At 45.3% G+C, this 61,012-nt stretch overlaps 1 protein-coding gene and 1 pseudogene across 1 annotated transcript; both read left to right on the forward strand.

The window, feature by feature from the left end:
- The first annotated feature begins 4,570 nt into the window (after positions 1 to 4,570).
- Positions 4,571 to 32,320, forward strand: Bnc1 (basonuclin 1). Its single transcript, XM_028873805.2, has 5 exons — positions 4,571 to 4,720; positions 20,718 to 20,817; positions 21,718 to 21,953; positions 24,164 to 26,016; positions 30,112 to 32,320. The coding sequence occupies exons 1-5, from the start codon at positions 4,625 to 4,627 to the stop codon at positions 30,794 to 30,796; spliced, it is 2,970 nt and encodes a 989-aa protein (XP_028729638.1). The 5' UTR covers positions 4,571 to 4,624; the 3' UTR covers positions 30,797 to 32,320.
- Positions 32,321 to 38,187: 5,867 nt separating this feature from the next.
- Positions 38,188 to 46,891, forward strand: LOC114696157 (annotated as a pseudogene).
- Positions 46,892 to 61,012: the final 14,121 nt, after the last annotated feature.

Here is a 61,012-nt window from a genome sequence, read left to right on the forward strand (position 1 = left end):
GTGGTTGAGAGGGAACAGACAGATTTCTGGGGCTCAATGGCCACCAGATCCAGCAGACTGGGTGAGCTTCTGGCTCTGTAAGAGACCCTGTCTAAGAAAAAAAAAAAGGAAGGAAGGAAGGAAGGAAGGAAGGAAGGAAGGAAGGAAGGAAGGAAGGAAGGAAGGAAGGAAGGAAAGAAGGAAGATGGTTGAGAGTGGCTGAGGAAAATACTCAAGTGTCAACCTCTGACCTCCACCCATGTCCCATACAAAGGCCACAGACACAGAGGACTAACCAATTGAGAACCTAACTTCACACTCCTCAGACATTCCCTAGCTATGATCAATACATTTGCAATCTCCCCACAAGTATTACACTTGGAAGAATCTTAAGGCTCCAGCTTGTCCACATTAGAAAGAGGTATTTTTCCCCCTGATTGCAGAAAAGGCCGCTGGTGCGTCCAAGCCACATGCCTGCAGAAGCATTCAGAGTCGGTCAGGCCTGGGTCTGTTTTCCCTTTGGAATTTACTACTCCCTTTATTCTGCTTCCGTTGGCAGCCCCCCCTCCCTCCACCGCCTAGATAGCTGGACTCCAAAGCCCGCCCGCAGGACCAGGGACAGTCACTCCTGCCTGCCTTGGAGGACCTGCAGTGTACTCGAGTGCTTTCAATCCTCACCTGTATGAGAGGTAGAGGGATAGGAATGGCCTCATCTTTCTCTCTCCACAGCAAACGGCTATGGAGCTGGGGGGGGAGGGTATGTTGCAACACCTGCGTCAAGCTTGGGGCAGACCAGCCTGCCCCGCAGCAGGCAGCCACGTGGGGGGGCCCGGTTGGCCCGAGTGCTGCTTAGTCAGGCTCCAACACCGAGCAGAGCTTTCGGATGTGCCCAGACCTGCCGCCACCAGGTGTCTGTGTCTGGGCCGGGAGGTGACTCTTGCCTCCTGGTGTTTCCCGACACTGTCCTCAGAGGAATGTGGACGACTCAGGAGAGGCCACCACCACGGGGCTACAGCTCTGCCCACGCTCTGGGTCAAAGCCTCTGCCTGCCCTACCCTTTTGGCCCTCACTCTGTCCTCTCGCCAACAGCCCCAGGCTGGCTCCACCTTCTCCTCCAAGCCGCGGATGGGCTCAGGTGAGAGGTGGCTGCCTCCTCAGGCAGGTTACCTGCCTACCCGGCTGGTAGAGGATGTTCCCATCCTTAATTCCCAACCCTCCTAGCTGGCATGAGAGGATTTTTAAATACAGTGACTCAAGTGATCAAAAATGCTTTTTAATTTCATTTTTTTCAACTTCATTTTTCATCCCACTCCCTACTCCAGGAGAAAATGCTTCTTAAAATTACTTTTCTTGGCTGGGCGGTAGTGTCGCAAGACTTTAATCCCAGCACTCAGGGGGCAAAGGCAGGCTGATCTTTGTGAGTTCGAGGCCAGCCTGGTCTGCAGTGTGAGTTCCACTGAGCACACATTCCCAGCTGATGACTACAAGCAGAGTAATAACTGCCCGCTTCAGACTCAGAGAAACCCTGTCTTGAAAAAAACAAAATAGTAGTAGTAGTAGTAGTAAAATAAAATAATTACATTGCTAAAAACTATTCTTTGTTTAATAGAATTTGTGCACACTGGAAATGGTCTTCCAGGAGGTAAATATTTGAAACATTTTTGTAAACCAAATTCAACACAAGGTTGGATCTTAACTCAGCATGGTTTTTTGAGACATGGTTAGGACTCAAGTGGCTATGAGCTGTTCTCTAGCAGGAATGATACCTACTTTACCACACTACTGCCTATCCGCTACGTACTACAAGCCCAGGCGCCATCATGGCAGAGGATACAAATGACGGGTACACTGGCCAGATTCAGCTTGCAAACATTTTGTTTGACTCACACTATATTTATCAAAAACTTGAATTAGATGCCAACTTTTAAATATCCAAATAATTCCAGCTTTTCTTGAAAACTCAGAAGATCTGGCAAAACCGAGCCCACATCCATTCCCAGGGGATGACATGCAGAGGAACAACTGCCCACTTCAGACAGCACTGGCCCTCTGTCCACGCAGCTCTTCCCGTCCCTGCTTCCCCTGACCCAACCCGCCTGACGTTCTCAGAACAGGGAGTCATAGCACATCCACTCTGAAAAAGGACTCCCTCAGAGACAAGAGGCTTTAAAAAAGATCCTGGTGAAGTTTGGGGAAGCACTGTGTTTTCTTACTCCTAAGAGAAGAAACTAGACACAAAAGGAAACTAACAAAGCTGCATTTCCAAAGGAGAGCAGGGTGAAGCGTCAGGGATGCCCTCATCTGCCTGATCAGGAAGGCTGAGGCCAAGAGAAGGGAAGCTGTGCCAGATCCCACTGCTGACCAGAAAATGAACAGGAGCATGGTCGGTACCATCTTTGCCCAGCCCGCACCACAGTCCTTCCTGAATCCACAAGTGTTTTCTCTGTCCCAGGTCTGAGTATCTGGGAGAGGAGCTTATTTTCAAACCCTCCTTGTGTTTGTAAGCAGGAGCAGAGTTAGCCTGTGGACTCCAATCTCTGTCCCTGGTGCAAAGTTTTACTAAAACAAATACACAAACTTTCAACTGAAAATAAAAAAACTCTAAAAACATTGAAATGGATCATTTCCTGGGACTTAGACACCTTGGTGCATTTGTCACAAGCAGCTAGAAATGTCCTAAAGTTCTACAAAAATTAATTAATTTAGTTAATAAACAAAAAACAACTCTGTGTGTTAGTGGAAAGAGTTAAGAGGAGAGAAGAGATGGATTTATTTAACTTGCCAGCCTGGACCAAGATGAGGTGTTTCAGATCTGCTTTTATAGATGAGAAAAGGGAGATCAGATCGGCTGGCTTCCTCCACCAGTTTCCAATCGCTGAGAACAAGCTATCTATGTCCAGGTCACAGAACAAGGACCCTGTCTGCTACAGCAACTCATTGTCCAGACTCCACTAAGACGCACACCGGCCAGGGAGTTAAGACAACACAACACAACTGGACTTAAGAGGCAGAAACAAGTGCTTCGGGAGGAGGAAGAGCAGGCTGCAGAAATGTGTGGAGCTTGGTGGGTCAGGGAAGGCTTCGGAGCCAGGGCCACATTCCTCCCTGAAGAAACCATAAAACAACAGCCAGAACAGAAAGAACCTGAAGAAAGGCCTAAATGTTGTGGTGTGGTGGGCTGCAGTGATTCGGGGAGGGGCAGAGGACCAGAAGGTAACCAACCAGTTTAGCCTGGCCATTAATAAAACAAGTCTACATAATGAAGTTAGCCATGTGGCAATGTTCATTTGCCCCCACGGGCCAAAGCTCATCACATGAGGCTGGGCAACTCCATGCCTGCAAGGAAGGGGCACCACCGTGTAGATCCAGAGGAGTCACCTGGCCAAAATACCAGTCTCCAGATCCCCTTGAAGCCCAGACAGATCCCCACACGTTGTTTTTTTCGTTGTGTGTCCTGTTTTCTCCCCCCAAGCCTGCTGTCAGCCCGTGCCATCCGGAGCAGCCCGCACCCCGTTTACAATCCATGCACTGTCCCTCCATCTCAGATGGTGTGTGGGACTATGTTCCCTTTTCAAGGATGCCCACCAGCAGCGAAGCAGGTGCAACGAATTGGGAGAGGAAAGGGGGTCTGTCACTACCAAGTCTCGGCCCTAAAGAATTCTAAAATGGACAGACCCCCCAAAAGCCAAGCAGGCCTCAAGTGCTGGGTGTGCCCTGCCCCGGAGCTATAGGAAAGGCTGGTTCTGTTTCACACCAGCTGTGGGCCATCTCTGCCGGCTCCTAAGGCTTCTGAAGGATTCTTTGTCCTCAGGCCCCGGAAAGCAGGTTCTCCAGGTGGGCCCCTCCCCATCTGCTCCCAGGAGCGGGACGAAGCTGCAGCTTGGTGTTATCCAGTGCACTTCATTTCATCATCTCCTTAGACTGCAGTAAGGGGCGAAAAGTCAAACGCCCTTGAGGGCAAAGTCGTCGCCACCTGTCCCAGGAAAAGCGGTAACACCGGGACTTGAACGCAGACTACACAAGGGACCAGGGCGTTTGAGTTCCCAATCAAGCCTCCGCGACCCGACGACCCAAGTCCCCACATCTGTGGAAATCCAAGTTCCCGGTGGGGCGGGGGCGGCGCAGCCCTTCTGCCTCGTCCGCCCCGGGACCCGAGGCGCCTCCGGGGGAGGCGAGGGAGGCAGCCCCAGCCCCAGCGAGCAGAGCCAGGCAACTTCAGAGAGCGTTTCGCCCTCGCCGGGGAGAGGCAAACACCGACACGTCTGTCTCTTTCTCAACAAGTGCCTTCAAGCCCGGCGGGGGCAGACACCTCAGCGCCCCGGGGCGGCCGAGGTCTCCGCTGTGCGAGCGCGGAGTGGGGGTGCAGGGGGTGGGGGTGCGGGGGTGGGTGGGTGGTCGCAGGCCAGCCTCAGCTGCAGCAACTTAGCGCGCGCGGCCTTTCCCCGGAGCCGGCGCCCGCAGCCCCCCGGGGCGGCCGGAGCAGGGGCGCGGGGCGGGGCGGGGCGAGCCGAGGGGCGGCCCCTCGGGGCGCGGGGGCGACGCGAGGGCGCACGAGGGGCGCAAGGGCCGGCGCGGCCACCGGGCGCCGCGGGGAGCCGCCCACTTCTCCGACGCAAGGGGGCCCAGACGGCCGGCGGGAGCGTGGATGCGGCGGTCGCCGAGCCGGGGCGGACGCGGAGCGGCCCGGGCAGGGGACGCGCGCCGGGAAGGCCGGCTCCGCAGTGGCCGCAGGATGGCTGAGGTAAGCCGGGGGGCGCGGGGCGCGGGGGAAGCGGGGCGCGGGGTGCGGGGGGCCGCCTGATGAGGGCCACCTGCTCGCCGCCGCCGCCGCCGGGCGGGCTGTGCGCGCCACGGGGCGGTCGACCTGCGGGCTCCCCTCCCCGCCTGTGCCCGAGTCCCAGCGAGGTGACCTGGGAGCGGCACCCCGTTTCTCTTGCACCCCGGGACCCCTGTCCCGACGCTGTTGGCACGCGGGCGTTCGTCTGTCTGGTATTTCAAGCTGTGGCCTTTGGTCATTCCGGGAGGAGAGTCGGGGAGACGGGCGTGGAAGGGGGCGCCGGTCCCCTGGGGGACAAATACTTGCTTTTTTTTTTTTTTTTTAAAAAAAAGAGGCGACCAAGACCAAAGCGCCGCAAATCGTCAGCTTAGACGTGTCGAAAGAGGACACTTGCTGATGAGCCGCGCTGGAGGCATGAGGAGGTTTGCCCGCGTTCCTCCGGCTGGCTTGTCGCGCGTGGGACAGCGAGGTGTTCGTGTCCTCTAGAGGCGCAGGGACTTGGAGGAGCACGTCGGGATGCCCATGGGGAAGCCAGCGCCGAGGTCCAGTCTCTTTAGGGATGGTCTGCCTGCGGGCGACAGGAAGGGACCCTGGCCAGGCAGTGGTGAGGCTCTTAGTGGCTGGGGGACTGCCAGGCGCGGCGACCGTGCCACTTGGCAGCGGGGTTCCAGCCGGGCGTGCCCCAGAATCCGCTACGGGGGTGCCCGCTGTCCCGGGGCGCTGCTTCCCCAAGGACCCCCTTAACCCTACAGCCCGCCTGACTTTGGATAAGCTCCTGGGGATTTGTCAGCCAGATGTGACAAGATTGGAGAGGCGAGTGAGAGAGATCTGATATCAATCAGTGCATAGCTCGGAGCCAAACTTTCTCAAATGCGGTGTAGAAACATGTTCTTCTCGTTTAAGGCATCTCTTTGTGGCGGTGGGGCTGCCACCGGCCCGAGTTTGACAGTTAAATGGAATGCCAACTAGCAGCCTTAATTGTGTGAGTGAAGTTGTGTGTGTTGCGGGGAAAGATCAGACACTCCGGGGTTCGGTAATGTCCCCTAGTTTTATAGCTAGGCTCACCGCAGACCTCTGAAGATGAGGGCATTTAAATCGGCCCAGACGCCTGGTCGCAGCCAGGCCTCTGCTGTTAACACTTAAGGGGCTTGAAAGAGGCCCCACTGGTGTCCTGGGAATCTGTGTGTGTGTGTGTGTGTGTGTGTGTGTGTGTGTGTGTGTGTGTGTGTGTGTGTACGTGTTACTACATGGAAACACAGAACAGATGTATCAACATTATTTTAAAAAGTAGAATCTTATTAAAGCAACAAGATTTTGGTGTGACCATATAAGTGAACTGAAAAACAGCATTTTGGCAAATCTTCTTTGTGTGTGTGTACTTTCCTTCACCATGCTATTAGATTTTTAGATTTTTTATGGGATCTTTTCTGATTTCAAAGAGGTTCAGTTTACAAATAGGTGTTTGTGTGTTAAAACTTTTGTTGAGTAGTGAAGCATACAACTTTCTATTTACCCCTTCCCAAATTCGTTGATGCATTTTATTACTCCCTTATTGAAATGGTATGCATCAAAGTGAAATTTTGCACATCATGTAAAAAGATTATTTTGAATGTTACAGTTCGTGCTGGATTTTATTTTTGCTTTAAAATAGATATAGACAGTAGGCCCTCTTCCTGTGAGGAATTTTGGTAACTATTTTATTTTAGCATACTTTCAGACACTTAAAAAAGAGTATTATATGAGTCATTATTTCATTTATTGTCTGGTAAAGTTCACAGTCTTTAATTTTACAGAAACTGTTACTGCCTCCACTCAACTACTGAACATGTTCTGTTTTAGTTGAACGATCAGACACTGTGGTGAGCTCTTCACTTAACGTATGAGCTTGTTGCACTTTGAGAACTCAGATTGTGTTCAGACAACTGCATAGTTTATTTTGTACAATCATCTCCACCTATGCAGACTGGTAAGGCTTTCGTGGAGCTCTGTCCCGCAGAGAGAAAATGGCCACTAGTTTGAATAATCTGCCCATGAGTATCTCCTAGGATATGCACCAGTAATCTGTGTAGTTCACATAAGAAATCTTAACCTACATAAAGCATTACCTTAGAAATACAAGGTTTATATAGAGAATGATTTGTTTTTTATGACCTTTCCCCTTGCAGAAGTTAGGCCTGTATTCCAGCTCCATACCCACATTTTGTATCTCCGATCATCAGCTTGGAAAGATGCCCCAGCCCTATGGTGAGAAAAGCCATCTAGGTTTTCCCATAGAAAAATAATTGTCTCTTACACATGCCCTGGTCACTTCTGAATGCCAAGAAGTAAGTGTAAACGAGGGAGCATTTTAAAAGTCTGGTTTGTTAGTAAAATTAAACTATAGTATGAGAGGCCAAACATGTCTTTGAGCTTCTGTACTTGGCTTTGGAAGTTATTCTGGCGGTGACCATTAAAAGAAGTTGCCCGGGAGGTTTGCAAGGTAAATTACTTGCAGGAGTAGAGTGCTTCACCTCAGGGTGAATTTCCTTCTCTACAGATGTCATTCAGAGTTGGGTAGTTACTTTTGTCGGAAACAGTTTGGTTAGGAAGAAACTGGAAATACCATAACTACCCAGATTCTCTAAGACGTCTGACTTTGCTCTCTAAGATCAAGGTGTAGGAAGTCAATACATGCTTTTTGTACTTTCCCTTGCTGTGAATATCTTACTACAGATCTTCCATCTGTTTGTTTATCGTTGGTGGCTTTTCTGAGAGATGTTAGAGATAACTAGGCGCTGCACAGAAGGAACATCTAGGAAGTTTTGGGGTCCTGCTCCCCCTTGATTGGTTTCTAGCAGAAAACCTCTTTGCTTATCTCATCCTCCTTTGAAGTCCTTTCCCCTCACTTTGGAGTTTCCGAGATTGCGGTGTGGCACCTGCCGTTCTCCAGAACGTAGACGCACACGCCTGTTTAGTCAGAGACGCTGAAGCCCAACAAAAAGCAGCCCTGCTCCTCCAGAGTCCAGTCTGGGGCCTTCTCAGACATACGTAGTTACTGATGAGAAAAAGCTGTCTGGTTCCTGTCCACACACGGACCGTTTATTATAAATCAGCCTAACCAATCAGAAAAGGGCTCTGGCTTAGCAGGGATGACCATTTCTCTCCACCGATGTGAAGGAAGAGAGAGGTTAGGGAAATAAAATGTGAAGGCTGGGTTCGCACAGAAGGAAATGGTTGCCTCCGGTGAACTCTGATTTAGGCTTTTAACTTTTCTTCCCACTCCTTATGTTAGTTCGGTTGTTCCCTCTTGCAGATTGTGTGGTCCTTTCGTAGACTGGAGCAAGGAAAACTGTCTTCAGCACTGTCCCGGCCTCCAGAAGCATGGCCATAGCTCCATAGTCCTCCGACTGTTTCCTGACTTATTGTGACTGTCAAGCTCTCGTACCCCCAACTGTAACGATTCATGATACACTGTGCTGAATTTTAAGTTGGGGATTTAGATGACATAAATAACTGAGATTAAGTTTATCTTTTCAAAAGGTCAGTTTCTAATTCTCTTTGAATCCCTAAAACAGTTTTACTTAGATATGTTCACATTTAGCTTTTACATCATCATTAGTAACAAATTTGTGTTAAATACTTAACTGGCAATCTTAACTAAAATTTTAAAGTGGTTTTTTTTTTCATTTTATTCCCCATTTTCCAAGATTCTGTGTTTCATATCATCGATATCTTTTTAGCTTTCATTATTAAAGGTTTATGACGATTCCGTCTGAGTTCTTTTACATGTGGGTTATAAAGGGAAAAAGTATGCCCATATCAGTTAAATTTTTATGTATTTAAAAAAATTTTTTAAACAAACATTCAGGTGTGATTTCTAAGATGTTTGTATATTTTCTGCTATTTTTCACATTTTCAGTCTTCAAAACTAATAATTTTAAGAAAAAAGGGTGCAGATGTTAAATTGTTTTGGCATAGGATTTAGGCTTTGATTTATAAACATCAAAAGAAGAAGTATTTTTCCCATTATCCTCTTTGAACTAAGCACCAAGAGAACATTACAGAGGTGTCGTGCGTACTTTTTGCTCACAGGTAGACTTAACCCAACATCCATCCCCTGAAGGGGCTCTAGCTCCCTGACCTCTCTCTGCAGGCCATCTCCAGGCCCTCCTTGGCTCTGGCTTCTCCCTCCATGCCTAACTTGCAGTGAGAAGCCACATTCTGCCAGTTCCCCTTCGGTATCATTTTTACCTTGCAAAGCTAACTACTTCCTGAGACTCCCCAGGTCCCCTCTCTCAAGCGTGATCTCCAATCCTGATGTTGGTAAACAGTGTCTCCCATTGTTCAGAGCCCTAATGGTTCCATAAACCCACCAGAGAGACCCTGACTGCCCACCAGGCCAGTCTACCACTCACCCCCACCTAAACTGCTTTTCAAAACTGGCTTTCACTGGCCAAACAGAAACCTGTGTTTTGTGGCCCAGGCTTCAGAACCCAGCACACAGACCTGGGATTTTGCTTGCACACAGAGAACAAGTTTGCTTTTCCTTGGAGGAAGACTCCCGTGGCCTCTTTTACACAGCATTGTTCTCCATCTGTCAACTCCTGCAAATTGAAATTTTAGGAATAGGCATCTTGACATCATTTACTTTTTCACTTTTTATTATAGAAAGTTTAAATAAATGTAATTATAATAGTATAATGAAATTTAGTGATATGTGTTTTGGACCTCAACTTCTTCTGTATTCCGTGTCCCCCACTAGAAACCCCACATTACTTCGAAGGAAATCCCAGCTGTCATACAATTTTATTAAAAATATTTTAATATGTAGCTGTAAAATATAAAAGCAACCACTTTTAAAAACAAACCCAATATGTCATAAAACACCTTAAAATAATTTGGGGGTGTGGCTCAGTGGTGGAGCATATGCTTAGCATGTGTAAGATCTTAAGTTCAAGCCTCAACACCAAAAAATAATAATAGTTAATTATCATAACTCCTTACCATCATTACGTTTCCAGGCAATGCTCAAATTTCCTAGATTGTCTTATAAACTTTATATTACCATTGGTTTGTTCAAATTAGAATCCAAATGTATACACCGCTTGTCTCTTTTAATTTCTAGGTTTATAGTCCTCTTGTTTTATCCTTGCCATTATCTGTTGAAAAATGCCAAGTCAGCCATGTTCAGAATGCTAGTCTGGGTTCTGACGTTAGTTTCTTGTGAAGCCCTTGACATACCCTCTGTCTCCCATCTTCCTGACTCGGCGTTGGTGAAGAATGGTGATCCGCCACAGGCTGGATGTTCTGACAAGAGTGCCAGCTGTGTAGTGGGATGTATTTTCTCTTCAGACCCCAATGGGGCCGACTTTTGTCTTTTAATTAGGAACAGTGAAGGGGACTCATATTTGAAGAGAACCTGTCTCATCAGTGGTTTTATTTCCCCGAAACACAAGTTGTGTAGGAAAGAACAGTTATTTCATTCTTCCTCTTCGTTTACTGGTTTTCGAAACCATTTGTTGGCTTCCTGGTATTCTCTTAAAGGAGGTCAATGACTTTTGCATTTGTTTTGAGTACGTTTCAAAGCCTTGGGTTTTTAACCTGTGAATGAAGCAACCTAATTTTTGGATAACCATATTCACTGCCTTTTTTTTTTTTTAAAGTAACTTATTTGATTTTATTTTATGTGCATTTTGTGTTTTGCTGTGTGAGGGTGTCAGATCCCCTGAAACTGGAGGTAGAGACAGCTGTGAGTTGCCATGTCGGTGCTGGGAATTGAACCCAGGTCCTCTAGGAGAGCAGCCAGTGTTCCCAATCGCTGAGCCATCTCTCCAGTCCCATCACTGCCATCTTTGACTGCCCTAGTTGTGTGGCTTTTCCCAGAAAAGCTATGTGCCCCTGCCTGTAGTAGAATCTGGGAGTAACTTACATTTGTGTCGCAGGAGGCTCCCTGTGGTTCCAGTTACTTGGCTGAAGCTTATAAAACTTGTAAATAAATGATTGTCATTTTGATAAACTTATTTGTGTAAGGTGATGGCATGATGTGTTGGGGAGATGAGCATCTGGTCTGTGCGCTTGTCAGATGGACTTCTGCTCAGAGCTGCCAGCCAGGTAACCTGCCCCACACAAGAGAACCTCAGTGCCTCCCTTCCCTTTCCCTCCCAGCTGTTCTAATTGCCCAGCTGACAAATGACGACCGTATGTTCGGAATCCTATTTGCACCTCTGTGGGGTCTCATATATGAGAAAATTAGTGGAGAACTTAACAAGATGAAAGAAGTTAGTGAAAAGTGAGGAGAAACTAGGAATCAATAAAGAGTAAGAAAAATAAGTATAGCACCAAAGAGGCGGGGCGGGGGGGGGGGGGCGGGGGGGGGCTCCAGAGAGACGACAGCTCCCAGCTCCAGTGATTTGGTTTTCTGAACCCAGAGAGCTAGCCTTGCAGTCCCAGAGGGAGGAGAGGGACCAGTGCACTGCAGCCCTGCAGCCCCAGAGGGAGGAGAGGGACCAGTGCACTGCAGCCCTGCAGCCCCAGAGGGAGGAGAGGGACCAGTGCACTGCAGCCCTGCAGCCCCAGAGGGAGGAGAGGGACCAGTGCACTGCAGCCCTGCAGCCCCAGAGGGAGGAGAGGGACCAGTGCACTGCAGCTCTGCAGCCCCAGAGGGAAGAGGGACCAGTTCACTGCAGCTCTGCAGCCCCAGAGGGAAGAGGGACCAGTGCACTGCAGCCCTGCAGCCCCAGAGGGAGGAGAGGGACCAGTTCACTGCAGCCCTGCAGCCCCAGAGGGAAGGAGGAGAGGGACCAGTGCACTGCAGCTCTGCAGCCCCAGAGGGAAGGAGGAGAGGGACCAGTGCACTGCAGCCCTGCAGCCCCAGAGGGAGGAGAGACCAGTTCACTGCAGCCCTGCAGCCCCAGAGGGAGGAGGGACCAGTGCACTGCAGCCCTGCAGCCCAGAGGGAAGAGGGACCAGTTCACTGCAGCTCTGCAGCCCCAGAGGGAAGAGGGACCAGTTCACTGCAGCTCTGCAGCCCCAGAGGGAAGAGGGACCAGTGCACTGCAGCCCTGCAGCCCCAGAGGGAGGAGAGGGACCAGTTCACTGCAGCCCTGCAGCCCCAGAGGGAAGGAGGAGAGGGACCAGTGCACTGCAGCTCTGCAGCCCCAGAGGGAAGGAGGAGAGGGACCAGTGCACTGCAGCCCTGCAGCCCCAGAGGGAGGAGAGACCAGTTCACTGCAGCCCTGCAGCCCCAGAGGGAGGAGGGACCAGTGCACTGCAGCCCTGCAGCCCCAGAGGGAAGAGGGACCAGTTCACTGCAGCTCTGCAGCCCCAGAGGGAAGAGGGACCAGTTCACTGCAGCTCTGCAGCCCCAGAGGGAAGAGGGACCAGTGCACTGCAGCCCTGCAGCCCCAGAGGGAGGAGAGGGACCAGTTCACTGCAGCCCTGCAGCCCCAGAGGGAAGGAGGAGAGGGACCAGTGCACTGCAGCTCTGCAGCCCCAGAGGGAAGGAGGAGAGGGACCAGTGCACTGCAGCCCTGCAGCCCCAGAGGGAGGAGAGACCAGTTCACTGCAGCCCTGCAGCCCCAGAGGGAGGAGGGACCAGTGCACTGCAGCCCTGCAGCCCCAGAGGGAAGAGGGACCAGTTCACTGCAGCTCTGCAGCCCCAGAGGGAAGAGGGACCAGTGCACTGCAGCCCTGCAGCCCCAGAGGGAGGAGAGGGACCAGTTCACTGCAGGTGGAGAGAAGCTATAGCCTCTGTCTCACAGCTTTAAAATTCGTTCTGATCAGCAGTTACTATGTACACTGAAGTTTTCCAGGACCCAAACAAACTAATAGCAGTTATCTATTGTCACGTTTAAAAACAAAAGCTGGAAAAGCCGGGAGCCTTTCTGTCCTAAAGCTTAGGTGAGTTGTGGTTTGGCAGCCCGGGGCCCCTTTGATTTCAAGTTGAGAACTTAATGATTTTTACCACGAGGGATCTGGCAGAACCTTGAAATCCCACCATTAAGATAGGGCCGCAGACTCCAGACTTAGTCTTAGCCATCTCCCCTAGGGAGCTGTTTTCTAGGTGGGTTTTGGTTTGTTTTGGTTCTGTGGCCCTCTCAATAGTCAGTGGGAAGATCAGTGTGTAATCAGTGTGCAAGTGTGCAAACTAGGAGTGCATTTGGCTACTAGGACAGAGCACCAAGCCAGTAGTGACCGCTCTTTGTTCTCGGCCATCCTTGCGACGTGCCTCCAGGTCACCTAATGGTCACAGGATGCCCTCTGGACTCTAGCCGCCATGCTTTTGTTCCAAGACGGAGGAAGACAAAGGAATCCAAGTTCAACCAGTCCCCATGGATGAGGAGCTTCCTGAAATGCTCCATCATTCTGCTGTCTGCCATGAGCCAGTGTCCAGTCACTTGTCCATCAGTGAGGACAGGAAATTAAAATTCCCCCTTTTCTTATTTTTAGTACTAGAAGTTGAATCTAAGGCCCCACACATTTGGCAAGCACTCTCCCACTGAGCCGTGTTCCCCAGCTCTCTGTCTAGTTTTCTGTTGGAGACAGGGTTTCACCGCGTTATCTAGGCTGGCCTCGAATTTGCTTTGAAGCACAGGCAAGCCTTGAACCTGTGATCCTCCTGCCTTAGTCTCATGCATAAGTGAGATTACAGGCCGGCATCATCAGGCCCAGCTAAAATTCTTTTACCCAAGCATATTGGGGGGGGGGGGGAGATACCATGGACAGCAGGATGGCTCAGTGGGTAAAGGTACTTGCCACAAAGTACCTGGGTTCAGCCCACGTGGTGGAAGGAGAGAGCGAACTCCCACACATCGTTCTCTGACCTCCACATGTATGCTGTGGTATGTGGGCCTGTGCACAGTAAAATAAACAAATAAGATTTGAAGGAAACAAGATGGGCCTCCATCATCATTGCACAAGGTAAAACTTGCGTTTATCTATTCATCATTCACTTCTTCTCTCAGTACAGTGGGGGAATTTACCAGCCATGAGACTTGCGGCTAGTCGATGGGTGTTGTTGTACCTGTTTGTCTTCTGAGGTGATGAGCTGTGGAGAGTCTTTTAGGAACATTACCTTTAATCAGGTCTTGGTAGTTGTGTTCATGCCGAGTCAAACCACCAGAGCCAGAGGAACTGAGATCTACCTGTGGACACGGTGGCAAGGAGAGTGGTCTGACTGTCTGTCCAGCTGGTCTCTTCAGCTCTCCTCTGTGTATCCACCGGTATGGTGAACGGGCCTCTGAGGATGGCAGCAGTGCCCGGCAGCCTGTGTGCAGTCAAAGGTGCCAGCACATGAGCTCAGTGGGGTGGGAGGAAAGGAGTGCAGCCATGTGGCCAGGGGTCTCTGTGTAACAGCAGACCACATTACATTCCTTGTGTATTGTCCCCAGGAGGCCCGATGTTAGAACAAAATCCAAACTCTTAGCCTGCCCCACAAGGCCCTGTACAGAATGGCCTCCGTCCCCTCTCTGGCTTATTTCCTGCCATTAACTTCACTCTTTAGCTACACTGGCCTCCTTTCTCTTCCCTGAACTCACCAGTGTCTCTGACATCTATGGCCTTTGCAGTTGCTGAGCTTTCTAAAATACCCCCTCCACCCTTCCCATCCCTCGGAACTCAGCGTGCATGTCCTCCACGAGGCCCTTGATGATGGCCCTCCCTAAAAGGCACTTCCTCTTGTCTGTACTCTGCATGCCAGCAGATAAATGATCAGCACAGAGTTCTGCTCAGCTCTCTCAACTCTGGCATTGACAGTCTAGATTCTAGACTCTAGAATGATGCCTCACTCACATCCCAGATATGCTTACTGAATGGTGTTTCCTAACCATGTGTAGCTTTAACCTCTTGATCTGGTAGATAATGTGATAATGCCGAGCTCTAAAGGCTGTAGAGATTAAATACTTCTGCACTCCGCACCAAATACTGATATTTTAAGACAGAATATTCCCTGAATATTCAGATTTTAGACCACCTGGGTAGCCTGTAAATTCTTCAGCTTCTTGGTATATAAAATAGGGATGGTAGCACCCGCCTCCCTTAGTGGTTGTGAGGAGGAGATGCAGTTAACACATGGATGCTGTTTGGTGCATTGTCTCATACACAATAAATGCTTGATAAAGCTAATTAGCTGTGTGTCCTTGAATAAGTTACGAATCTTCCATAAATTTAAGTGTTCTAAAATAATCCTCTCCTCACAGGAAGATAGTAAGGATGAAATGAAATGACCTATTAAACAGGAGCCTCACCATGTCAAAAGCAATGGCTGGTTTCCACCCTGGACTTGGCACTGCTCCATAGAGCTTCCTGTAATGACGGGAATACTTTCTGTCGTCATTGTCCATTGTGATAGCTACTATCACAAGTGGGTTCCTGAGCACTACAGTATGATTGGTGTGACCAAGGAGCAGAATTTAAATGCTGCTCTATTTAAGTAGATCACAGGAGCCTCATGTAGCTAGTGTACTAGACAGTGCAGACTGAACACCTTGAACCAACAAAGTTGCTCAGCTAGATGCAGTGCAACTTTTGCCCCTATCAGATCACATGGGACCCTCCAAAGGGTCTATATGACATGTAAGAGGACCCTAAGGCTCTCCTACTTACCCTCTTCAAGACTATGAAAATTTATTATATGAAATATATTTATATATACATGTATGTATGTATATAATGAATATATATTCATTCTAGAGATGACAGTAGCTTTGAATGGGATTTTTATTGGGGTCAATTCAAATCCCATCACAGGCCTCTACTGTTCAGTTCAGTGCTGGACATCTGCACCTACCCCACTGTGTGCCTGGGATGGGTACTCAGCCCCTCAGCAAAAGGTCTGTGGAAGCATCTCCCCAAGCAAAAAGTAGAACAGGGGTGTCTGGGAGATGAAATGGATCTAACAAGCTACCTGAAATCCAGGCCATACATTTCTACCACAAGATAGTAAATAACCAAATGTGTCATACACCAGCTGTGAATGAATGAGCAGACGGTAGTTATAAAGCAGCAAGCCAGAATTCTGAATGCTGATTTGTAGCACATCAAAGTGACTAATAACAATTCTGGAAATTGTTTGATTAAGACAAGGGCCTTGTTAGTTTGGATTGCTGGAAACATCTGCTTTATGTTTCTGGAGAATGGAACAAGTGTTAGGGCCCAAAAGGAAAGCATGTAAATTTCAAGTTTTCCATTTACATGAGGACTTTTTATCTTGTAGTTAAAATTTTTGGGGTTTGATTTCGTTTAGAAGTTTTAATTTGTCTTTAGCTAAGGGTGCTGTAATTTGACATGGTGGAAATCCTGAGATGTGTGAAAAAATCCAATGGTCTTTACATTAGAAGTTTTCTTCAATATTCTAATTAGGTTCTTCTAATTCATAAATAATTCCTTTGCCATTTATTTCCATAGATGCTTAACAAGCTTTATTAAGCCTTATTCAAATAGTTTCATGTGCAACCGCATGAATGTTTCTTATAAATCAACACTTACACATGGGAATTATAGATACAGTTGTTTAAAGTCATGCCCCCCAAATAGAAGGGGCTATGCTTGAATGGCCAGATTGGGTCAGTGGTCTCAATTACACATGAATAGGTTTTAGAGGCATTTGGAAAAGTCTAGAAGACTTTAACTGACATGTGACAGCATGGCAGAGGCCAGGGATGCTGTCACTGACTAACTAATACATAGGACAGCCACAAAGATCTATGCACCTGAGATGCTATCAAGTGGTCCTAAGTTGGGAAATAGGAGTGAGGTGATGAGAGATGGAGAAAATAAGCTCCATTCTCATGCTGTGAAGTATGCTTGGAATTGCTCCTTATGGTTTCTTTCTATCAAACGTGAGACAGATTCACACAGTATTTCCGAGGACTTTGCAGGATCCTCAATCTTTTTTTTTTTTTTTTTTTTTTTTTTGAGCTGAGGATCGAACCCAGGGCCTTGTGCTTGCTAGGCAAGCACTCTACTACTGAGCTAAATCCTCAATCCAATCCTCAATCTTTTGAGCAGTCTTTGGAGATTGACAAGCATGTACTCGAGGACATCTCTTTCTCTTAAAACATGTTTAAGCTTCAAAATAAATTAAATGTAAGTTTACTTGTAGATTTCCATATCATTTTTTTTTTGAGACAGATTCTCTCTGTGTAACCTTAGCTAGTCTGAACTCACTAATGTACTCCAGCCTGGCCTCAGACTCATAGAGACCCGCCTGCCTCTTCCTACTGAGTTCTGGAATTAAAGGCATGCACCACCACGCCTAGCCATACCTTTTCTAACATGGTAAATGAGATCTCAATGAATGTAGGTAAAAGAAATGTTCTTCCTTTTAAAATATTTTCTTTTTAAGCAATATTTATTAAATCTAGATTGTGAATCACTTCAGTTTTATATAACTTAGTGTTCTGTAGTATTTAGCCATAAAGCAATGATTTGTTTGTTTGTAAGTGTCTATTCATAGGGTTGCAGCTGAGTGTGAGATGCAGGACAACATAGTAGAGGTGCCCCAAACCCAACCTAGTTAATGGTGAATTTGTAAATCCTTGTTCTGAAGGTATACAATGAAAATTAAATTATCATTTACTTTTATCCTTAAATATTCTTCCAAGACAACTAATCTTGAATCAGGTATAGCTGTATATATGCATATGTCAATGTGTTTAATATATTTGCATGTGCAGATACAAGCAGAAACTCTTAAAAGGTAAAATAATTTGTAGCATTAGAATGTTTTATTAAGTAGGATGGATCTATAACTACATAAGGTTCTTTGTATTAGATTGTATGACTTTGCCAAAATCAAAAACCAACCAACCAACCAAAAAACTCTCTTTCTCATGTTTCCCATTTGGGGATACCCTCTGGAGCAGGTTAGATAATGTTGTTGCTTGCTGTCTTTAGCACCCCTCTGCTGTAAGGAGCTGTTCTTTCACCTCAAACTCCTGGTTACAGCTCCACTCAGGTCCATCCTAATCAAAGAAACAGTAGGAAGCAGCCAAACTGTGGAAAAGTTCATCTGTATTTAAGTAGGTCCACCAATTTTTAAATAACATTTGGTTGTGGTGTGCATCTCAAGCCATAAATCCTTACAAAGTGTAAGTTTTCTGGTTTTTAATATATTTATGCACAGAGCTGTGTGGTCATCCCCACCATCTAATTTTAGGACATTTTATCACCTTAAAAAAAAACCCTGCTCAAAATCTGAAACTTCTGTGCTTCAAAAGATGCCATTAAGAAAGAGAAAAGATCCAAGAACATACTTGAAATATCTGGTAACAGACTTGAACTTGGCAATAAAAGAACTTATAAAGCGCAATACCAAAAAGACAATCCAATTAAAAAAAAAAGTCAGAATCTCACAGATCCTCTATTCAACGATACACAATAAACTAGAAAACTAGAAAACATGCTAAACCATCAGTCATCAGGGAAACATGAATAAAATCACAACGAGATGTCACTGACATCCACAGGAATCACCAGGATAGCTATTTAAAAAAAATCAGATGAGGTGGCATGGGCCTGTAACCCCAGCATTTAGCAGATGGAGGCAGGAGAGTCAGGAATTCAAGGTCATCCTTGGCTATATAGTACATTTGAGACCAATCTGGGCTGCCCAAGACCCTGTCTTGAAACAATAGCAAAATAAAACAATAACAAGTTTTGGTGAATCCCTCACCTGTTACTGTGAGAATGTAGACCAACCCAGCTGCTTCCAAAGATAACTTGACAGTTCCTCAACAAGTTAAGCAAAGTTACTGCAGATCTTGATGAGATTGAGCTTAATTCTACAAAATAAAGCAAATCACGCTTTTAAAAATTTCCTCGTGCATATTAAAGTTTATACTATAATGTAGTCTTAAATGTGAAATATCAGTTGTTTTTAAAGTGTGCATACCTGAATTGAAACATAGTTTATTGCTTTAAAAATACAGATAACTCTGAGCTGTTGGGAAAATACTGTTAATAGACAACACAGGATTGTCACAAATTTTCAGTTTGTGAAAGGTGTGATGTTTGCAAGCTCAATAAATGAACATACAACAAAGCAAGATATTCCTTTATGTAACCCAGAGAAACTCTATCATTTCCCAATCACAGTCTCTTCTCATCCCCACTCCATTCCCTGTAGACACTAAGCTACTTTCTGCCTCTAGGAACTGGCCTCCTGACATTTCATGTAAATAGAACCATACAACTGTGTGACTGTTTGCGCCTGACTTCTTCACTCATTTGTAGCAGAGACCCATTCTCCGGCCCTTTGTGAGAACACAAATGCTCCATTGTATAGGTAGACCACATCTTGCTTATCATCTGTTGGTGGATATTGGGATGTTTCCACTCTCACTGATGTCGATAATGCTATGAACAGCCATGTAGATGATTTGGGGGTGGACATATGTTTTTCACTCTCTTGGCTGTATGCTGAGGGGTAGAATTTCTGGGTCACACAGCAACTCTATGTTTGACTTTTAAAGAAGCTGCCAGACTCTTCCTAAGTAGCTGTGCCTTTTACAGTACCATGAGCAGCTGGGGGTTTTGTTTGCTTGCTTGTTTTGGTTGGTTGGTTGGTTGGTTTGGTTTGGTTTGGTTTGGTTTGGTGTGTTTTTAGGGAGACTGGTTACACACTCTGTGGAGTGAACTTCCCAAATCCTTTGCCAGATTCTCCCTTCCTTGTCCCCATGCTGTGCCTCACAGTCCCTTGACTGGTAGACAAGAGGTTCAGGCCCCGATTCAAAGACTTTATTGTCCCTTTTCTGAACATTGTCCCTCCCCAGTTTCAAAACTCTCTGGAACCATACAAATTTCACCGAGAAGCATCTGTTATTGCCAAAAAAAGAAAAAAATTAATCATGTGAGGTTCCAACTCAGATGACTGACTCCTTTAAGGGGTTTTGTTTATTGATTGGTTTGTTATAATAATGGATTACATCCTTTAGGCCTCTATCTTTTGAGAAATTCTGACAAGATGGGTTGGTAAAGTGTTTGCCCTGGAAGCATGAGGGCCTGAGTTCCCAGCCGAAGCACCCTGTAAAAGCCCAGCGTGGCAGCACACATCTGTAACCCCAGGAGTGGGGCAGGGCAGGGTGGGGACGGACACAGATCTCTGGAGCTCACAGCTTAGCCAGTCCATATGAATTGGTGAGCTTCGGGTTTGCTGTGAGACCCTGACTCAAAAACAAGGTGGAGATTGACTGAGAAAGACACCTGGACATCACCCTCTGAGCTGCACGTGCACACCTGTTTGGACCCACACATACATGCATACACAAATATGCAACACAACAACACACACACACACTTTGTATTTATGTCTCATTGATCTTAATACTAGGACTTTTTTGGACATGTGCATCTTTATTTTCTGTTTCCACTGTACTTTTGTATACTGCATAGGCACACACACACACACACACACACACACACACACACACACACACACACACCCTACAAGACATGGTCCATAGCATTTAACTGAGGTATCAGTGCAGGGCTTGCCCAACCTCTCTCTATCTGTCTCTTGACAGTCACATGGTATAATCAGCCATTACATGTTCCCAAATCTATTTAGTATTTTCAAACTCTACTGTATCTTAAGGGTCTGAGGGTAACAGATTCTGTACATGGATTACTCTTGCTTGTTCTAAGCTGGTCTTTATGTATCAGTCAGCTTAGAAATTTGGTGAAAATACAACTTTGTATTTGTCTGTGACCTTCATAACAACAAGGTTTCAAACCATAATCTTTTCTCATAAGTCCTTATAGGTTCTCCTTATTCTTGTATGTGAATTATCTGTGTTGATGTTCATGGTCTCCCAAGTGTTGGACTCGCTGCGCCTCTTTCCTGTGGTATAATATGCTCCTTTGGTCCAGCACAAGGCACACGTTGCTGAGTCAATCTTAGGAATGGGGGAATTTTGTTGAACAAATGCAGCATATTCTGCACATAGCTCTTACGTTGTGTGCATACATGTGTTCTCTCTTATAGGCTATCGGCTGTACTCTGAACTGCAGTTGCCAAAGCTTCAAGCCTGGGAAAATAAACCACCGACAGTGTGAAGAGTGCAGGCACGGATGGGTGGCTCATGGTAACTTTCTCTCTCCCCTCTCTGATAGTGGCCTTTCTTAATAACTTAAATTTATAGAGGAACTGATTTCATACCAGGGAGAGAGAGCTGACTCCTAAGCTAAATAGTAAGTTTCTAGTGTGCTCCAGGTAACAGGCTATATAAGTTATCTCTTCACATCTTAACTTATACACTGTCTTACTAACTCCATTTTAAATATGTCAAAACTGATCACTTCTGTGCTGTTTTCTGGACATATAGATATGTCTCATGGTAATAATTAGCCCCTGATATTTTTTGGCTGATACAAGGGTATCCCCTATTCATTATTTAGATGAAATCTATAACTAGGCATCCTGCTTATGCATATGGCGAATCTGGCAGTCCTGGGCCACTTGTAACTGCTGGATGGGGGAATGTTGCAAGGGCTGCTGGAGAATGGCATTACTAACTTTCTTTCACTTTGATTGATTTCATGGAAATAGCCCCCAGCAGCTGAGCAGACTGGATTAGGCGGCCTCATTTCTAAAGTCCCCCTCCCAAGCAGCAGATCAGGGTTTGGGCCCAGATCCTTGATTCCCAGGCCGTCTCCGCCTCTAGACTCTGATTCCTAACTTCATTCTCTTGATTCTGTTCTTGCTGCTTTTGTGCCCTGCTTTTCTTTGCCCCTTCCCTTGTAAAGACTTTCCTCCTCAGGAATGTCACAAGAAAGGGGGAAAAGTCCTCAATCTGTTGTTTTTATTTTAGAAGTTTCTGTGAAGAACATGAATGCCAATAGCTATTCAGGATATTAGTCCTCAGTTTTTGTTGTTGTTTTTTTTCTGTTGGAACAGACAACTAAGAATAGCCCCAGCCGACTTTCTGAGCAGTGTTTCTCCCAAAATTACGAGCTTTCCCAAATGTCCTGCACTTGATTTTCAGCTCTAAGTAAGTTGAGGATTCCCCCCGTGTATCCAACAAGCCAAGTGGAGATTGTCCAGTCGAGTGTGGTGTTCGATATTAGCAGCCTCATGCTCTATGGGACCCAGGCCATCCCTGTTCGCCTGAAGATCCTCCTGGACCGGCTCTTCAGTGTGCTGAAGCAGGATGAGGTTCTGCAGATCCTTCATGCCTTGGACTGGACCCTTCAGGATTATATCCGTGGATACGTGTTACAGGTAGAGAGGCGTGGGCTCCGTTCTTCTAGAGTGCTCGTGTACCTGGTGGGACCCAGTGCCTGCCAGTCATTGGTGGCTGTCCTTCCCTTTGAATTTTTCCTAATGACTTAAGCCCCTGATTCATATTCAGGGAGGAGTCCTGGACTTTCCTCAAGGTCTCCGTGAAACTCCAGGCTGTGGGAGCATTACACACTCTCTTGAGCGTGTTTCACTAAGCTAACTTCCACAGAAAACCACTGGTTTCTTTTGGGTGCTGTCTCTCTTACATATATCATGCCCGAACGACCCACTGACCTGAGGTGTCCTGTGTGTCGGACTTTACTGGGAACTGGAGGTGAGAAAGGGCTCTGACTATATACATGCCAGCACTACACAGCAGACAGCTCACAGGCTGGTGCCCCTTTGCTGTCCTGGAAGGCTCTCTTTCCCACTCCACCGCGGAGTTTCTTTCCTCAGCCCCACGTGTGACATGGTTGTGTTCATGTCCCAACTCATTCTCTGTATCTGTCCCTCTTCCTCTCTCTCCTTTTATCCACTCTTCTTCACCCACCTTCTCCTCTTCTCACCACCACCAAAATCCTCTTCCTCTCTTCATTGTCCCAGCCTTCTAGCCCCTCGACTCTCTTCAATTTAGCCTCTTTCCTAGGTCATGCCGTGGGCAGAAGGCTCCATCTTCAGAGGCAATCAGAGTGTTTTGTGAGCAAGCAACATGTTACCTGAAGTAACAGAGCATTGTTCTCGCCACTGCACTAGGAATATCGGCAGACTTTGGTTAAATTTTTTTTCCAGTGAAATGGCAGATACATGTATTTTCAAGTCTAATATCAATTGCAGTCTTAGGTAGAATATATCATTAGAAATAAATACCTAAAAAATAAATAACACCCATTTATTAATGGACATGCTCTTCTAGTACTTTCATGATGAAGTAGACATATCCCTGTTTCTTTCCTTCTTTCTTTCTTTCTTTCTTTCTTTCTTTCTTTCTTTCTTTCTTTCTTTCTCTCTCTCTCTCTCTCTCTCTCTCTATCTATCTATCTATCTATCTATCTATCTATCTAAGATAGGGTCAAATTACATCAGGCTGGCCTCAAACTCACAGAGATCCACCTGCCTCTGCCTCTTGAGTGCTGAGATTAAAAGTGTGCAGTACCACACCCATTTACCCTTGTTTTCTAATTGAAAACCCAGAAGGCTCTGAGTGTTTTATACTTGCACTGAAACTTATTCCACCAGTCTATAGCAGGTCCATAAATAAGCACATTTCTTCCTAATTCTAAAGCTTGTCATCGTTTCCTGGGATCCTGTGTGCACACCTCTGGTGTGGGGCCCTCGGCTGACTAGGAATGGCCATACGTAGAGTAGCATTATGGTCTTACATTACGACATAGATCAATATTTAATGATCCTAATAATCTTGCTTTCTAGTGTTAGGATTAAAAATATGGAATCAATTACCTTGAACCTCTGGTGCATGAAATATTTATGACGTTACATTCCTCCTCATCTTCAAAACTCTCACATGCACTGTGAAAAATCTCAGTAGGCCATCAAATATGTGTTCTGTGATAAAATATTTATTGTAGTTTTGGGAAAAGTTAGGCCTTGCTAGAGTTTGAAAGATCTCCAACACTCTAGGATAATTACAGCTCTGCTTTATGAACATGGGCAGTAGATCAATACTTGCTCATTTGGTTTTTGATGGTAGGTGTTTAGGATATTATTAAGTTTGCAGCAAATGAATACTTGGGCTATATCCAGACTTGACTGCCCCTTCTGTAGTCTTTCAATGAAGATACTATTGTCTTTCAAATGATACGTATTTTTATTTTAGTGAGGAAAATCATCATGCCTCAGATATGACAAAAATCATGTATGACAACTAGCTGGTTTGAAAATAAGATGAAAAATAATTTCCAAATTTCCCTGACTTGGGTTTGAGTAATACACCTTTATTTCACTCTTCTGGGCTAATGGTACAGTCACTGTTTACATTTGTGTAGTTTATGATGGGCACACTTTTTGGCCTAGGAAGGTGAGGTGGGCATGGACTGAACTCTGCAAATCCTGTGTTGATCCACAGGAAGTGTTTTTCTGACAGGCACAAAAATTGTTTAGTCTGTTGGAGGCGCCATCAGATGGCACCTTCACGGGGAGCAGGATGAGCCGCAGTGAAGTGGCTGTTCTTTTACGTTCTGGTTTGTGTTTAGGATGCCTCGGGGAAGGTGTTGGACCACTGGAGCATCATGACCAGTGAGGAAGAAGTGGCCACCTTGCAGCAGTTCCTTCGTTTTGGAGAGACCAAGTCCATAGTGGAGCTCATGGCAATCCAGGAGAAAGAAGAGCAGTCTATCATCATCCCACCCTCCACAGCCAACGTAGACATCAGGGCTTTCATTGAGAGCTGCAGCCATAGGAGTGCCAGCCTCCCCACCCCAGTGGACAAAGGCAGCCCCGGCAGCATGCACCCTTTTGAGAACCTTATAAGCAATATGACTTTCATGTTGCCTTTCCAGTTCTTCAACCCTCTGCCTCCTGCTCTGATAGGTTCACTGCCTGAGCAATACATGCTGGAGCAGGGTCAGGACCAAAGCCAGGACCCCAAACAGGAGCTGCACGGTCCCTTCTCCGACAGCAGCTTCTTAACGTCCGCACCATTTCAGGTTGAAAAAGAACCGTGTCTGAAGTGTCCAGATGTTGTTACCCCCAAAGAAGACAGCGCACACTTGAGCGACTCCAGCTCATACAGCATTGCCACTAAGCTTGAAAGGACACAGCTGTCCCCTGAGGCCAAAGTAAAGCCGGAGAGGAGCAGCCTGAGTGCGAAGAAGGGCCGGGTGTTCTGCACCGCCTGCGAGAAGACCTTCTACGACAAAGGCACTCTGAAGATCCACTACAACGCCGTCCACCTGAAGATCAAGCACAAGTGCACCATCGAAGGCTGCAACATGGTGTTCAGCTCCCTGCGGAGCCGGAACCGACACAGCGCCAACCCCAACCCTCGCCTGCACATGCCGATGAACAGAAATAACCGGGACAAAGACCTCAGGAACAGCCTCAACCTGGCGAGCTCCGAGACCTACAAGCGCCCGGGTTTCACGGTGATGTCTCCAGACTGTGGGCCCCTCCCTGGCTACACCGGTTCGGTGGAGGACTCCAAAGGTCAGCCAGCTTTCTCGGGCATTGGGCAGAATGGCGTCCTCTTCCCTAACCTACGGACCGTCCAGCCAGTCCTTCCCTTCTACCGCAGCCCAGCCACTCCCGCTGAGCTGGCAAACACGCCTGGCGTGCTGCCCTCTCTCCCCCTCTTGTCCTCCTCGATCCCAGAGCAGCTGGTCTCCACAGAAACGCCCTTCGATGCTCTTCCCAAGAAGAAGTCCCGGAAGTCCAGCATGCCTATCAAAATAGAGAAAGAAGCTGTGGAAATCGCTGAGAAGAGACACAGTCTCAGCTCAGATGATGACATGCCCCTGCAGGTAGTCAGTGAAGACGAGCCAGAGGACAGCAGTCCTCAGTCAGACCGAGTCCCCGAGGAGCAGCACACACAGCTGAGCTTAGAGAAGCCTTTCCCCCAAGGAGAAAGACCCGGCCATCTTGAGTCTGGGACTGAGTCCCAGGGAGCTCTCAGCAGAACCCTTGAGCAGACCATACACACCGAGAGGGAGGCCGAGCAGAAGTTAGGATTCACTTCAGTAATGCCAAGAGAGGTGGAGGATGGTGGCCACGAGCGCCATTTCACACCTGCACTGGGGCCCCAAATTCCCTTTCCTGACTACATGGAATTGCAGCAGCGCCTGCTGGCTGGGGGGCTCTTGAGTGCCTTGTCCAACAGGGGGATGACTTTTCCTTTTCTGGAAGAGTCTACAGAACTGGAACACCTGGGCGAGCATGCCCCAGTGAGGCCAAAAGAAGACCATCGCTTCCAGTGTGACATCTGCAAGAAGACCTTTAAAAACGCTTGCAGTATGAAGACACATCAGAAGAACACACATGCCAAAGAGACACACACATGCACAGTGGAGGGATGTGGTGCTGCCTTCCCATCCCGCAGGAGCAGGGACAGGTAAGGTGTCTGTCTGTCGGCAACACAGGCTGTCTTTTAAGACGGCAGTTTAAACCTTCGCACGCATCAGAATCATCTGAAAGGTCAGGAAAACAGACTTCCGGGCCCTAACCCTAAAATTTGCTGTTGTAGGTCAGGGGGTGAAAGCTGAGAGTGTGCATTTCTAGCAAGTTCCCAGAGGGTGTGGAAAATTTATGAATTTTCAGTTCCAAAAATCTAAAAGCATTTAGGCACAAAACTTGACCTGGAAAGACATGATGCTTTTTGTGGTATAGATTTCCACTGTTACCTTTTTGAAGGGTTTATGTAGCTTTGGTATTATTTAATTACTAATGACTGTATTCATATTAATTTACTAATAGATACTCTGATATATTTCAGCACATGTATCATCCCATCTTTCTAAAGTCTGAGAGTCCCCAAATGAGAAACACATCTGCCCCCAGATGTGTGGGATAAAGAATGGTGAGCTGGTTCTCACGTTGTGGAGAGAATGGAGGAGGGGCTTCCTAAAGTGTCACATAATTTCTCAAAATTAGCCTAGTTTTCATCTCATAAAATGAAGAAGTCCATCACGTGGAACCTTTTCGCTGGCTTCTAGTCACCCAGCACCATCTGCAGAGAGAATAGATAGCTGCTTGACTGGAGACTTTTGAAGATGGTAACCTATCAAAGAATGACGGTGACTGGCAGCTCCTTTCAGAGGCTACTACGTATGTTTGAAAGTTGCTGGGTTATCGTAAAACACACAGACTTGTCTCGAAGTGCACACTCCCAGGGCTTATCTCCCTGGAGCACAGCACGGTGCTTCTCTTTGTGTACTTGACTAATCACGGTTTAGTCGCCCTCCTCCCAGCCTCTGAGAGGAAGAGCAAGTACAGCAAAGGTGACCTAAGGAGATTAATGAAAGGGTCAGCTGTCTGATGAAATGCAGCGTGATGAATGGCTCCCAGGATGTGAAAACTACATTTGTTCAAACAAGCTCGACTTGAAGCAGGTTAGCACCACTGCTAGCTTTAGTCCAAATTGTAATGCCTAATTTAAGAGGGTGAAAATGTAAAGACTCCCACACACATTCCTGCTAGGGCTCCTAAGAACACTCTCATTGTCTTTGGTGAAGAGAAGAAAGCACAGGAGATATTAGTTAAAATTCCTGCCTTCTGTTGCTAGGATGTTTAAACCAAACCACTAGGGTACCCCTAATTAATGAACCAGTCCTTCTCCTTCATCCTCCAAGAAGAGGAGGGTTTGCTTATGAATAAGCTGTTGTTATAAAAAGAGGTCGTCATATCAGTTAGATTATCTTTGCTATTTATGAGGCCGGTGAAGTCTACAGGATCTACTAAATTATAACACACACTTGAGATGGACAGTTCTTTTCATACGATGCTCGATTTCCATACAGTCAGTGCTTTCTTATGTTCTGACCTACATGCATGTATATAGAAGTCTCGACTATACAAGATCTCATCTAGCGTTCTAAATGTTTCAACACTTTTACATTTTATTCCAATAGTTTAGATCTTTGAACATTTATCTAAAAAAACTATAGTTTTAAAAGCACTGTTTTAAATAGGACTTTGTGGATACACCCAGGCCCAGGTCCACCACTTCAGCTAAGTCAAAGTTGAGAACTGCATTATTTTGTTCATTAAGGCACCTAGCTTCCCCTCTTTGAGCCACCATTCCTGCTAACAGCAGTTCCCAGGATCAGAGGGAGAGAGAGAGAGGGAGGGAGGGAGGGAAGGAGAGAGCGCATCTTAAATGTTTATTTAATCAGCAGCTCTTCTGTGGTAGGTGCTGGGGAACACAGTCCTTGCTCACTGAAGTCGTCAGTCTAGTGGAAAAGATAGACAGTCAAAAGGAATTACAGATGACCATAAAGACTGCTGCAGTGAGATGTAGGCTATAATAACACATACTAGGGTGCTCAGCTAGACCCCTTGATATGTTAACAAAGGTCCCCTGGATTAAGGGGTCTGTCCAAGCCAGCAAGTATTACATGTATTAGTCCCATAACATTTGTTGTTGTTGTTGTTGTTACTCAGATAAGGACCTGCATGTGCTTTTCTCTATTTAGGTTGTAGCAGTCATTGTTTACTATACTGAGAAGTAATAACTGGGAAAATATGACTATCTCTTTAAAATAAGAATACACAAATTGTATGTTAATACAGCACATTAATGGGAAATGGCTTTTATTTTTCCAAAATGAATATAGTGAGGTTAATGGCTTTATTTTTATATTGTTGCAAATCTCTAATATTTGGTTTAGTAGAAAACAGCTACTTCTGCATTCAGCCTGTTGCAATATCACATTATATATATTCTAGAAACTCCCATGAATTAATAATTTGGTTATGAACTCTTGCCTTGGGAGCTGCTGGAAGGATGTTGAGGACTAGGCTTGTTCACTTTGAGAGCCACTGATCTCAACTAAATAGAAATGAGAGGGAGGAGCCGCAGTGAGAGTTGGAAGAAAATGGGAAGATGAGGCAGGAAGCACAGATTCACAAAGTCCTTGGAAAAGAACACCTGGCACTTAGTCCAGAGAGTCTTTGTATTATGTCCTGGTCATAGGGTACGGCACCTTAGGAATGGCTAACTCTTTGAGGGCCTGAGTAGGGAAGAGGCAGCTGTTAGTGTCCACTGGATAGCCAGGAGATGGACATGAGGTCCAGAGATTACGTTGTAGTAGAGCCTTCATGTTCCAGGCTCCGGTACATGTCTGAGTTTTTCAACTGCTTGAATGCAGTGGAATTAATATGTCCATCTGCTGTCTGGTTTTCTGCCGACACACGCCAGCCCTTTCAGTGCGGAACGTTAACATAATCACAGGGCAGAGCCGTAGCTGAGAAGAGCTGCTTGCAAAGTGGGTGATCTCGGAGTATAATTCTCATCATGTCCACAAAACACGGATAAAGGTAAAAGAAAGTACATGACAAAATATATACATTTTTAGGAAATACAATTAGGACTCCCTCATACACATACCTCGAGAGATTTAGAATAGAAAATGTAATTCTTAATTTATTTAGAGAGGGTGTTTTCTTGACTCTGGCATAATTCTCATCTATATTGTTGGAGACGTTTTTCTTATTTGGGATCCTTTTTCTGTCACCTGTAGGATTGTACCTTTTAGTGTAAGGGTTCTTTTTTTTCTTGTCAGAAGTTACCAGGGGATCCCTAAGCAAGAGCAACATTGATTTTACAAGTTACATCTATGATAACATGGGGGTAAACAGCATGTGTCATAATGGATGCTCATCATCTGCCTGTTAGGAGTAAATGATTGGGTGCAAGATTGGCAGTGTGCTCACACTGCTGCATTTGCAAAACTCCTGTCTGGTTCATCATGAGACGCTGCAGATACGACCTACGCTAGACACACACACACACACACACACACACACACACGCACACACACTTCTAGCTGTTTAGGTTGCCAGCTGTACCTATAGGACTTGTAAAGTGAACCATGAACTTCTACTCCTGACCAGCACTATCCAATAGAAAGATGATGTGAAGCCACATTGGGAATCTTTAATGTTCTGTATCAAAAGGGCAAAAGGAACCAGGGAATGTAAGTTTTAATAACGTGTTTAATTCAACATACCCAAAATACTATCTCCTCTCTATATGACAGTGGCAGTGTGTCAGGTGTTGACTACCATAGTAGATGGTATGGATTGAAGGTGGTAATCTTTCATCACTTCATGGAAATAAAGTATTCTGCTTAGTGTCTTATCATCTGTGACTGATGCTTTCTTGGGCTTCCCTGAATCTAGTGCCCCCATCAAGCTGGCCTAATTGCAGTCGTCTCGACCTCCCCTATGGATGAGATGAAGGAAGTTAAATCAGGTGGTGAAATTAGAAGTTCCAGACTGTTGGCTTTCCTGGGGAATGCCAGCTTCTGATGAGTAGCCACAGCATGGTCTAGTATCTGCTGACCACATAGAACAGCTCACAGGATGCCAACCCTGACTATTGCTCCACCATACCACATGTTTTTCCTAGTGTCTGCTGAGTCTTTCTACTCAGAATAACGGCTCTAAAACAACAGTCTCACTCATCTCTGTCTTTTCACTCTTGTAGACACAGCTCGAACCTGAGCCTCCACCAGAAAGTATTGAGTGACGAAGCATTGGAGAGTAGTGATGACCATTTCCGTGCCGCTTACCTTCTGCAAGACGTGGCCAAGGAGGCCTATCAAGATGTGGCTTTCACACCACAAGCATCGCAGACGTCGGTCATCTTCAAGGGAACAAGTGGCCTGGGTAGTCTGGTTTACCCACTAGCTCAAGTTCACAGTGCCAGTCTGGAGAGTTACAACTCCGGGCCCCCTAGCGAGGGCACCATCCTGGATTTGAGCACTACCTCAAGTATGAAGTCAGAGAGCAGCAGCCATTCCTCCTGGGACTCTGACGGGGTGAGCGAGGAAGGCACCGCCCTTATGGAGGACAGTGACGGGAACTGTGAAGGCCAGAGCCTTGTCTCTGGGGAAGATGAGTACCCCATCTGTGTCCTGATGGAGAAGGCCGACCAGAGCCTGGCTAGTCTGCCCTCTGGGTTGCCCATAACCTGTCATCTCTGCCAAAAGATATACAGTAACAAAGGGACCTTTAGGGCCCATTACAAAACCGTGCACCTCCGCCAGCTCCATAAATGCAAAGTGCCAGGCTGCAACACCATGTTTTCGTCTGTTCGCAGTAGAAACAGACACAGTCAGAATCCCAACCTGCACAAGAGCCTGGCCTCATCTCCAAGCCACCTCCAGTAACAAGCCAAAGACTCTGATAGGTGTTGGCCAGGCGTTCAGGAATAAGAGAATCCAAAGAATAAGGTAGTTGGACTGTTGAGTTCCATTTCTCATAAGCCAGACGAACGTGACTTGACTGTCCAGTCTTCTGCAGCAGGAAAAGCACACGGCGAGCCTGTGAGAAGCTGCCACCGGGGTAGCCCTTCCTGCTATTCTTTTTCTTAGCCCACGAGGTCTTCCACTGACACAGGAAAACACGGAAAGGCAGTTCCCCCAGATTTGTTTACGTGTTCCCTAGGACACCTCCGGGTCTACAGACCAAGGAGGGAGTAGGGATCAGGAACTAGGCTCAGCTTCACAGGAGGCCTGCAGTGTTACGGTATCAGGGAAGAAGTCTCCTTGAATACAACACTGTCACCGTGGGCATAAATGACCACCAGGCCCAAAGATGTCGTTGTCAGGTACCCTCCCCCCCCTTTTTTGGATGAATCCAAAGACCAGACTTGAGTTTAGGAAAATGACATTCAGAGACCATCCCTCCACTGGGAGTCGGTAATTGCTCCTTCACAGTCTCCCTGTAATTCCAGGGAGTTCTCTGAGGAAGCCGGCTGGGTCCAATATGCTCCTTGTCAATTCTCCTTGATCTGCAACATGCATTTAAGAAGCTAGAGGGAAAATATTTTGTGCACTTAAGAATAGTGGACTTCAGTTTAATTTAAAGTTATTTTGATAATATTTAACTTGTGTTTGTATTATGTAACTATTTGGTGTGAGTGCAGACATGTCCACGTCACCTCTGAGTCTGTTCAGAATTAGAACAGGTGACAACTCACACTGGAGAAGCACAGCATGTCTTCGGGGGGTGAACTGCAGCCTGGTGACCCCCGTGGGAGGGCGCAAGTGTGGTTCTGCCTAATGCATTTGTATATATCCACCAGGCTGTTTAGAGACCGTGGTTCTGATGGCTCTTGTATATCTGCAGTGCCGCTGGACCCTCGCTCTTCACCCGCTGGCAAATGTATAAGGTTAGAATGGACTCTGAGATTTATTTGGTAGAAAGAAAAGTAGGGACCTTACTGCCATGTTCTATGTCTTAATATTTAACTTATTCCAAGATCTATTCCACACCGCTAAACATGTTTGCCACTATAGAAAAGATGTGTAATCAGCCCTGTGAATTGAGACTGTCTCAGAATTCAGCATTGGCAATAGTCTAAAGGGCTACGCAACTTTAAAAGAAGTGGATTTTGTATTCAGAGTTCAAGTTAACTGTCTGTTTGACTCATGTTGACTTAATTTAAAAATCCTTAAAGGAAATTGATGGTTATAAGAGATATTATTCCCCTGGCTTAAAGATAGAAAAAGCCAAAACCTGTTAGCAATTATTTCAACTTTAAAAAAAAATACTTAAAAGTTGTCTCTGCTTAAAGAGAGATGTATCTTTCAAGCTTTTTTGTTACTGAGATGTTCAACATTCTAATTTCCCCAAATGGAAAAAAATTTGTATGCAATGTTTTCTATGATTTAATAAAAATATACAGCATACCTTTTGTTTAAAGGGCAAATATTTATACCAATGGTTTTGTTTATATGTCTGTCTTTTCACAAGTGGGTTTTCGCATATATTCAAACACAGAAACACTGTGAATTTGAGAGAATCAAAAGTCCACAGATGACAAGACATTGCTACACCAAAATGGACTGCAATAAAGAGGTCAAAGAGATGAAGTGGGTCATTTGTTGGGAGAATGAGCTGAAAACAAAATTAATACAGTGCTGTCCAAGATAAGCCTTGGCTAATACTTAGAATGTAATGAAACATTTAAGCCTTTTCTTGAATGTAACTTAATGTCCTCACTTTTTGTCCGCCCTCACAAATCCAGTGTCCCAGTTAAGCTGGCATAATTAAAGTATCTGGTCACTCTATCAGTGTAGGAAGCTACAAGTCCATTAGATGGTGATGTTGAGAATTCCCAGTTTGCAGACTGTTGAGTTTCCTGGTAAATGCTAACTCCATAACGAGCTGGAACCCATCTGTCCATCCAGCCTCCCTCCCATATTTGATGCCCTTCATATTTTACTGAGTAAAAGACATCATTGGAGGGAAACAATCTACTACCATTTATATTAGTCTCATACTAAGCCAGTTCATCTTTCCTGGATGGCAGCAGTGGCATCCTGGTCTTGTGTTTCTGTTGGTACACCCTATAGCAGCTACAATGATCTTGACCAGTTGTAAAGTAGATCATGTAGTGCCCCAGCTCAGCTCCCTCCAGTGGCTTCCCCTGACAGCCAACAGGAAACCCAACAGCATCCAAGGCTCACGAAGACCGGCAGTGTCTTTCTACCTCCATTGACCTCTCCATCCTCTTGCCCACTACCCTGCCTTCTTTGCATACATGCTCTCCTTTCTTTCTCCTGCAGTAGCTCTTCTAGAACTTCATTCACAGAATCACATACCAGCTGGCCTGTCTTCCTTCTGCAGATAACCAGATAGGAATCCACTTATCTGCCCCTGCCCTTGTCACCGTGTCCATATTCATATCCATCTTGTTGGTCACATCTGCCTAGACCTGCCAAAGATCCAGCTTGTGTTGGGTGTGCCACCCAAGTGACCTGCAGATCCCTATGAGAAGGTGATCAGGATCCTCACTAGCCATGTTTCTGTCACGACTCAGTCCCATCTGTCTCCCTAGTATCACCTATGACTGAAAGATCCAGATTTCCCTGGCTCCACCTGCCTGGGTTTTGATGATGATGACATTTTCCCCCAACTTACAGCTATGTAGTCTGAATCCTCCACAAATCATTTAAATACAGGAGCACCGTATGCTGAGGTACTTCTTTGAGACAGAAAAGGGGTGAGGGAAGCAGGACAGACAACACACGTGGTACACGTCTACCGTGGTGTATGTTCTGAAGGGAGAGGAGGAGGAGGAGGACCCCAGGAAGGTACCCACTACACGGTCTAGGCAGCCATGAGTGCTTCAGTGCAAATGTAGCCTCATGTGAGCCTCAGAACACGGTGATGGGAGCCCTCAGCCTAATGGCGCCTCTCTGAAGCCCCTATGTCCTGTTCAAACCTGTACTTTTCTCTAGACTCCACACAAGTTTCCTCCTCTCTGGAGGATGCGACTCTCGACTCACCCTCCAGGCTTCTGCCCCCACCTTCAGGGGTGGAACGCCATTGCTCCTCTCCTGTCCCATCCAGTGCCAGATTTATCCTTTCCACCATTCCTCTTTGAAAGACAAGGTCTCCGCCTACACCCCTGCTACCTTGAACTAGAGATCCTCTTGCCCCAGCCTCTCAAGCGCTGGGGGTGCAGAGGTGGACCACCACACCCATTCACTTCTCGCCTGTTCCCTTGTAACATCTGCAGATCTCTCTCCTCTGAACAGTGAAGGAAAGCAAGCCTTCTGGATTCCGAGCCTTTCTCTTGGTATTCTCTCTCCTGCGTCCAGGGCACTTGGGTTGTTGGATGTCTCCTTGTCAGTCATGGTTCTCCCGTTAACCTATTCAAGACCCAACTCACACCAGGGTTCCCAGTGACTTCCCGATGGCTACATTCAAAGGCCATGATTGGTTCTCTGGGGTCTCTTGGTTCCGCTTGAACTTTGTCTCCTCTTCCCCTAGGCTATATGGCATCTCCACAACTGATGCCTGTCATAGCTAGTGCCTTCTAAGTCTTCCCTCCAGAAGTGCCCTCCCAGGCAGTAAGTAAATGCCCATTGGATGTCCCGGAATAATCCACAGCCTCTCCAGCTCAACTTACCCTAAACTCAATTTAATAGCACTTTCCGTTTCTCCTTTACTTAACCATGATCCTCTGGGTATTTCCTCACCTGGGAACAGATGTATCGTTACCAATGAAAGCTGACAGCCTGGGAGGAATAGCAACTCCAGTCAAGGCCAAGGCTCTTCAAGTCCAACTGTCCATGGTCAAACCTCGGCTACTCCACATTCTAACCAGGTGTCTTTGATGAGGAACTACTTCGACGAGTCATAGTCTCTGCATCAATATCATGAGCATAAAAATGGTCTCTACTTCAGGAGTCATGATAAGACCAAGGACAGTGGGTATGTGGCATACGGGCCAGTGCCCTGTACATAGGCATTCAATAAAGGGGGCCTGTGGTACCACACACTAGCACTTTTTTTCACCCTGCTCCCAGTAGTTTGCAGTCACCAAATCCCAACACAGCTACCTTTCTCCCACACACTCACATCTCCTCTTCTTCATGCCCATAATGAACTTTAGTTCACAAGACAATCCTTTCCTCCTTACCCTCTAAAACTATCCCATTGAACCCCTTCTTCTGTTTACTCTCAAACCCAACCGCCACATAGCAGTCGCAGGGGGTTCCACAATCACATACATTTGACCATGTCCCCACATTTAGCTGCACCCCCCGCCCCCGCCTCCTGCCCTGTCCTCAGGTAAAACCCAACAAGGCCAAGCCTGCCACTTAAGACTGGCCACGCTCAGCAGCCTGACCTCTGCAGGTGCTGCCTGTCTGTGCTCAGCCTCTTGTGTCTCTGTACATGGCGTGTGCCCTGCAGGCATTGCCTTTTGAGCTCCAGCCCACTCATCCATGGTCTTCCTTTGAGATTCAGCGCAGCAGTCATCATTTGTAGGAAGCCTCTTGACTGGTACTGCTTCCACTTCAGGGGTGAGAGGCCCATCCCCTACACCTGGAGCACCGTGTTCTCAGGGTCGGCTCACAGGTTTTCCTCACCCTACGCCCACCACCTGGGGGACAGTCCTTTTGTCAGTAGTCACTTTGATTGTGGCGGAGCTTGACTGTGGCCTTCAGGGTGATATTCATCAACGGAAATACTGAGAACCCAAGAACCGCTAAATACATAGTGGTGAGTATACTAGGTATGGCCCCTGTCCCTATGAAATTTAAGTCCGGCTCCCAAACAAAAACCTGCGTCTTTGCTCTTAATCACAGAATATGACCATATACACTGCAGCCAGACTCCAAAGCAGTTTACTCCCTATCCTGGTCAAGTGTTCAAAACCACAGGAGTACAGCTGTGGCATTTTGTCTCTGTCAGAGTGCTTTCCCCTGACTAAGCTAATAGATTAGTGGCTCTGGATTGTCCCTGGTTCTTAAAACCTTCATTAGGAACGCTTACAGAACACCGGGGGGAGCTTTGTTTGTTGTGTGTTTCTCCCCCTGAGATAAATCTCTGTCATTTTACCATTTGAGCCATTTTAAACCGTTCTCTTCGGTGGCATTCATGGTGTTGTACCACTCCTATCTAGTTCCAGAACATTTCCTCATCCTCAACTAAAACTGTGTTCATTCAACACTCACTCTGTGGAAATTCCCAGCTCACACCAGCCCCTAGCAACCACTAGTCTACTTTCTGTTTCTATGGACTCACTCATTCTTGTCGCAGCATGGAAATGGGTTCATACAATCTGTGGCCTTTTGAAACTTGTCTCCTTCACGTGTTCAAGGCTCATCTGTGTTTAACATGTCATTTCTTCTTGTCACTAGACAACATCCCACTGTGTGGTACCCATCTAGTTTACCCATCTATCTTCATGTGTTAACCCATTCTTCAACTCGGCCCACTGTATGGCTGTTCTGACTGTAAACATTAGTGGACAGGTTTTTGTATAGGTGAGTGTTTTCAGTCATCTTGGGTGGATACCTAGGGGTGGGGTTGCTGGCCATTTGGTAACTGTGTGTTTGAGAAGCTGCCAGACTGTTCCAAGGTCCCTGCCGCTTAAATGTGGCTGCACATTGGAATCACCTGGGCTGCTTTTTTTTTATTTCTATTAATGTGCATCAGTATTTTGCCTACACATATGTCTGTGTGTCGGTGTTGGATCCTGGAGTTACAGACAGTTGTGAACTGTCATTTAGAGGGTGGGAATCAAACCTGAATCCTCTGGAAGAACAGTCGGTGCTCTTAATCACTGAGCCACCCCTCCAGCCCCCCCCAGCACCAGTTGCTAGGTCCCCTCGGAAGTTCTGATGGAGTCCACCTGTTCTGTGGCCGGGGTACAACCCTCTGACACTCTCCAGCTGTTTCCCCCATCCCTGTTCAGCAGCTTCTGGTGTAGGCCTGAGGAACTCAGAGATGTCATTAATCATCCTGAACCTACCCCTCCCCACAAGCCCATCTTTTCAGCCCTGTTTGCTTATATTTTCTAATACAGTTGTGGTTTTTTGGTTTGGTTTGGTTTGGTTTGGGTTTTTGTTTTGTTTTCTTTCTGGTGGTTTTTTTTTGTTTTTTGTTTTTTGGTTTTTTGTTTTGTTTTGTTTTGTTTTGTTTTGTTTTTTTTTGTTTTTTTGAGACAGGGTTTCTCTGTGTAGCTTTGCACCTTTCCTGAAATTCACTCTGTAGCCCAGGCTGGCCTCGAACTCACAGAAATCCACCTGCCTCTGCCGCCCAAGTGATGGGATTAAAGACATGCGCCACCACAGCCCGGCTACATTTGTGTTTTTTAAAAAATAAATATTAAAAAAAATTAAAGCAAGCATATCCCTAGGTCCTTCTTTCGGAAACTTCCTCCTTATTGGAGATGAGGGGAGCCTGGGAATCTAAAATGTCCACAGGCAGCTGGGCCGTGTTTCACACAGGCAAATTTGAAGGACTATCTCGGGTTGTTCTCGAAGTGTGAGCCGGGACAGGCACTGGCAGCACTACCTGAAACCTGTAAGAAATGTCGACTCTAACTCAGCTAACTCAGACCCTAGATCTTAATAAATCTGCAGAGACAATAGGCAAACTAGCTGACGAGTATGTAATTAAACTACCAGCCTCCGGTCTCCGGGCCTGAGTGTGCTGCAGATCTGAAAGTCACACTGCAGCACAGGCCCTGTTCCCGGCTTCTGATTAGTAGATCTGAGGTGGGGCCCCAGACTCTACGTGTGTGACAATTCCTCGGGTGACGCTGACATGCTAAGTCTTGGGACCACACTTTAAGAATCCCTAGTCCCAAGTCTAGACCACATGTTCTCAAACTGGGCACTATTGGTGTTTCAGGTCGTGTCATCCTGTCTGTGGGAACTGTCCTATGCACTGTAGCGTTCAGATGCTTCCCCGACCTCTACCCACTAGATGTCAGGAGTTCCCTACAACATTGTAACTACTAAAATGCCCCCATCCATTGTCAACTCTTCCCTGATGGGGGTGGTGACAAAGACACCCCAAGCTGAGAGCTACTGGTCTACCAGAGGTGTCCGACCTGTTGACATCATGACACAATGTTGTCATCTATCAATGTGTTGAGCCCCATTCATATAGGCATCCTGGGGTGTGTGGAGGGGCATCAGGAAAGACAGGCATGACATGGAGGGGCTATGCCAGTCATCCCCTTCAAAGGGACAGTGTAGCGGGTGTGTGGCTCAGGCAGCCTCCCTCTGCCTGTCCTCACCCCACACAGATCATGAGACATCTACGGAGGAACTTTGGGACCCATGGGAGCAACCCTGTAGACATAGATCTCTCCATGACGGGAAATGTCACCGGCCCAGTAGGTGACAGTGGCGACAGGAGGGGAAGAGTGTGTCGTGCGTTTCTGGACGCCAGCTGTGTCATCCTGAGTGGTCCCCGTGATCCCCATCGTCTTCCACCCCTCACCCACAACGTCTTCCGAGAGCTGTCCATTAAGCCAGGTTTGCCAAGCATCTTTAAAAGCAGCTACAGAGAAACTTTGGAGGAAGGATTCCTACGGGTCACCCGATGCTTTTACAATAGATCTGTGTCGCTGCTAAGATTTGTTTTGGTTCTGTATTGGTACACAGTCATTGTACATGGTGGCACGTTTCATAAAGACATTTTCTTTTTTTTTTTTTTTTTTTTTTTTTTTTTTGGTTTTTCGAGACAGGGTTTCTCTGTGTAGCTTTGCGCCTTTCCTGGGACTCACTTGGTAGCCCAGGCTGGCCTCGAACTCACAGAGATCCGCCTGGCTCTGCCTCCCGAGTGCTGGGATTAAAGGCGTGCGCCACCACCGCCCAGCTTCATAAAGACATTTTCAACTGTGTATCACGTACTTGGACTGTACTCACCCTCTGCACCCCCTCCTCCCTTCTCACTAGGGCCTTTCCCCAATCTCACTTCTGTTTTCTTAGGTGTATGTATAACATCCTTTGGTATATCTAACGTCTATCTTCATGTTTATGTATGTGAAGTGTGTATGGGGGGGGCGCATTGTGTATCTATGTAAAATCTAGGAGGCACAAATGAGAGAAAACATGCAAAATCCACCTTCCCGAGTTTAAGTGATGAGTTTTCATTAGTCATAATAATGGTGCTTTGTCTTTATGGAGGGGCAAGAATACCGAGGTCAAGAAAAAAAATGTTTTACAAAGAAATAGTGTGGCTTTCCAAGCAAGGCTGTTAGCAGTTCAGATTGTTAGGGAGGGGTGCCCTCTGCTGGAATTTGTAGGTTATTGCAACGGGTGCTGTGCGCTATGGTGGAGTCCTCCAGATTTAGGAATGTGATTGGAAAATTGCCCCAGGGCCGCTGCCCATGCTCTGAGGGCAGCTGAGAAGAGGACATGTCCCCAGCATGATCTTGCTCCCTCTTCCAGGAGTTAAGCACCTTAAACAAAACTTTAATCCAGGGCTCCAGCCACCACACTGTTTGACATTTGCCTTGCAGAACAAAAGTAGACTCCACGACGGGAGAAATACATTTGTCAGGAGCCTATCCTTCTTCCTGATCCTGGTCCCCAGCACACCTCGGTATGAGACTTCAAACATCGACTCTGGGGTCCCCATCTCCTTAGCTGTGACATGGCTTCAGGTTACATGTTGGGGGTGTTCTGGGGAACTGAAGGACAAGAAGAGGGTGTGGAGGGTAGCTGCCATCCAAGAATTCCCTTTACTTCCCTCAGATAGGGTTCATTCTGTTTCCACCTGACTGGGGCTTTATTGGGGGTCTGGGATTTTCTACTTGGGTTTTGGAGGGTTTAACTGAGTTTGTTTGTTTGTTTGTTTGTTTAATTGGGGTTTTGTTTTCCTTTGAGGTTATTGTTGTTGAGACAGGTTTTCTTGTAGCTCAGCTTGTCCTTCAACTCTTGATCCTCTTGCCTCCCCCCTCAAGTGCTGGACTTAGAGGTGTGTGCATTATGCTCTCCAAGGTTGGTTCTTTTAGGTGCTGCTGATGTCGTCTGTTTGTTTTCCACATCTGTGTGGTTCGATCCAATGCAACCTTACTGGGGCTGGTCAGTAAGACTTGTGATTATACCCTGTCTAGGGAGGCTGGCACAACTCATTGTAAAACATTTCTAAAGTGTCACATGTAAAATGTAAACCCCCAGGACGGGGAGGAGGCTCATTGGATATTCACATTTACAATATAAAGCCCCAGGAATAGGGTGATGACTTGGAGGATAAAGTCCTGGCCATACAAGCATGAAAACGAGTTCAAATCCCAGCACCTACGGGAAGGTGTGAGGGCACACCTGTAATGCTAGTACTAAAGAGTTGGAGGCTGGAAGCTCCTTGCTCCTTGGGGCAAGCTAGATAGATGGGCTAGCCTGATCAGGGAGCTCCAGTTTCAGTGAGAGATGACCTGAGTAAATGTGTGTGTGGTGGGGGGGTGAGTTAAATTCTCAGTGCCCACCAGGTGGCAGGAGAGAACAACTCCCCAGAGTTTTCCTCTGACCTCTGTGTGTGTGGAATGTGAGCATGCAAGAACGCGCACACACGCGCATGCACACACACACACATTTAAACCTTTGACTGCATGCTACTCAATGGTAGAGTACTTGCCTAGCACACATGAAGTACTGAGCTCAATTCCAGCACCAGAAGAAGTAAGAGGGCTGACATGGTGGCCCCTGAATTCCAGACACTGTCAAGCTGGGTTTACACTCTGTGAGTGACAGTAACTTGTGTCTTCATCTGTGGATTTGCACACCACATGCATATACACGTGCTCAAAATGGTGCTAAATCTTCCACTGGAGATACCACCTATTTTCTTGCTTGATGTTAAAACCTGAGGATTGACGTCCACTGGGTTTGTCAAACAGATAAAAATTTAAATTCTCACTAGGTCTAGTGGAACTCTTCGGATCAACAGTAGCTGCGGGGGGAAAATCCACTCTTCATATACTCGAGAGGTCCCAGGCTCAGAGCTAACACCACTGTTTCATGATTAATTATAAACTATCAAATTATTCCTTTGGTTTTTGGAAAGCACCAAATAATTTGCAGGGTACTTCACACGGACCCGACCCCCCCCCCCCCCCCCTAGGGCAAGTACCTCAAGCAACAGCAAAGCCAAGACTATAAACCCAGGCAAAAGCCCGTGGCTAAGGAGGTCATAGGCCCTAGTTGGGAACTCATTATTGCTGTTTAGCTAAATTGACACAGTCAAAAACTGCTGTCTAAATATCAATGTTGATACTCATGGACAAACACGACTCACACTCAATCGAGAAGCTTGTCTCTGCACTGACTGCAGAGACTCACAGCTGCTCGAGATGCTCAGAATACATATGCTGGCTGACTGCTCAGCCCTGAGCAGGACATTTAAACAACCCCCTCTAATGGGCAGGGAACACTGCAGAAGAGGGATGGGAGCCCGGAGCCAGGGAGCAGAGCTGCAAACTGCTATTTTCAGGGCACGGCGCAGCCATTGCAAACACGTCTCCTGGCAGCTGTGGATGCTCGCTCTGGGTCAGCACAAGACCGGGGCCCTAGCCTTCCTTGACGAACTACTGGCAACTGATGGATTCTGGGGAGCCCAGGGGGGACAGTCATTGCCTTCAGTTAACTGCGTACCAAACAGTGGCCCATTCAGCTCCAAAGGGAAGTTCCAAACCCATGCCCACACAGAAGGGCCTGATTAAAAACCAGTGTGTCACAAAATGAAAAGACATGAATGTGAGACGGAGACCTGTGGGGCAGAGGGAGTGGAGTGACCGGGAGAGAATAGGGAAGGTGTAGAGAAAGAGTAAACAGAATGCACCAAACACATATATGAAATCGTCGAAGAGCAAATTTAATTTTCTAAATTAACTTCCTCCTAGAACTTCATCTTGGGTTATCAGTTTGCTACACAAGGCCAAGATTATTTCCAGCTGCGTACCTCAATGTAATCTCCGTGTGGCTTCTCTGGCTGTGATTAGTGAGTTTGGGCACAGTGCATTATATATCAGAGTTGGAAAACCCACTGTCCGTCAGTGTTATGTGACGTTCTCCTGGAGATGTGAAAAAACACCTGCTCACCCAGAATAGGGCACCAACTATAGACCAAGTCCAGTCGGATGAACCAATGAACTTATTAGGCTTACTTGTAGGTGACCCCCAAACAACCATATCACTAAAAAGCTTTACCCAGCATGGATAACTTCCCCATAGCTGCAGAAATGGCATCTCCCCACCCCTCTCAGTCAACCTTCCACGTTCCATACATTCTAGGTCCTTCTGAGACCACATGCAGCTAGGGCAGAATTACGTATAACAGGCAGGGACATGAAGACAGGGTGGCTGGGATCCTTGGTGAGGGTTTAATGAACCCCTCCCCCTTCTAAGCAGGGACAGTAACAGGCCAATCTTGAGGGTCACTTGTGAGTGGTCAGAGCTGCCCTGATGATGGTGGAGGAGAGTTGCCCTACAATGATGGAGACATCCTAGCTCTTCAGGCAGGGGTAGAGTAGGAAGAAGTGTGGGTGGGGAGAGTCACCTCATCTGTCTACTCAACAGAAGTGATGGAAATTTCCTTAGGCATCATTGACATTGGCTCCACTATGTCAATGGGTCACCAGGGTTGACTTCTCCAGTAATGGTAAGGCGCCTGGAGCTCCTGCCTTCTGGTTACACACTGGTGGTGGGTCCAGGTGCTTCACACAGAGGGGCAGGACTGACAGCATCCCCCCCCCCCGGGGCATCATTTCCGTCTTGTCAGAAGTGCCTAATCAGACAGGGCATGGGGAGCCCCACTGTAGGGACCCATATAGACGCATAGATAGTAAAAAAATGATATTACTCCTCCCTGCTGCTACCCACAAGCAACCTCACCCCCACCCCACCCCCAACCCCGGGGCTTATGCTTGAAAACCAAGTATTGGCAAGGATTTTTCTCCCCACTCCTTTCCTGTAGCATCCTCCAGGGATCAATGGTGAATAGGCTGCAGCCGGCTCCAGGCAAAAGTGCTCTCGGCCGAGGATCTCTCTCAGAAGAGACTGAGGGCAGATGCCACCAGCACCAGAGTTTCTGGACCTTCTTAGGCCGTGCACTTGGAGCAAGACTGAGCATCATGGCTGGAGGCATGAGCCAGGGTTCTCTAGAGAACAGAACTGAGAGAATGACTCTATAGAGGTATACAGAAGGGACTCATTAGTGGCTTGCAGGCTGTAGTCTGGCTAGTCTAATAATGGCTGTCTGTTTACCAACTGAAGGATCAAGAAACCTAGCGGTTGTTCAGCCCGTGAAGCTGGGCGTCTCAGCTGGTCTTCAGTTCTTGCTGGAGTCCAGTAGGCTCTCATGCCAGTGAAGGAACGGACTTGCTAGTGAGAACGAGAACAAGGAGACAAAGAGAGCAGGCTTCCTTCTTCCGCGTCCTTCATACAGGCTGCCAGCATAAGGTGTGACCCTGATTAAAGGTGCATCTTCCCACCTCAAGTGATTTAATTAAGAAAAAAATCCCTCACAGGGGTACCCGGCCACTTGGATTTTAGTTAATTCCAGATGTAGTCAAGTTGGCAGCCAAGAATAGCCATCACATTGAACATAGATAGCCCCAGCACTCCATTGTGGGTTGGGAGAAGTAGAAACTAATAATTCCTTCTACGTTTTGCATGTGATATTTGACGTTGGGAGAGGGGTTGGACACCTGCCAATGCCACTGTCCTGGTCCCGGCACTCACAGGAAGCTGCCCCCAGACTCAGCCAGCTGGCCCCTCACCTCCTCCTCCATCCCTTCTGCGCTGCACTGACCCTCCCTACACTAGCACTCTGGAAGTCTGTGTCAGTACTCAGCCACAAGCCAGGTCTGGTTCCGGAGGCTGCCACCTGTGAAGCCAACGTGTGTTTCCACGGAAGGGCACACAGCCACGCGCAGCTAGCGGCGGTGGGAGCGGGCGGGGTTGGCAGCTCCGGCATATAACACAGGCGCAGGGTGAGGAGGGGCTTTGGCGTGGTTCTGGCAGAGCAGGAATTTCTGGCCTCTGCGGGCAGGATCTGAGCTGCTGCTAGCAGGCCAGAGTAATTAAGCTAGCCCGCGTGGACAGGTGGGCTCTTAAAGAGCCATTAGGGCCATCGTGATGGCCTAGTCCCACGTTGGGCGCCAGATATAGCAATAAATCCACAGGAGTCTGCTTAAGGAGTATTGGGGAATTTATTAGGATATAAATTGGGGAGAACAACTCACTAAACAGGGTAAGGGAAATCGATGCAGGGTCCTGGAAGGGCGATGGCTGGTCCCAAGCTGCTTCTGCCGCCTGAGCCAATCCACACCGTCCAAGCCCATGAGGGAGAGAGAGAAGAGCTCGGCGTATGTGCCCCTCAGGTCTTAAGCTAGCTCTGAGGCCACACACTAGGGGATAGCACCTCAAGGTCATAGATGGAACAGGTAGCCACTACAGTAGTGTCTAGGGTCCCGGGGATAGGGGTATGCAGGGATCCTAAAGTAGCCTAAATTCAGCCAATTAGGGCCCCTCTCAAGAGAGCTCTGAACTACAGCACCCTCAGGTGAGAGCCCAGTGGGAAGTCAATTCCTTTCAGAAACAGGCTGCCATGCAGATTTCAGGTCACGTCTATCTACTCAGGCTATGTGCCTTCAAGGCTCCAAAACTGTCCATAGTTAATATCAGCACTGTCTGACGCACTGTCTCTGCTGCCTCGACTTCTTAAAGGAGACCCTCCCACCCTGGCTTTGGAGCTGGTGCAGGGGACGCTGGGATAGTCTGTTTCTCTTTCTATGCTATTATCCATCCCAGGTTTTTTGTTTGTTTGATGTTTTAATTTTACAAAATATTGCCGGGCGGTGGTGGCGCACACCTTTAATCCCAGCACACGGGAGGCAGAGGCAGACAGATCTCTGTGAGTTCGAGGCCAGCCTGGTCTACAGAGCAAGATCCAGGACAGGCTCCAAAGCTACACAGAGAAAACTTGCCTTGAAAAAAAAAATCTGTGGTTTTGAATGCTAGGGTTGCTTTTATGATCACTAGCATTTCTGATTTCCATTGCGTCCCCGACTCCACTCCTGTTCTTTAGAAACAGCCATTCTCAGCTATTTAAAAAATATATAACTTATCTCCAGCGCCTGGAGAGATGGCTCAGTGGTTAAGAGCACTGGAAGGTCTTCCTCAGGACCCAAGTTTGATTCCCAGCACCTACAGGGGAGCTCATAACTGTCTGTAACTCCAGTTCCAGGGGGATCCAGCACCCTCTTCTGACCTCTACAGACACCAGGCACATACAAGGTACACATACACGCATGTAGGCAAGACACTCATATATGTGAAAAATAAATCAAATCTTTTTGAAAAATAAGTAATTTCTTTTCCAAAAGAGTTATTCATGTGAGTCTGTGTGGGTGTGTGCTGTGTGTGTACAGGTGCCTGAAGAGACCTGCAGAGGTCAGAAGAGGCTTTGAGTTCCCCTGGAACTTGAGTTACAGGTACCTGTTAGCCACCTGACGAGGGTGCTGGGAACCAAACCCTGGGGCCTCTCCAACAGCAGCAAATGCTCTTAACACTGAGCTATCTCTCCAGTCCTCAATTCTTTTCTTATTGTTATTAATGAACTATGTATATATTTGTCTATATCCTACACACATACACACAGTAGAAAGCAACTTCATATGTAAGATAAAATAGCACATGCCTGTAATTCCAGCATTCAGGAAACTGAGGCAGAAGGATTACATATTCAAGGCCAACCTGGGCTACTCAGTGAGACCTAGGAAAGGCCTGGGGTGGAGGTGATAGAGAGATCAAGCTAATTAATACATTCATAACCTCAGATAATGATTCTTGTCTGTAGTAGCAGTATTTGAAATTCCTTCAGCAATTCCGAAATACATAGTGCACTTTCAACTGTATCCACCAAACTGAGCAGTAGTTGGAGTTCGCCTCAAATCCTGTCTGAGATTTGGTAGTCTTTGACCAACATCTCCCTAGGCCCTGTAACTGCCCTTCAGTTTTTAGGAGCTTTATTGTTTTAGTTCCAACAGGCAAATAAGGCCGTGTATATCTGTCTTCGTATGCCTGATGTAGCTCACTAAGCAGAGTATATTCTAATTCCATCTCCACTGTCATGAATGGCAGAATAGGATTTCTTTCCTTTGAAAGGCTGAATGGTATTCCATTGTGTGTATATTACACATTCTCTTTAGTTACTCATCTGTGATGGGTACAGGTTGATACCATAACGTGGCTGTTGTGAATAACACTGCAATCAGCATGAGGTGTCGATATCCTTTTGACACTGAGTCTAACCTTTTGGAGAAATACTCTGAAGTGGGATTGCTGTGTTATATGGCAATTCTATTTTAGTGTTTATGAACTCCATACTTTTCTCATGCCTTAATGACTTTATATTCCCACCAACAATGTACAAACGTTTTCTTTTCTCCACATTCTCACCAATATCTGTTACCTCTCACCTTATGATGATAGTTGTTCTGGAAGGCATGGAAGTTGTTCTGGAAGATATCTCACGGAGTCTTCTTCGCTGCCAGACTTCCACTGTCACGGGTTGCAGGCACGCTCCTGGCAAGGACCTGTTCCAGTCAGTGCTGCCCTACCTGTCAGTGCCCCTACCTGGCTGAAGCTGACATCTGATGACATGAAGGAACAGATTTACACACTAGCCAAGAAAGGCCTGACTCCCTCCCCAAATAGGTGTGATCCTGAGGGACTCACATGGTGTGGCACAAGTCCATTTTGTGACTGGTAATAAAATTTCAAGAATCCTTAAATCCAAAGGCCTTCCCCCTGATCTCCCTGAGGATCTCTACAATTTGATTAAGAAAGCAGTTGCTGTCTGCAAACATTCTGAGAGGAACAGAAAGGATAAAGCTGTTAAATTCCGGTAGCAGAATTCACCTGTTGGCTCCTTATCGTAAGCCTAAGTGGATCCCGCCCAATTGGAACTATGAGTCATCCACAGCCTCTGCTCTAGTGGCATAAATTCTCTTGTGTATGTGAGTAAAAAATAATATCAAACCAAGTGTGGTTGGTAGCACACGCCTATAATCCCAGCATTCAGGAAGGCAAAGCAGGACAATTACTGTAAATTTTAGGACAGCCTAGGCTACAAAGTAATATGCTATCTCAAAAAAGTTATTATTATTTAAATTAGATAAGATTAAATTAAATTAGGAAGTCCTTTGCAAAACACAAAAAGTGGCCTCAAAATGTTAAAGGCGACAATGCCTAATAAAAGTATGGCCACCATGAATCTTCGTGCAAAAAATGAAATTCACAAAGTAAGACTGTGGGAAATTATCAGCAATCCACAAAAAACACAGAAGCAGTAGGAGGCGGGATTTCATCTCTCTCAGCACATGACCAGTCAGCAAGCAGGACATGAGCAGGCCCATGTAGGCTCTGCATTTTATTATCAATAAGGTTGAATTCAACATCCTCACTGAACACTGTCCTTTCATGTACTGATAGAACATTTATAAAAAAAAAAATCAGCCTTTTCTAAGGCCCCAAATAAAACCTGTACACATTCAAAAGAAGTATGAGAAGGCCACACCCAGTGTGTCTCAGAGTAAAGGTGCTGTAGAAAGTAAAGGGATGCAGTCAAGGTGGAAACTGGGATCCCAAACATCACACGTGCCGCTGACGGGATGTGAAATGGCGCCACACTCCGCAGTACAGTGGGCAGTTCTTTAATCAGTCAGGCAAACAGCTACTGTGTGCCCAAGTCTTTCTCTCCAAGGCACTTCTTGAGGAGAGAGGAAAGTTCTTGTCCATATTATCTAAGTGCAAATACACGTGCAGGTTTGTCTAGGGTAGCTAAACACTGGTTCTCACCTGCTGTGGTTTGACTATGGCCTATCTCCTTGAACTTGTATAGGAATCCCCAGGTCATATGGTAACAGTATTAAGAGTAGAAATTAGCCGGGCAGTGGTGGTGCACACCTTTAATCCCAGCACTCGGGAGGCAGAGCCAGGCGGATCTCTGTGAGTTCGAGACCAGCCTGGGCTACCAAGTGAGTTCCAGGAAAGGCGCAAAGCTACACAGAGAAACCCTGTCTCGAAAAATCAAAAAAAAAAAAAAAGTGTAGAAATTAAATCCAACTATGGAGTTTAGTGTTGGGGAATATGGAAAGTGATCAGGTTTGGATAAAGTCATTAGGGTGGAATGCAAAGACTGAAGCTTGGTGGCATTATGAGAAGAGGATTTGGCATCAGCACCAGAGAGGCAGAGACAGAAGGAGACAGCAAGTTCAAGGCTATCCTAGACTCAAGAGTATGTTTGAGGCTAGTCTTAGCTACAGGGTGAAACCCTATCTAGGAAGGAAGGGAGGAAGGGAGGGAGGGAGGGAGGAGGGAGGGAGGGAGGGAGGGAGGGAGGGAGGGAGGAAGGAAGGAAGGAAGGAAGGAAGAAAGGAAGGAAGGAAGGAAGGAAGGAAGGAAGGAAGGAAGGAAGGAAAGAAGGACGGAAGGAAGAAAGGGTGAGCAAAAGAGATACAGAGACCAGATGTGGACACAGATATGTACTTTCTCTATGCCATGGTCTGTTTCAGGGTTCTGCCAACAAGAAGGCCATCATCAAAACTGAGCCAATGTCAGCACCATGACCTTGAGCCTCCAAAACTGCAAACTAAATAAACACATTTAACTTTATAAAATAAACCTGCCTTGGGTATTTCAGTATGGTAATGAAAAATTGATGAATATGCCACCCTAATTCCCTTTAGCACATGAATAGATAAACAAATTGTTGTGTATTTATATAATTGAATGCTACTGAGCAATAAAAATTAACTGTATGACATGAATCTTAAAAAGAAACCAGACCATAGAAGTACATTGTATATGGTTCCACTTGTATGAAATGCACCATTAAAAAAATGCACACTGATTTACTGTGACAGAAAGTGGATCCATGGTTGTCAAGGAGATGATATTATATTATTATACAGAAATATGAAGAGACTTTGGATATGTCCATATGTCCTCTTGGATTGTGTTGATTCTTCCATGATTAGATAATTTGTCAAAATGTGGTAAATTACATGCCTTACATCCAGATAAGTTTATTGACTATCTATTAACCCCCAGTTGTTTCAAACCCAACCCAGTGAAAACTACATGGGACTTACATGGAGAAACTCCCCAAAGCATATTTTTTTACTCTTTAGAAACACATAAAATAAATATAGTCCAATAGAAAGACAGTTTACAATTGATATGGACACAGTATTTCAAAAATTGGGTGCAATAAAAATACCATGAAATATTCAGGGGGTAATGGCACATGCCTTTAATCCCAGCACTTGGGAGGCAGAGGTAAGGTCTCTGAGTCTGAGGCCAGCTTGGTCTACAGGGCCAGTTCCAGGACAGCCAAGGCTATACAAAGAAACCCTGTCTCAAAATGTGTGTGTGTGTGTGTGTGTGTGTGTGTGTGTGTGTGTGTGTGTGTTATTGATTTACTTTCTTAAATGAGGTTGAAAAGTGATTCCAAAACTGCTGTATAACAATGAAAACATCCCTGATGACCAGAAACAGAAGAGCACCATCTGTCCAGGAACAGACAAACAGTGAAGGAGTCAATTACACAGGTAAACCCAAGAGGAGACGGAACCTGACATAGGTAAAGAGATGGTAGACCAGAAGGAAGAGCCAACTGGATCATGAAGACTGGCCAACAGGCTGACTGCGGGCTACTTGGCTTTACCAGTAGAATTGGTGAATTGGACACTGCAGGGGGCAAGGGACCATTTCCAAGGACCAAGCGGAAAGCTGGTGCTGCTGCTTGCTGGCAAACGGCTTCAGTTCCTTCCTAACTATTGGTAGGCTAAGCTGTTATCTCTCACTCCATCAAGACAATCCTAAAGGAATAAAAATATTTTCTTATAAAAATTAAACCATCAAAGGACTATGGGAAAACATGGATGAATATTTTCATATTTACGGAGTGAAAAAAAAAGTAAATTAAGAATGAAAATTCAAATGTGTAATGGGAAAGACTGCTCAGTTTTAGAATTTAAAAAGTTTGGTTGGGGCCAGCAAGATGGGTTCGCCAGAATGAGAGCTCGCTGACAAGACCGATGACCTGAACCCCACATGGTGGAAGGAGACAGGTGACTCGGGCAAAGTGTCCTCTGACCTCTGCACGTGCTGTGGCACATGTGCTCCCCAACACACACACACACACACACACACACACACACTAAACAAATACATACATACATACATACATACATACATATTAAAATGTCAAATATATATAAACTACAAATACATGCAAAATGTATATAAGCAAGAAAAGACTAATTTCCTCAGTTTCTTAAAAGAAAATTCTGTATACTTCAGTAAGATAAAGCTAAATAAGTGAGCAAATCCAAGAATGATGCTCCTCAAGCCTGTGAAAAGGCAGCCGAATCTTATCAGGATAAATGTGAATTGGAGCAGGATTTTTGTTTTTGTTTTTTTTGTTTTTTTGGTTTTTTTTTGTTTTTTGTTTTTTGTTTTTTTTTCGAGACAGGGTTTCTCTGTGTAGCTTTGCGCCTTTCCTGGGACTCACTTGGTAGCCCAGGCTGGCCTCGAACTCACAGAGATCCGCCTGCCTCTGCCTCCTGAGTGCTGGGATTAAAGGCGTGCGCCACCACCGCCCGGCTGGAGCAGGATTTTAATGGCTGACAACCACCGCAAGTATTCACTTCCTCCGACAGCTTCTGCAGACTGGAAATTCAGAAGTTGCTACACTGGGCCGTTCTGGGCTGGGGTCCATCAAGAGGCCGCAGCCCTTTTGACAGGGAACACCACCATTGAAAAGCCAAGCTTTGCATAGGTCAGTTCCCTATATTGGTTGTTTAATTGTATATAAGGTTGTTTAAATGTACATGATTCAAAATCAAATGCGCCATGAGTCCAAGGTATGACTGAGAGCCCTTGTCCACCTTACATGGATGGTGCTTCACTGCCGCCCTGGCTGAGAGCAGAGGTCACGTGCTCCTTCACAAGTGCCACGCCATACAAAGCCCTAATTCATTTAACACTATTTATATAAAATTCCCTATATATCCAGCAGGTATAAATAATAACTCATAATGACCATATAGAATTGATAACCTTCATCCTGTAGAAATAATTGAGACACAGAGACATTAATTAACATTAAAAGTCATTCAGTAGTCTTTCATTGGCGATAACCTGCCTCAAATTTTCATGTTTTTAAACCACTAAAGGGAGATAGTTTTATTTGTTTATTGTCTCGGGAGACTTCTTTCCTACTGGATAGATTCACTTTTCAGTCAAATTACCTAACTTAAGATTAAGTCCAGTAACATGGATCGCCCTGGGACAGGGGAAAAGGAATAGATTTTGTGGGTGGACTGGGGGCAGGTGGGCATGGGAACAGGGGGGATCAGGTGGGGGAGGGAATGGGAGGATCAGGTGGGGAGGGTATGGAGGGGGAGAGCGCTGGAAGAGACGACTGGAAAAAAAGGGGCATTTTGGCTTGAAACCTAGTGCAAGGGAAACTCCCAGGGATCTACAAGGACGACCCCAGCTAAGACTCCTAGCAATAGTGGATTTGTAGCCTGAGCTGGCCATTTCCTGTGACCAGGCAAGACTTTCAGTGGAGGGACTGGGACACCAACCCAGCCACATGACCTTCCACCTACAGTCTGTCCTGCCTATTGGGTGTACTAGGGTTGGTGCCTAGCCCAATTGTCATCAGAGAGGCTTCATCCCACCACTGATGGAAACAGATGCAGAGACCCACAGCCCACATTAGACAGAGCTCAGGGAATCCTGCAAAAGAGCAGGACTGTAGGAGCCTGAGGGGTCAAGGACATCACAAGGGAACCCACAGAATCAACTGACCTGGGCTCATAGGGTCTCACAGAGACTGAACTGACAACCAGGGAGCCTGCATGGGACTGACCTAGGCCCTCTGCATTTATGTTACAGTTGTGTAGTTTGGTCTTGTGGGATTCCTAACAGTGGGAACAGGGGTTGTCTCTGACTCTTTTGCCAGCTTTTGGAACCCTATTCCTCATACTGGGTTGCCTTGTCCAGCCTTAATGTGAGGGAGGTGCCTACTCTTAGCACAATTTGATATGCCGTGTTTTGTTGAAATTCGTGGGATGCCCGCCCTTTTCTGAATAGAAATGAAGAAGTGGATGGGGGTCAGTGGGGATGTGGAAGGAGGGGTTGGGAGGAGAGGAGGGAGGGAAAACTGTGGCTGAGATGTAAAATAAACAAATTAATAATAATAATAATAATAATAATAATAATAATAAAAAGATTAAGTCCAGTATATTCAATGTGTCCTTTGAAAATGTGATTGACAGCTCCTCTCCATCTCACTACATGACTAGGGCTCAGAGTCACCACGGGAGGCAGCAGGATGGATCTGTATTACTATTTCCTGGTGATGCCCCTCTCCCAGATAGGAAGAGAGCTAGGAGAACTGTGTCTTCTCTGCAGCAAGCCTGTCTTACATCATTGTCTGTTGACATGCTGTGGATAGTGATAACTCCAACCAAGCCTGTTGGTGAAGAGCTGGCACTGTGCCATTAGGAGACTCAGCCACATCTCATGATTCCAGCTAGTGACATCATGTTACATTCCTGAGATAGTTTGATGTCTCGACATTGCCCACTGTGGCGGTCAGGGCAAGACTCACCCTCTCTTAGTCATCTGTTCTCCATGGCAATCCATGGGCCCTTGGCGATATGTACGTTCTCTATTCCATGTTTCAGTGGCTATGAAGCAGGGCAAATTGTCCTGGCTCACACATGTTCCTCTCACAGCAGAGGGGAAAGTCAGCAAGTCAAGGAACTGACCAAGCACACAATCAGAGACAGAACTGCCAACAGTCTCTCCTTATAGTTCCTCCCAAATGCTAGAGGTGATTCTTTTTCAGGCCTCCTGACTTGTCTTTGATAGGTAAGTAGTGGAAAGACAGACTACATGGCTCAGACAGTGCCTTCCTTCCTCCCAGACTGCCACGGGTGGGAAACCCTGTGCCCCAAGCTAGACATGTTTCTTCCAACTTTGCTCTCTGGAATGCAGGTTCTTGAGCTGTTTCAACAGTAAAGGGTACTGTGAGTGAACTCGTTTTGATTGCACGCCACTCTGTTTCTCTTGAAGACTCCCTTTTCTTAGATTCTGTAAGCATATTAAAGGCTCTGGGAATGCCCAAAGATGTCTCATCTGTGCTTTAATTTAGCATTTCCAAAACTGATTTGATTACGGATTTCATTTTGCTGTACATTTATATACTGTCCTGGTCATAAACCCTAGCAACAGGAATCTTTGCCCCGGTCCCCACATGTAACACGTGCTCCTAGGACCGAGAGAAAGGCAGTCAGTCCTCTGTGCCTTCTCCAGCACTTCATCCTCAAACCCAGAGGCGACTGTGTGAAGACATAATGAAAGTCTGTGGGTGACTCTTCTGCGTGTGTGGACGGTCCCAGCTGGCTAGGAGTCTGGAGGAGAGCCAAGTGGGCGAGGCACTTAGGTTAGAGAGAAGAAAAATGAATGCACCAAATTCCTCCTCAGATAGCTGGAAACAATCCCTCTTTATATAACTAAGTACCTTTTCCTGGTAGAGAGAGACTCCCCTTTTCTCTTCCTTCTTTGTATTATGAGTAGGCAAGACACTCACCACCAGCTATGCACAGGTGGCTGAAAACCATTTTGAGTACTCAACAATTAAAATTATATCCTAAAAACTATATAACATGAGACATCAATACTTTTCACTGGTAACCAACTAGATGAACATTTTGTGCTGAAAAGGCAAATACTTTCCTTTTCATGAAAATTATGTTTAACCCTACAGGTGCAGTAACAGCACACATACCTTGGCAGTAACCTATGGCTCTCTGCTTGGACTTAAGACCCTCAGAACAAGAGGGAAGCCATGTGTGGTACTGGCAACCTAGCTAACTAATCAGTGCCAGTGAAGTCATGGTTACTGGGGGAGACCCTACAACCACGAATTTATTAAACCAGCAGAATCCCTAAAAACAATCTGTAAACGTTTGTCCTAATACCCACAGATAAGTATAGTCTTCACCCTTTATCAAGGAAACTTTTCTTTGTAATATATTTACATATACAGACTCCCCCCAAAACACATATAATTAAAAATAAATTGCTAAAAAAAAAAAAAGGACTTAGAAATGTTGTATGGTTCCAGATATCATTTTAAGGAGATAGTAAAAGTCACTATATAGAAAATAATATGTAATGAAATTAAAGTATTTTGTAACATAGTCTGTGATAATGATCATTTACATAAGCTAACCCATTATAATGTTATGCATGGCATGTAAACTTGCTGGTCTGTTCCTAAATCTTATTTGAAACTATTACCTCAAATTAAAGTTTTTACAGCTCAGAAAAAGCAGTGTGGTTTTTTTTTAACTTTTTAAAAATGTTATGTCTATGAGTGTTTTGCCTGCATGTACATCTGTGCACAGATGCATGTCCAGTGGCTGCAGTGGCCAGAAGAGGGCACTGGACCCTCCGGAACTGGAGTTTCAGATGGTTGTGAGTCATCATGTGGGTGCTGGAAACCAAATCCAGGTCCTCTGCCAGAGTGGAAAGTGCTCTTAATCACTGAGCCACCTCTCTAGCCCCGCTCTGAGTTCTCAGCATTTGTTTGCTTGTTTTTAAGAAACAGGCACATGCTTTGTTGTACAGTCTGGCCCTGAACTCCCAGGCCTAAGTGATCCTCCTGCCTTAGCCTTCCAAATAGCTGAGAATTCTGTTGTGTGCCACTGCGTTGCACTCTGACATAGCTTTAAAAAAAAAAATACCTCTTATGGTTTGTGTTTCTCGACAGTTCATTGTGATTAAAGGGCTGGTTCCCAGGGTGCCACTGCCAGGAGGTGATGGAATCTTTGCAAGGCGGGGCCTCATGGGAGGTCTCTAAGTCATCTGGGGTGTCCTCAGAAAGGCCGGGAGGCACCAGTTCCTCCCGCTTTCTCTCTCCTTTCTTTCTCCTCCTGGATCAGGCCTCTTGCTTGCTTGTGCACATTTCTCCCACTGCTCTTTGCCATGATGGGTCAGAGCCAAGAACTGATATGGAGAGCATACCTTTGCTTATGAACAGCCTAAAGAACAGTCTTCCCTGGAACATCTGTCTGGGAGAAGTTGATGTACAGCATTGTTTTCTGCTCTGTTCTCATTTCACTCTGACGTACCGCCAACATCCTTCATGATTCTTTGCCTTTCCATCAAACTTTATTTACTTCACAGTAATTGTGTGGATTGGTTCACTGACTTTTCTGTCATAATATCCATCCTTTTGTTCCTCCTATGAGCTTCTGGACCAACAATGCTTTGAATTCAATGCTCTGCATCATCCACCAACACCCTATGATTGTGGAATTTTAGGTCCTAGGTGGCTACAATGGTCTCATGCACCCCTGTTTTGTCATTAGTGTCTACATACATTGCTGAGGAGAAGGAAAACTATTTCCCACTGATCCTATATGTAATTTCAAGATGCATTCTTCCATAATGTTCCAGGTAGTGGTTACTAATGGCTTAGAATTGGCACAGCAGACAAAACCTATTTGCCTTCCCTAGCCCAAAGCTGGGTCAGTTTTATGGTAGATTCTCAGCACACTTAAGTGAGTAAAACAACCTCTCCTTTGGGAAAGTTTAAATAAGTGACCTTTAATGGCCTGAACAAGATTCTAAGTGTCATCTAAGAATTCTCTCTCCCATTCCTGAAGTAATTTTGAAAGCTACAAATCCCCTTCATCCTTTAGGGACTTGTTCAAAGAAGGAAACATTAGACATACAAGCCCTTATGTGGCATTCATTTCACATTTTTTAAGCCATGGTTCCAAAACTCAATAAATACTTTAATTTTGAAGTAAACTTTATCTAGGAATAATAGTTATAGTGTATAAAATCTTGTGAGGAGCTTGATGAATCAGTATAAAATGAACATACCTGTGCAGCCAATCCCCCATGAGAAATAAATATCATTTAGCACCCCTAAAGTTCCCTACGCCCTTCCAAATCCCATCTTTCTACTTAAAAGCAGCCATTGTCCTGACTTTGAATGCCATAGACAAATTCTGAACTGGATGTCATAGAAATGACATGGGATTTACTCTTTCATGTGCCTGGCTGCTTTTGCTCGTTATTCTAATATAATCCACACTACTGCATAGAGTAGCCATTTGTTCTTCATTTCTACATGCTGTTATACGATTATCTCACAGTGCGTTTATCCATTCTAGTGCTGATAGACAGTTGGCTTATTCCCAGGCCCTGACTACCATGAATAATGCTCTAATAAACCTGTTGTGCCTGACTTCTGTTGCACACATGTTCACATTTATAAACAGAGTAAACCACTTCAGCTGTGGTGGATAGCTCCAACTTTAGTGACAAGGGACCACACGATTTCAAGTTTGTTGTGGGGGAGTCCTTTCTTAATCTCGGTTTTTTGTTACACTTTTAGTTATCTATGACCAACTGTGGGTGTAAAAATAAATGGAAATTTTTTCAGAAATAAATAATTCCTAAGTTGAAACTTTCATAACAGCGTAGTGTTATAATTATTCTGCTCTTGTTTGGTTGCTGTTAATCTCTAACTGTGTCTAATTTATAGATTAAACTTTGCCATAGTGTGTATATTTGGGAAAAATCAAGACTTAGTGCTGACATCCAAAGTGTGGGCATCACCTTTACATGAACCCCCAGGATACAGGGGGACTGAGTGGAGGAGGGATTCAGGTGTCCTACTTCCTTACGAGCACCCGGTATTTTTCCATGTGTTTAACATCTTATGCAAAGAATTTGTTCAAATTCTCCACCCATCTATGTTTTGGTACTTTTCTTACTAATCTGCATTTCTTCCTACAGTCTGGATATAATCCTCTTATTAGCTCTGTCTTGAAGATATTTTCTTACACTCTGTGGTTTTTCTTTTCACTTACCATCTAAATTAGTAAATTTTATTACATTGTATCAGTCCTTTCCTTTACTGTTAGAGAGCTTTTATGTTGACGGAGATATGTTCTGTTTTAGAAATTTTATCTTCCTTGAGGTCATTAACTTGTTTTTTTTCCAGTTATTTTTTCCCCACATTTAAGCACATCAGATTTTTCATGTATTATATGAGATAAAATTCAAGATTTGGTGTCAAAGAGGTATGGTATCTCACCAACATGGCTGCCTGAACAAGACCTGAACAATGACATCACCAAGGTGTGCCAACATAGAAGGGAAAGCTTAGAAGCCTCATCAAAGAGTTACAGGAAACTAAAGAATGACGAAAGCAAGAGAAAGAGTCTCCTTGGGGAAAAGAACATGAATTCACTCTCCAATACCAAACAGCCAGTCCTGAAAACATATACATACAAGAAACATTATATAGACTGAGCAGGCTGTATTTACGGACTTAGGAATATATATAAATATATATGTTTATATATGCAATAGCAATTTGAAAAGGCCATGAACTTGAAAAAGCAGAGGGGGTGCATGGGAAGGATTGGAAGGAGGGAAGAAAAATAGGAAAATTATGTGCTTATGTTATAATCTCGAAAGATTTTTTTTTTTTTTTTTGAGACAGGGTTTCTCTGTGTAGTTTTGGTGCCTGTTCTGGAACTCACTCTGTTGAGTGACCAGGCTGGCCTCAAACTCACAGAGATCTGCCTGGCTCTGCCTCCCGAGTGCTGGGATCAAAGGCGTGTGGCACAGCCATATAAAGAAATATATGATTTGAGAGAGGAAATATCAGCATCTCAATTGATCGTCAATCATTTATCTAAAACACAGCACTCTTTCCAAAGTGCCATCTTTGTCAGAAACCATTCATATACATCTCAGTGGCTTGTATGCTTGTTTCTTTAGCTTGAGGCAAGTTCTTTATACATAGATGGCTAGCCTGTTGGTCTAGTGCCCCTTTTTCTTTTATTGTGTTGATGAGACATTCCAACCAAAAGCAACTCAAGGGAGGAAACCTTTAAGCTCACAGGTCACAGTTCATCGTCAAGGGAAGTCTAGTTAAGAACTCGAAGCAGAAATCCTGGGGGACTCTGCCTACTGTCTTACTCCCAGGCCCATCTTCTTAGCTCTCTTAGACAGTCCAGGACCAGCCGCCCAGGGAATAATGCTGCCCACAGTGGGCTGGGCTCTCTAACATCAGTTAACAAGGTAATCCACCGCAGACGTGCTAACAGATCAATGTTATCTGGGCAGTCCCTCCACTGAGATTATCTTCTCAGACGACTCTAAGCTATGTTAAGTTGACAGTTCAAGCAAACTAGGGCATCTAGTTTTTACTATATAGCTCAGGCTGGCCTCAAACTAGTATAATCCTCCTATCTCAGCCTCCTGACTGCTATATGCTGGGTTATAGGTATATGCTATCACACAGGCTCAAAAATGCATACATGTGTGGGTTAGTACCTGATCTTGCAATTTTATCTCATTGTCTGTTCATCTACTTTTGTGCTAAAACTTACTTTCATGATCACTGTATATTGAACTAATATTGAAAAAATATTAGTATCTAATAACACCAATCCTCCAAATGTGTTCTTTAATATTTTCAAGTTTCTCTTTGGTACTCTATATTTTATATAAGTTTTAGAAGTGAAGAGCCACATACCACAAAAAGCCACTGGGATTTTAATGTGGCTTAATTAGAACCCATGGATCAGTTTAAGATGGATAATACTGAGTTTTCAGGCTATGTACATGAAATTCCCCTGATATGTTGATATTATCTTTAATTTCTCTATATAATGCTTTATAGTTTCCTGTTTAGGGTTCTTATAATCTTTTATTAATTTGTTCAGAAGTAATCGATTTTTAGTATTATTACAAATGATAACATAGTTAAAATTTTGCTTTATAATTGTGGCTGTTATAAACACATTTCTTTTAAGTTAAAAAATATGTTGATGTTTATGAGTGTTTACTTGCATTATGTTGTGCACCATGTGAGTGTAGTGCCCACAGAGGCCAGAATAGAATATCAGATCCCCAGGTGCTCTTAACCTCTGAGCCATCTCTCCAGCCTCTACAATTAGTTTATTTTTGAGTAACATTTTCTGAAATAAACTTGCTGAATTTACTTATTTTATCTTCTTTAAGTTTCTTCCATTTGTTTGTTTGTTTGTTTGTTTGTTTGTTACAGTGTTTCTCTGTGTAGCCCCGGCTGTCCTGGAACTTGCTCTATAGACCAGGCTGGCCTCAAACTGAGAGATCCACCTGCCTCTGCCTCCCAAGTGCTGGAATTAAAGGCGTGCGCCATCGCTGCCCAGTTTTACTTCTTAATTCTAATAGCTACCGGTTTTTAAAAATTACTGCATGCATAATTACATTATTAGTAAAACAAGTGGATTTATTATTTTCTAACTTTACTATTTTTTTTTTACCATATTTCAAAGGACAAAAAGTCTTAAATACAAGTCTCATATACAAGAAACACTACCAGATGTCCTTTTTTGTTCATAATTCTGGAGAAAGTTTTCAATACTTACTACTGAGTGTGATATTTTCTGCCAGTATTTTATAGATATCTTGTATCTGAGTAAGAAAATCCCTATTTCTAGTTTTCTGTGATATTTTAAACATTTGTTGAACTTAAACACTGTCCCTGAATCCCTTTAAAGAGTCACGATTTTTCTCCTATAATCTATTAATGTGATGACATCAGCTGTTTTCAAATGCTGACTTGCATTCTAGATTATATTCTAATTTGCTGTGATGGATTATCTTTTTTATACACACCAGAATTTGATTTGCTACTTAGTGGACTTTTTTTTTTAACCTATATTATGAGAGGCTGGTGTGACGTTTTCCTTTCTTGTGTTTACCTGTCAAATGTTGATGTTCACATCGTACTGTTTCATTAAACAACTCTGGAAATTCATCCTCTTTGTAGGCTTTGGTTTTGTGTGGTAGTGGCATTGTTTAAGTCAAAAAATATTTACTATGACTTGCTAGTGAAGACAAATAAGCCTGGAATTTTCTTGGACAGATTTTATATTACAGGTGGAATTTCTTTCTCTGGGAGACAGAGAACTAGTCTCACTTCTCTTTCTTCTTGTGTCAACTTTCTAAGATGGATTTCCCAAGACATTGTCCATTTCAACTAATATTTCAAATGTATGGGCATCAAGTTGTTCACAATGTCCTTGTTGTTAAATATCCACAAGATTTGAAATTATGTACCATTTTTTATCTCTTAGATTTGTTATTTACACTTTCTCTATTTGATCAAATTCTACAGTGGCATATCCATTTTATTATCTCTGACTTTGTTGAATCTCTATATGATATATTTTATCATACATTTAATTCTTTTTCAGTCATATTTTGTTTTCTCCTGGCTTTTTGAATAATCACTGCTTTTCAGCCTTTCAATTACATGAATTTAAAATTCTCTAAACAGAATTAACTTGAGCTTACAAGTATAGATATACTGTGTATTCACTATTATTCTATCATTTCACTTTTTAGTATCTTTATTCAAGCTATCTCTCTTGGTGGGAGTGGTAGCTTATATCTATAACCCCAATATTTGGGTGGCTGAGGCAGGATGATTGCAGTGAGTTCAAGGTCAACCTGGGTTACAAAGTAAGACTTTCTCAAAAAAGAGAAGAGGAGGAGAAATCTGTTAGCAATTGAGAGTCTTTTTAATTCAGTTTGACAACCTTTTAATTGGAAAATCTGTTACTTTATCTTCAGTGTGATCATTGATATATATGAATTTATGGGTCCTGTATAATTATTTCATATTATATGTTTTTTCTCATTTCTTCCCACTTGGGAGTATGAGTTATTTTTACTAGTTTGAGCATTTAATTATTATCTTAGTAATTATCCTAAGATTCATGAGTGTCTTTGTTAAAATGTAGTATCTTGGTACTTTTGTTAATTCTTCATATCCTAAGAATGTAGCCTCTTATTTCATCCATCACAATCTCACGGGTTTTTAAGATTTATTTTTTTAACGTGTGTGTGTGTTCACTTGAGTGCAGGTGTCCATGAAGGTCAGAGACATCAGATTCTCTGGGGCTTGAGTAATAGGCTGATAGTGTCCTCTGCAAGAGCACTACATGCCCTTAACCACTG

Source organism: Peromyscus leucopus, chromosome 1, assembly GCF_004664715.2.
Source record: "Peromyscus leucopus breed LL Stock chromosome 1, UCI_PerLeu_2.1, whole genome shotgun sequence".
NCBI classification, from domain to species: Eukaryota; Metazoa; Chordata; class Mammalia; order Rodentia; family Cricetidae; genus Peromyscus; species Peromyscus leucopus.

What these genes read in the sequence shown, in the direction of transcription:
- Bnc1 (XM_028873805.2), top strand. Translation starts at nt 4,625, where the DNA reads ATGCGGCGGTCGCCGAGCCGGGGCGGACGCGGAGCGGCCCGGGCAGGG. An exon ending in GTGGCCGCAGGATGGCTGAG is followed by an intron (nt 4,721 to 20,717) that starts GTAAGCCGGGGG and finishes TCTCTCTTATAG; the next exon opens with GCTATCGGCTGTACTCTGAA. An exon ending in TCCCGCAGGAGCAGGGACAG is followed by an intron (nt 26,017 to 30,111) that starts GTAAGGTGTCTG and finishes TCACTCTTGTAG; the next exon opens with ACACAGCTCGAACCTGAGCC.